This window comes from Scaptodrosophila lebanonensis, unplaced genomic scaffold (assembly GCF_003285725.1).
Source record: "Scaptodrosophila lebanonensis strain 11010-0011.00,11010-0021.00 unplaced genomic scaffold, SlebRS2 tig00001423-arrow-arrow-pilon, whole genome shotgun sequence".
Taxonomy (NCBI): Eukaryota; Metazoa; Arthropoda; class Insecta; order Diptera; family Drosophilidae; genus Scaptodrosophila; species Scaptodrosophila lebanonensis.
The window spans coordinates 754,157-823,764 of record NW_022060748.1 but is presented as its reverse complement, the minus strand read 5'-3'; the positions used below and the strand labels follow the sequence as shown (position 1 = coordinate 823,764).

At 40.6% G+C, this 69,608-nt stretch overlaps 1 protein-coding gene and 1 long non-coding RNA gene across 3 annotated transcripts; one reads left to right on the top strand and one right to left on the bottom strand.

The window, feature by feature from the left end:
• Window positions 1-22,202: 22,202 nt before the first annotated feature.
• LOC115633474 lies at window positions 22,203-22,551 on the top strand. Its single transcript, XR_003996350.1, has 2 exons — window positions 22,203-22,342; window positions 22,412-22,551. It is a non-coding gene; the product is annotated as an uncharacterized LOC115633474 (long non-coding RNA).
• Window positions 22,552-24,174: 1,623 nt separating this feature from the next.
• On the bottom strand, window positions 24,175-46,419 carry LOC115633449 (integrator complex subunit 3 homolog). 2 transcript variants are annotated; one of them, XM_030530902.1, is made up of 11 exons: window positions 46,141-46,419; window positions 45,468-46,078; window positions 29,098-29,731; window positions 28,855-29,035; window positions 28,590-28,795; window positions 26,234-27,052; window positions 26,020-26,177; window positions 25,815-25,959; window positions 25,625-25,750; window positions 24,568-24,756; window positions 24,175-24,447 (listed from the first exon to the last, which is right to left on the bottom strand). In XM_030530902.1, exons 1-11 carry the CDS (start codon window positions 46,216-46,218, stop codon window positions 24,376-24,378), a joined length of 3,219 nt encoding a protein of 1,072 aa, XP_030386762.1. In that variant the 5' UTR covers window positions 46,219-46,419; the 3' UTR covers window positions 24,175-24,375. The 2 variants fall into 2 exon arrangements, with proteins under 2 accessions (XP_030386762.1, XP_030386761.1); XM_030530901.1 differs by having other exon boundaries at window positions 28,852-29,035; window positions 46,141-46,418.
• Window positions 46,420-69,608: the final 23,189 nt, after the last annotated feature.

Below are 69,608 nucleotides of genomic sequence, written 5' to 3'. Positions count from 1 at the left end.
CCCCTGGTTCTTGAGACATTTATCCTACCTCAAAAATAAGAAAGCGAGGATTTATAAAAAATATCCAAGAACTGGTACTCCCGTCGACTTTGTCAGCTTCTCATCTGTCCGTTCCGATTATCTCAACGAAAACCACCAATGTATGCTGACTACATAACTCAATGTAAGGAGAACATCCGGAACGATCCCAAAAAATTTTTCTCTTTTGTTAACTCTAAAAGGAAAACAAGTGCCTATCCCTCCTCCTCAACACTTAATATTTCTAATTTATTTGCCACATTCTTCCAATCCACCTTCTCATCGCAACCTTACAACTATTCATTGAGCTACCCATATTATCTTTCTAATGAAAATAATATATTCATTTCACCTTTCGAAATTACTGACGTCCTGCATGGTTTGCTTTCCCTATATAATTGTTTTTCAGCTTGGCCTGACGATATACCGAGCTGCATTATAAAACACTGCGCCGTAGCGTTGTCTAGCCCAATCACATGTCTATTCAACTTGTCCAACTTGACAACAAGTCAGCTTCCCAACGATATGGAAAGAATCCTACATCATTCCAATTCATAAAAATTCTACGTCTAACTTAGAAGCTAAGCTATCTGCCATACCCAAGCTTATGGAACAGTTATTTACCTCTCAACTGCAACATCTTTGCAATTCCATAATCTCCCCATCTCAGCATAGTTTTGTACCCCATAGATCAACGACTACGAACCTAATCGAGTTCTCATACCATATTCACCGTCGTTTTCAGAAAAAACATCAGACTGACATTATATTTACTGATTTCAGTAAAGCATTTGACTCAGATAATCATGCTCTTCTGCTCTATAAACTCTAACTCCTTGGCTTCCCCCGTATTTAGTAGACTGGATCTCTTCATATTTATGTACCAGAATTCAACGCGTATTATATCAAAATGCAGTGTCACCTCCAGCGTGCCCCAGGGTAGTCATATTGGTCCCTTATTGTTTGTCCTTTTTATATTTGACCTGCCTCAGGTATTATCCTATTCAAATATCCTTATGTATGCCAACGACGTAAAAATTGTTATGCAGTGCTCTGACCTATCGACACATATGAAAATCAAGCCGACCTAAATGAATTGCATTTGTGGTGTTCTAATAACCTTTTGTCGCTTAACCTTTCCAAATGAAACACATCGCTCTGCTGCCCATTTTCTTTCCTTTACTCTTGGGAATTCTACCTTAAATCGAACAACACAATTAATGATCTTGGCGTACCTTTTAAAAATAAATAAAGTTTTAACAGCCATATTTCAGTTATTGTCACGAAAGCAAGAGGACTTCTTGCTTTTATAAAACGTTGGTCGAAACATTTTGATGATCTGTACACTACGAAATCATTGTACATATCCTTAGTTCGCCCTATCTTGGAATATTACTCTTTTGTATGGAGCGCACAATACAATGAACAACAAATGTTAATTGAATCTGTCCAAAAACAATTCTTACTGTTTGCTCTTCGGAGTCTAAATTGGGACCCGCACAGCCGCTTGCCTTCCTATAAATCTAGATTAAAAACAAGTAAAAAAGCTAAAGTCGGGTGTTCCGACTTTGAAATACTCCGTACAAATGTTTACAATAATTATAGAAAATAAAAAAAATTAAGAAAATAAAAAAAAATTCAATGATCGATTTTACCTTTCTCGTAGCAATTGCGTCTGTGTGAGTGTATGTATGCCTATGCGCATCTATTCGTGTCTGTGTAAGCATTTTCGCAGTCAACCAAACAGCAACATCAAGAACAGCCGCGGGCAGCGCTGCAGCAGCAAATATATTTATGGCTATAACTTCTTGGTAAATCGGTCTATCATAGTGAAACTTGGCATACGGACACATAATTACTAACTAGGGGTATTTGCAAAATTTTAGTTCGAAATTCCAAGAATTACGGGAGTTAGAGAAAATCGCATTTGCGTGGGAGAGGGGGGAGGGAGGGAAATTCCAAAATATACATTTTCTGCGTATTCACACAAGGCACCTTGGACTAAAATTTGGTGTTCTTAGGTCTTATGGTCTCCGAGATATAGGCGGTTATACGAATGGAAAATCGGGAAAACCCCCATAGGCGGGAAGTGGGGGGAAAATAAAAAAAATAAAACAAACTCGTATAGAATACACACAACGCATCTTTGTGCAAAAATTGGTTTCTCTATCTCTTATAGTCTCTGAGATCCAAGTGTTCATACGGACGGACAGGCAGACAGGCAGGGCTAGATCGACTCGTCTTGTCACGCTGATCAAGAATATATATACTTTGTGGGGTCTGCCACGCCTCCTTCTGCCTGTTACATTTTTCAGCTCCCGCAAACCTAATATACTCTTGTACATTTCATGTACAGAGTATAATAATAGACCTACCATCCTTACATCACCGTAGAATTTGTTCAGGAGTAACCCTCCTTCACAAACTTCTTTCTGGTGATATGGATTGCCCTTTTCTTCTTAGCCTTGTAAAATTGGCAGTTCCCTTAAGATTTACTCGTGCATTTCGTACCCTTCGATTGCCTATTTGTAGATCTAACTTCGCTTCACATGAGTAAGAACGCTTTCGTGTGTTGTGTTTTCACACAACATATCTTTCGAAGACTCCATTAGGACTATTTCATCATTAATATACTTGCAACTTGATTCTGATAATCTTTAATCCTATCTTACTCCACTACTTGTTCCACTTGTTTGAATTTTATTTTTAAGTTCTACAAGTGAGTGAACGTCGGACGTATTTTTATTTCGCTCCGCCGTGTGTTAAAAATATAGTGCCATTCGAAGACTCCATTAGGACTATTTCATCATTAATATACTTGCAACTTGATTCTGATAATCTTTAATCCTATCTTACTCCACTACTTGTTCCACTTGTTTGAATTTTATTTTTAAGTTCTACAAGTGAGTGAACGTCGGACGTATTTTTATTTCGCTCCGCCGTGTGTTAAAAATATAGTGCCATTAACGCCAAATCAACCAAATTAATTCGCGAATAGACGCTCAGTGTATGCATTGACCCATGTAAATTGATCATATATTGTGATTAAAACTAAGAAAAACCAACTAAATTTTGTGAAAAAAATAAAGTATTGCGAACGAGTAAGAGCATAAACTCTGCAAGCAACAAAGAAAAAATGAGCCAGAATCGTGCTCGGCAGCAACAACAACTAACGTCGACTTTCGTCACTTCGTAACAACGCATACTTTTCTATACGCAACAACTGCATTACTGCAAGATAATTCGGAAAGAGAACGCTCTCTATCCCCTGCGTTAATATGCTCCCAACACATTGCAAAGTGGGTCATGGAGTGCCCAGTGCCCGTCTCCAGACCCATACTGTCTTAACAATGAATTGCTGATAACAACAACGACCAGTACAATGCCCTCGCTTACAACTGTGTCTTCGACAACGACAACAACAACAGCAGCAGTCTCAGCGCCCGGTATTGTCAACTCACTGCGACCTCCTCCTCTCCCAGCCGAAAAGTACGCAAAGCGCTAACGGAGCGTTAATACAAATTAAACAAGGGACTTAGAAAAACAACGCACCCAAAATAACTAAAACAGCAAAAAACACTGTGCCAGCTGAGGCGCTGAAAAATAATAGATTCGCGATTCTTAGTTTACCTGAAGAAGATAACGCCGAAACAGCTAAGGCCAAGCAAATATAGCCAACAATTTCGACATTTGCTGATGACACTGCCATCCTAAGTCGCTCCAAGTGCCCAACAAGAGCTACAGAACTCCTATCATCCTATCTCGTCGCCATAGAAGATTGGCTAGCAGACTGGCGCATACATGTAAACGAGCAAAAGTGCAAACATGTCATCTTTACCCTAAACAAACAAACTTGTCCTAATTGTCGCTAAACATCAATATTCCACAAAAAAAAAAAACGATGTAACATACCTTGGTGTCCATTTGGATAGACGGCTTACTTGGCGCAAACACATCGAAGCGAAGAGAGACCAACTGAAACTAAAAGCTATTAATCTACATTGGCTTATAAACGTCCGTTCTAGTGCTGAACGGACGTTTATAACTGGAGTACAAAGAACTCTTGTACAATGCAGTTCTCAAACAAATTTGGACATATGGCTCTGGACTATGGGGAAACGCTTCCATTAGCAATTTAGAGTTAATCGGAGAGGTCAATCGAAGATACTGAGAACCATCACGGGGGCACCCATGTAAATACGGAGTGCAAATATCTGGAAAGACTTCAATGTAGGACCTGTTAAAGATGAAATCGCCAAGGTGAAAGCAAAGTACCAGCTTAAGCTTCGGAATCCTCCAAATAGAGTTGCGCAGAATTTAACTTGGCAGGCTAGCTATACACGACTCCGGCGAAGAGACCTCCCAACCCAGCAATAACAGTTAGGGCCGTAATCCAAATATTTAATTGTAATTAATTAAAGAACTCAGTTACCGACTATCTCTCTTCGAGTGCGGACGTCTGTGCCTTATCTATCGTCAGTTTTTCTGTCTTTTCAATTCTCTTTTGATCTTATTACACGCGCACGCGCAAGAATACCATATTTTTAATTTTTTTTTTTGTTTAACCATGGCCCCTGGGCCACCCAATTTAGGGGATATCCGCTTTGCTAGGCTTAGCGATAGCCCCAAAGCGAAAAAAAGACGATCATATAAAAATTTTCCTGAGGAATTTCCGGAACTTCCTCCACCCACGCAACAAAACCCGAGATTCATAAACATTGCCTCCAAAAACACCGATAAGGCCATTTTTGATTTCTCGTGTTTTCCAGTACATCGCGGTTTATACATAATAAGCAAAGAAATTATCTCAATCTCCACCCTCCGCGATGGCAAGCTGTTGATGTTGGTAAAATCCAAAGCAGTCGCCGAAAAGTTCATTAAAGTTACCCATTTGCCTGACATTTGTGATATAGAGTGCAAGCTGCACGACACCCTTAACTTTGTTAAAGGTACCATTTACGCACCCTACCTGGTCAATATCCCCGAGGAAGAAATAATCGAAGAGCTTAAATCCCAGAATGTGCATTCCTTTTTCAAGTTCTCCAGAATAATCGATGGCAATGCAAAACCAACTGGTGTAATTTTGATCACCTTCGACCTTTACAGTTTACCAAGCAAACTGGACATCTCCTGGCATACCGTCAAGGTAAGGGAATATATCCCCAACCCGATGAGGTGCAAGACATGCCAGCTATTAGGCCACACAGCAAAGCATTGCAAAAATCCACCCACATGCGTAGCATGTAATCTGGTTCCCCACCTCCCCGAGCCCTGCTCCCCCACATTTTGTGCTAATTGCAGTGGTGATCATCCCGCCTCCTTTTCTTGCCCAAAATACCAACAACAGAGGGAACTTCTCAAAATAAATACCACTAAAAAGTGCAGTTTGCGAGAAGCACGTATAATTATGAAACAACAACAAACAAGCACTACAGTTAACTCATCAACCACCTACGCTGCCGTTGCAGTTAATCAACCAACTCCACCGTCTACGGTTACCAAAACAAATTGCGATAAGAAAGAAACTCTCCGAGAGCCAATCATTGCAGACTCCCCGAAGCAGGCAGCACCCTCTGCCTCCCACCTCTCTTTAATAATCTCAAAGCTCAAAGCTTCAAGCTACGAAAGCTCCCAAAATTCAAATATAAAGCCCCTTGTAAAATCTCTTGCTCTTAATTTAGAAGCCCAAGAAATTTTACAACAACAGGATCAAAACAACACAATTATATCAAACGAAAAAATTTATTCTTATAAATCTGATTCCTCAACAGAAGACAAAACCGATGATTCGGATACATCAATGGAAGATCTTGTCCCATAGTGAACTTTCTCTCCATTGATATATCCTACATTGCACACATAAAACATCTGCCGTAAAATGGTACAATGCTTATTAAAATATTACAATGGAACATAAATGGTATATTTAATAATTATAATGAACTTACACTTTTGATAAAAGACCACTCTCCAGATGTTCTATGTTTGCAAGAAACGCACTTGCCACATAACTTTAAAAATTTTACTTGCCCCAAACAATATATTGGCTACTTTTACAACCTCCCACAAAACACATCGGCCAAGCAAGGTATCGGTGTGCTTATCAAAAGACACATTCCCCACACGCTCAACTTTTTGAACTCCAACATCCTCTGCTCCCTCCTACATCTTAACCTCGATAGCGCGATAAATATTATAAATACATATATCCCGCCCAGCCAAGGTTTTACCAGCAGCCTAATTACCAACATATTGAATCAAGCCATTGGACCACTTATTCTTTTAGGTGACTTTAATGCGTGGAGTCCCCTATGCTCGCGGTAAAATCATTGAACGTGCAATAGCTGGTAAAAACTTGGTTATCCTTAACGACGGCTCTCCCACTCACATCTCAACTCACAATACCTTTACTCATGTGGATATCACAACCATATCACCACAATTTGCTCATAGGTGTAGCTGGTCTATTCTGAGCGACCCCCACGGCAGTGACCACTTCCCGATATTCATCAAATTTTCCACTCATTTTAGCCCAGATAACTCCCCACCGCTTCCAAAGTATAAAACCGATCATGCAAACTGGGAACTTTTTGAAAACAAATGCAAAAAAATGGCAGAAAACTGGGCCACTGGTTGTCTTAATCATCAAGTAGCTCGTTTAACAAAATGCATAAGAGCTGCCTCCAATTGCAGTATCCCACAAACCAAACGTGTGCGACACAAAGCGAAAGTTCCTGGTGGAACCATAACCTCCAGCAGTTAAGAGATGTAAAACAGCGCCTTTTTCACTCATATAGATCCCAAATGACCAGTTCTGTTCTTATTAAGTATGAGAAAGCCAATGCAATATTCAAAAGAGCAGTGCTTTTGGCCAAGCGAAACTGCCTTGATAACTTCACCTCTCGAATCTCCCCATTATCTACCTCAAAAAAAGTTTGGACCGACTTACAACGATTAGCGGGTGTTCCACCCACGCCTTTAAAATATATTAATACGGTATCAGGACTGGTTACCTGTTCCCACCGTATTGCAGAGGAGTTTGGCCAAGTCTGGTCAACGTACTCAGCGGACAGCAACTTTTCAACCGAATATTTACGCCAAAAAATCTTCTATCAGACACTTACTTACCAACCAAACGCCTTGTCTGCATCCGCAAGATACTTGGAAGCCAATTTTACATTAATAGAAATCAAAGCAGCTATCAAAAGTGCGAAAAAGAAAAGTCCAGGCGCGGATAGAATATCATATCCCATGCTAAAGCATATCCCAATGTCTCTAAAAACAAAACTTCAGGAGATATTCAACACCATGCTCAATTCTGGTACCTACCCTCACATATGGAGATCAGCCGTGGTAATCCCTACAGCAAAACCAAACAAACCACCCCACGAAATCAACAGCTTCCGTCCGATATCCCTGCTATCCTGCCTAGGTAAAACAATTGAAAAAATTATAGCTCGAAGACAGATGTGGTTCATTACCCGCCATAATCTAATTTCGCACAACCAGGTAGCATTTAAGCAAAAACACAACACAATGGACGCTTTGTTGCGCATCCAACACTTCGTGTCGAACGCCCTTTCGTCTAAAAATCACGTATCCATATTGGCAACGGATTTTGAAAGAGCCTTCGGCTTTATAACCTTATAAAGGCCTTTATGACCAATCGCTCTTTCAGAGTTCGAGTCAACAACATCACTTCAAACACCTACAATCTCTTTAACGGAATTCCTCAAGGCTCCCCACTCTCCGTCGTTCTTTTGATAATAGCTTTTGAAGAACTAAACAGCATTTTGATAAGACATAAAGATATTCATGTATCAATATACGCCGATGACGCTATTATTTTTACCAAAATAAAAAATTTATCCCAGGTAAATAAAAAATTTACCGACATCTTGCCGGACGTAGAATCGTGGGGAGCCTTATCGGGTGCCTCACTGGCTATAGAAAAATGTAAACTACTACACATCTGCCGCAAACACCGATGTAACCTATCTGACATAGATTTTAAGAACAAATGTATTAAAAGTATAGACCAATTAAAAATCCTAGGTATAACCTTCGACTCCAAGCTGCTCTTTAAATTACACTGTATTAACCTTAGAAAAAAACTCGAAAAGCGTTTCAACATTATAAAATTCCTATCTTCAAAATACACGAGCATTCACATTAACACTCTTATAAACATTACTCGTTCCCTAATGCTCTCTAAAATAGATTATGGCCTCCCAATATATGGATGGTGCGCAAGGTCCCACATCAAAAATATCCAATCGCCATACCACGGGGCGGTTCGCCGCGCAATCAATGCATTTCCCACCTCTCCCATTGCTTGCACTCTGGGAGAATCAGGACTTCCCAGCATTCCGTACCGCATCGAAGAATTAACCATGCAGCTCATTCCAAAACTTTACACTACATCCAACCTCCTGTTAAAGAAAGACTTCTCTGCTATCTTCAAACATAGCCGAAAGTACAAATGTGTGTCCACCCTCAGGCGTTGTGCCAGCTACAACACACAGCTCGGCTTACCACCACCTAATTTACATCGCCCCATCAATTCGCCTCCATGCTGGTCCTCCAAGAAACCAAACATCAACATCAACCTACACAACGCAAACAAAAGCAACACCTGCAGTTCGGAGTTTCTAGCTCGATTTTTATGCGAAAAAGAAAAGCTCGGTCCAAGAATCTGGCTCTACATCATCTACATCATCTCTCTAATAGATGATGCCACCACCTTCGCCGTTGTTGACAGCGCAAATACAATTATCGCTGGAGGATCCCTCCCTACATATAACTCCATTTTCACCGACGAAGCATTTGCCACACTAAAAGCCTGCCGCCATGCTTCCAGTAGCAAAGGACTATATGTAATATGCTCCGATAGTCTATCGACAATATCTGCTTTACAGAACTGGGATCATAGTGACTCCACTGTTCGTGAAATAAGGAACCTCACCACTATTCACAAAAAAAAAATTACCATTCTCTGGGCCCCCAGCCACCAAGGGATTCCTGGAAATGAAGCTGCCGACAAGGCCGCTACTGACATGAGGTCCGCCGTATCCTTTCCTTTTACACCCACCAATGCCAAGGATATAAGGAATAAAATCCAGCTTCACCTTATTAAAAAGAAACAGGCGGCATGGGGCCTGTCTACACACAGATACACACAGATTAACCCAAACTGCTCAAGGATCCTTCTTCCCGCTAACCTTTGGAGACGAGCATGCGGAACTTTCATCCGCCTGCGCATCGGACACACACAATGTAAACATCAACACCTACTGACTGGTACTACACAGGCCGTGTCCACTATGCGGGGAAAATCTTACAATAGCTCACCATTTTGGTTCTCAGAGCCCTTCCAACTGTTTAGTAATTGCGTCAGAACAAAACATTCTAAAATTATCCAACTTCATGAAAGAAGCAAATCTCAATATATAAACGCATTGTAGCCCAATCTTGCGAGTCGAAGGCCCTAGCAGCTAGTGCTCGTTAAACTATTCTTAAGTTTAGTATTGTATACTAGATTTAATTTGTTAAAATAAAAATAAATAATTAAAGAACTATATTAGATTAAGATTTGACTACTTATCGTAAGTCTCCGTGAGAGAAGATTCGATAAATAAATAAAACTTGAAAAAAAGTTCTACTATTTAATATATTGAATTCTTTTGTATATTTACAAGTTCTTTTTTTAATTTCTTCGTATTATTATAGCCTGTACCCTAAGGGTGAAAGGCTATACTAGTTTTTATATTTACATTGTTATTTTTCTTGCAAATTAAGCAGTTCTTTGTTAACTATAATTAAGTAAATTATATCCGAAGCTCATGAACATTTTGTATGATTTAAGACTTATGTGGTTTACTCATGGATGTCATTGTCAGCACTGAACCAAAGTGAAATGGGACCACACGGGAAGCATCGGCTTTCAAACAGAAGAAGAATCATAAAAATCGGTTGACCCAGTCGAAAGTTCTGAGGTAATTATAAAATATAGTCGAACTGACTACCAGAAAAAAAAAAGAATCATCGAAATCGGTTGGCGTGATATTGAGTTATTCGTTAATTTGTCGTGCACATACTTAATGGAAATTTACGACTTATATAGTTTTTACATCGATGCCATTATCAGAACTGGATTTCGTATGTAGCTATTCCTAAGTCCGAAAAAAGAACGAGGTTGTGTTTTTTTTTTAATACACTTGACTTTAATTAAAATCAAGAGAGAACGCTACAGTCGAGCAAGCCCGACAGTGTAATACCCTGTACCCAGGTAAACTTCCGTCACTGAGTTATATGCGCCCATAGCAGCTGCAAAAAGAGGAAGAAAAAGAGCGAACTTTTTGCTGCAGTTTGGGGGAGTTGTACTGGCGAGAATTTGTTTTGCTAATAACTTTTCTTAGAATTGACCGAATTGAATAAAATTGAACAACAGTAGACAATTTTATATAAACTAGCAGGTATTGCCCGTCTTAACCAGGCTCAATATAATGTTTCCAATTGTATTTATATTGTGTGTGCATAACCTACCCATATGTTTTCACCTTATAAGTTACCAGTAGGAAGGCATTTAAGGTATTTGAATGAACATTTTCTGTTCTTGACAAAAAATTGTTCAGTAGTCCGTTACATTTTTGTTCTTGCCAAACTATTTCGTTAAACAAACATGACCACTATAACAAATATTTTTTAAAGCTCGTTTTCGCCCCTTTGGAGCTAGAATTTTCCAAAAGCCTTTCTTAGTGTGCTCCTACACTATGATGGATACTATGAAAGGATACTTGAGTCCAAATTTCATCTTTTACCGTTTGGGCTGTGCGTTGATCACCAATTAGTCGGGACAAACTGTTTTATATATAGAGATAACGCAACGTTTTACGATAGACTATGTGCAAAAAAGGGGAATAATTATAAGGGTATATCCTAATTTTAAATTCACATTTGAGTCTTTTCGTGCCATATTGAGTCAATACGGTCACGCACAAACTCGGAATATGAAACACGGCACTCGTGTCAATGACGTGCAGCGATGAGCCACGATCAAAAAGCACTGACAATTCTCATCTCAATTTGCTAGAGTAAAACTTTCGATAGTTGAAGCCACCGATACCATCAAAATATCGAAGTTTGAATGCAATAAGCAGAATATTTAAATAATAAAATCTAATTATTTATTGAGATCAATAAGAACAAATCATATACATACATACATCTGCCCGCAATGCGAAGCAGAATATGCGTAGCTCCGTTATTCGGTTTCTGCTTTACTATCGCTTACGCAGTCGTTGCCTAGCGACGGTAACGACGGCGACTGTAAACTTTTGGCGTTCTGCCTTTGCAATTAACATTAAATGGTCAAAACGAAAGAAGAGCGAGCATTTGTTGTTGTTTTTAGAGCATTATTTTTTTTACAATCAAACAACTGTGTTCGATTGCCCAATGTATACATTAATACTAATGTACATACATGCTATATTCATACCCAGGCATACATACATATGTACATATTTTTCTCTTTACTTTTTCAACCGTACGTAGAGAACCGCAAACTGTTGCTTGTTGTGTGTGTGAGTGTGTGTATGTGATGTCCCCAACTATTTGATATTTGTTGTTGTTGCATAAAGTTATTAATGAAAACCCTAATGCCAAATGCACTAAACAAAGAAAAAATTACTTTTAAAAATGTTATATAATTTTCAATTAATTAACATTTTTTGCTCTGTCAGTGCAAGACGAATGTACATACATACATATGTAGATACATATGTACATACATAGATGTGCACATATGTATGGACATTCACACATTAGTGTCTCACATTTTGCTTTGGCTATTTCAATCGTTTGTACGCAACTACACGAACAGCTGCTTGCATGTGTGTGTGTGTATGTATACTTAGTTGTCCCCAACTGTTTGATATTTTGTATTGTTTGTTCTGCCTGCTTTTGTAAAATGCATATTTTGAAAATCCTTGAATGCAAAGATGTAGATTTAGTTACGTAGATTACATTACCCAAATTTTAATTCGATCGGACTAAATTTATAACACAAACTTTTCATTTGAAATAGTGAATAAATATTAAAACCCCAATAATTCAAGTTCCAACAAATTTCGAAAATCCGAGTATGCAGTTTTGTTTGTATTCTTTTATAGATTATAAAAATCAAATTTAAAGTTGATCGGTGCAGAAATGCAGAATTTTTAAACAACTTTGGAGCTCGATTTCCCCCCTTTGGAGCTTGAATTTTCCAAAATCCCTTCTTAGTGGGCACCTTCACTATTATAGGATCCTTGAGCCCAAATTTCAGCTTCATAGCTCTTGCCGTTTGGGCTGTTGACGCGGTTTCCTTTTGTGCCCCATTTTTTTTTACAGGAAAACTCCCATATTTCAGTCCCCAAAAAAAATTTCAAAAAACCAAGTATACAGTTTTTCTTGGAATTTTTCTGAGAGTATACAAAATTTAAAATTAAACAGATGAAAATTGTAGTTTTTTCATACAAACTTTGGAGCTCGTTTTCCCCCCTTTGGAGCTCGAATTTTCCAAAATCCCTTCTTAGTGCGCATCTACACCATGATAGGATACTTGAGCCCAAATTTCAGCATCCTAGCTTTTACCGTGTGGGCTGTTGACGCGGTTTGGAAAACTCCCATATTTTAGGCCCCAAAAAAAGTATCACAAAACCAAGTTTAAATTTAATCAGATGAAAACTGCAGATTTTTCATACAAACGTTGGAGCCTGTTTTTCCCCCTTTGGAGCTCGAGTTTTCCAAAATCCCTTCTTAGTGGGGAACTATGAAAGGATACCAGGCGGGAACCCTTTTCCAGAAAGCAAGGTCAAAGAAGTTATTTTCGGTGAAAGTGACACATCTGTTAAGCAAGGAGTTACCCGTTGCAGTTTCATGGCAAAGCGCTGTCAACTATCTTCCACAGGTGTGATGACGTCACAACCGGGCTCACAAAATAGCCCAACAATAGAAATTCAGATGTATATCATTTAAACACAATAACATACGGTCCATCATCAGCACCATTTTTACTGATTCGAAGTCTGCACCATTTAGGAAGCCTGTTTTAGTTCTTCGTACAGATTTATAAGTCGATGACTTACTTATAGGTGCAGACACCAAACTAAAAGAGAAGAATGATCAGATCACAGCTTTGTTTTGGTTTAACAGCAGCAATAAGCATTTAAATAATCTATTTGCGAATGAAGTTCCAATTAAAGTTTAGGAAGTAGATACAGCAAAGGCTCTTGGCTTATTTTGGAGGCCAAAGCAAGACTGCTTTCTTTCAACAAAATACCAAACGAATGGTATTATCGACAATAGAAAAAGATATTTGACGTCCTTGGCTTAAAGAGTCCAATCATAATAAAATGCGAAATACTAACGCAGGATTTACACATTTAGAAACTGAGTTGTGAACAGCCCCCTTTCTAAGCGCGGCTAATATATCGCCCAACACTTGTGTTCACGCGAGCAGTAAGGGGTTAAGGGCGGCAGGGTTGAACCAGCGACCATTTTATTTTCAAAATATAAATAAATTAAGCGAAAATATAAAATCCGTCTGCTGATTTGGGAAGCATTTCCTAATAAATAAATAAAGAAATATAAAATCTGTTCCATAACTTGCCGTTATCTTTTTATTGAACCGAAGGAAATTGAATTCTAGCTGTTCCGTCTTCAGCCTTGTTTTTTGGCCACAAATTTTCTACGCTTCCGTTTTATTGGCTTTTTACGAATTTTCAAATCCGTTTTCACTAAAATCGGAAGTGGCCACGGGATCATCCCTAATGCCTCCTGCAAGTGATAAACGGACCACCCGGTCGATGTCGCCAAAGGCTGAATCCGGCCTCACCTACGTGAACGAGTTCATAGCAGTGTCCGATAGAGTGAGCTAGTACGAAGCCAAGATTAGCGGTGCTTCTTCAGCCGACGCGTCCGTCTTCACACTAAAAATCCGCCGCGACGAGCTTAAGGAATTGTGGGACAGCGTGAAGCAGGAATTCGAGAGATGCTCCAGACCACTTGCCCGTGCAGCCCCCAAGGAAACCAAGAATGAGCTGTTCCTCATACAAGCCAAGTATGATTTTTGCTATTCAGTCTATGAGCGGTGCGTGGCTCAGCTGAGTGAGCAAATCGATAAATTGTCCGTTCCCAAAGTCCAATCAGCTCCTCCGCCACGTCACACCATGGGCTTCAATCTTCCGCCCTGTGACACCGAAATATTTACAGGGGACTACGCGCGCTGGCCCACTTTCCGAGACCTATTTACGGCGGTCTAGATAGACAATCCACGTCTATCTTCAGTTGAGAAGCTATTTCACCTCAACAACAGAACCAGGGGGGAAGCAAAGGAAATCGTCGGCAAATCTCCCCTTACCAACGATGGTTTTGCGTCCGCATGGGCAAATTTAAAGAGTCGGTTTGAAAATAGAATACTCTTAGTGAACAGCCAGCTGACCATCCTGTTTGGCCTCCCCCCCAAGAGTCGGGGACGGCAATAAAGGCACTCCAAAGCACGATTCAAGGGTGCTTGACAGCTCTGGAGCGTTCTAAGATTGACACCACTAACTGGGATTGCGTTCTGGTGTTCTTATGCTCATCCAAGCTTTCGGATACAACGCTATCTTTATGGGAGCATTCCTTAAAGGACAAAGCTGAGATCCCAGTTTGGGCGGAGCTAGATGCATTCCTCACAGAGCACCATCGGGCTCTGGAGTCCATGGAGGATTTAAAACGTTCTCGCGGCGCTCAGAATTCACTCAAGCTTCCAAAGAAGGACGTCGCGCCCAAGAGGATCAACACGTTTGAAGCGAAGGTGAATGTGAAGGCAGCTGCGTGCAAGCTTTGTTCAGCCGAAAACCACCCAATCCGTCTGTGCCCCCGATTCCTACAAATGTCCGTTAAGGAGAGGGAGGCCACTGTTAAAAAACAGAAACTGTGCCTTAACGGCTTCGCGAGGGGCCATCAACTCAAGGATTGTACGAGCCGGCATAATTGCTTCACGTGCAAGGGCCGCCACAACACCCTACTGCACCGTGGGACCCCTCCGTCAGCGCCCTCTGCAGCAGTTGTCCGATCTCCACAGAATATCGATGATTCCAGCTTACAGTCCACTACGTCTAATGTACAAAGTTATTTCCCATCAAATATGCAAGGCGTTCTCTTAGGCACGGCGGTGGTAAATATCCTCCACTTGGGCACCATCTACATGGCACGAGCTTTAATCGACTCCGGGTCAGAAGGAACGTTCATATCGGAACGTTTGCGTAATCTGATCAAGCTGCCTTTCCAGAAGGTGCAGGCCCAGGTATCCGGGCTCAACGGTGTGGTATCAGGCGACGCGCGGAAGATGTGCAGCTTCAAGCTTGTTTCGCCAACAAAGCCAAGGCTACAAGTTGCGGCCTCCGCGTTCGTGTTGCCACATTTGGCAGGCAACCTGCCATCGTACCCGATCCTCCAAACCTATCCCTACTTCTTCCTAAGCGCCCAGATAGACGTCCTTCTTGGGGCAGATGTGCTGCCATCAATACTACTGGATGGTGTCCGGCCCAATATTTGCGGCACCCTGCTGGGTCAGGAAACTATTTTCGGATGGATCTTGACCGGTCCGGTGGCCACTTCGGAACGCAAATCCATCTCGTCCTTCTCCACAAGGGTTTCGGTGAGCACAGAGCCCTCACTGGACAAGCTCCTTTTGAAGTTTTGGGAGGTGGAGGATCTACCCGCAACTCGGGTAAAGGAGGCAGATTTAGTCTGCGAGCAAAACTTCTTGCAAACAACGAGGAGACAAGAAGATGGGAGGTACGTAGTGTCGCTGCCTTTTAAGGACCCACAACGAATCGACTTGGGTCACTCAAGGTCCATCGCACTGACTCAGTTCCTGAAGAATGAAGCGCGCTTAAAAAGGAACATTCCGTTAAAAGAGCAGTACGATATGGTGATCAATGAGTACCTGGATTTGGGGCACATGCGCCAAGTTCCTTCCGACACGAGTGCAGATAATTTTTATCTTCCGCATCACGCTGTCATCAAGCCAGACAGCACCACTACGAAGGTACGTGTGGTCTTCAACGCGTCAAGTCCACCCACAAATGGTAAAAGCTTGAACGACATTTTGCACACAGGACCTGTCCTGCAGTCCGATTTGACACTGCAAATATTAAAATGGCGTTTTTTCCAATTTGTTTTCAGTGCCGACATAACTAAAATGTATCGGCAAATCCTCGTCGACTATAGGCACCGGAATTCTACAGGTGACATATGCGACTACGAATTGAACACGGTCACCTTTGGCGTCAATTGCGCCCCCTTTCTGGCCATTCGGGTGCTTCAGCAACTGGCAGAGGACTCACGCACGCAATATCCGATAGCCAGTCAAATCATCTGCGATTACATGTACGTGGATGATGTGCTAGCCGGTGCCCACACGAAGGAGGCCACAGTCGCAGCTATACGGGAGCTCCAGAAGGCACTTGACGCTGCAGGCTTTCCGTTGCGAAAATGGTCGTCCAATAACAAGGAACTTTTGCTTCATATGCCCAAGGATCATCTGCTACGGGCTGATTTCTTGGAAATTGAGGACGCCAGCCAGACGAAGACACTCGGCATCTGGTGGAGTGCTACGACGGACAACTTTTTCTTCGTTGCCAGCGACGTGGATGCCAAGCCCTCCTACACGAAGCGCGAAGTGCTATCGCTGATTTCCAAGCTGTTCGATCCAGCGGGGTTGCTGGCCCCTTTCGTAATCCGTGCCAAGACTTTTATGCAGGAGCTCTGGCTAAAGAAAATCGGGTGGAATGATCCATTGCCATCGGAACTACTCAATTGGTGGGGCAGTTCCTTTTGAGCTATCCAGCTTTGGACCGGATACGGATCCCGAGGTGGACAAATTTTCAGCCCCAAGGTACCTTTCAGTACCATGGCTTTTGCGATGCGTCGCAAAGGCTGCAGCACTTTATGTCCGTGTGGAGTTCCAGCAGGAGGTCCAGGTCCACCTTCTCGTGGCAAAAACACGAGTCGCCCCAGTTAAGACAATGTTGCTGCCGCGCCTAGAGCTATGTGGCGCGGTCCTCCTAAGCGATATGTGCGCAGCCACGCTTCCTCACTTGCCGCTAAGCAGTTTCGGTCCCCATTTTTTGACAGATTCGACGATCGTGCTGGTTGAGCAAGCCACCATGCAATTGGACCACTTTCGTGGCGAACCGAGTTTCAAGAATCACGCAGTCCACGACGGACAACAGGTGGTTTCACGTGCGGTCGGAGCACAACCCAGCGGACTTGGCAAGTCGAGGGGTCCCTCCACAAGATTTGGCAGACAGCGAGTTGTGGTGGCATGGGCCGTCTTGGGTTCGGATGCCGCAGGAAAGCTGGCCCATCATCGAGCACCCTCCATTCATCACGGAAATGGAGCAACGTACCAATCGGGTGAACTTCGTATCCGTGCCCGCAGGAGGGGACTTTCTGGAGCGTTTTTCCGATTTCGGCAGAGCCCTGCGCGTGGTAGCCTACATCTATCGGTTCTGCCGACGCTGCAAAAAGGTCCCGTCTCCAAAGTCCAAAGAGCTGAGCAACGGTGAGTTGGTCGAGGCCCAACGGATCCTAATCCTCCGTACTCAGCAAAGGGAATACCCAAAGGACTACCAATGCTTGCTAAACATGAAGAGCTTATCCACTTCAAGTTGTATCCTCAACTTGAACCCCTTCCTAGATGCCCACGGAGTCATGAGGGCGTGTGGCCGGCTGTCTGTATCGGATACGTTCATCCGGTCATCCTACCTTACAACTGCGTTTTCTCACGTGTCTTGGTTCTCTTTACGCACCGCATCTCACTCTACGGCGGAAACCAGGTGACAGTGAACCCCGTCCGCTCCAAGTACTGGATTCCGAGGCTACGGAACCTGGTCAAATCAGTGATCAACTCCTGCGAGGTTTGCGTAATCCACAAGAAAAGGTTGCAAACACAGTTGATGGGCAGACTTCCAGTCCAGCGAAGGTACAACGGTACAAGTGCCGCCGGTGCCAAGGAGATCACCACACGCTTCTCCACATCGAAGAGCGACAGCGGTCGCTTTCGCCCCGGCGCTCTTCCTCGCCCCACTGGTCTCGCTCGCCCCAGAGAGCCACGTCGCACAGTGGGGCCTTAGGCCGAAACAGCTTGCGAAAATCAAAATTTTCATGAACGCTTTGGGAGTAATGAATAAACGTGTCTAATAGTTTTTTTTCCAAAGATTACGAAAATCTTACTCTCAAAAAAATCGGAATTATAGTTTAGGACATATGTGCACTCAAAGTCGACCCTTTTTTAAGCTCGCAACAATTAATTCAATTTGATGCAAATACTTCATCTTTCAGGTATAATATTAGCTAAGTTATGAAACGAATCATTGATGTTTTGATTTGTATTGCTAGATGAATTAATTTTATGCATTATTTAATAAAAACTATGTCTTTCGTATTTGTAGTTATCTAGAAAACGTTATTTTTTAAACTACCTATTTTTAGGGTGTTTTTCAACTTTGATGGAAAATAAAAAAAAAGTACCCAAAAGTACCTCGCCCATATTTTCAAAATATGTTCCCTAAATATTCTTTTACCTAACGCAATAAAACTTTCATCCGCCCGGATCCGCCGGTGTGCACCAGAGCAAAAAGAGTGCCGCAACTTCGGAAAAAAATCAGCGAAAAAGGCGCTGCCGCGGGTATAAGAAGAAGAATGCATTGCAGGTAGATTCGCAGTAACGGCTATTAGGAACATTGTATTTAGCATTATGGATACAAAAATATACCTAAGCGGTCCTATTTGATCCACATTTAATATTGTGCAACCAAAATTATGCATAACATTTATTACAGGTTGTGTAATTTACAATATCAGGTGAAGGTCTTGCAATCTTTTTGACCCTTTTATGAATTGTAATTTCTTTGCTTTAAAGCATTTGAACAGGCAAAAAGAGGTTTTAGTTTATTATCTTAGGTATGCGTTTAGAAATGGTATATATTGCCAATATTTTTGGTGCAGCGTAATAGTCGAATTTTGACTTAAAAAGCAATCAGTTGTGTCTAACTAGCAGTGAATAGTATTTTTCAATATAATTTACGTTTAAATACCTTAAAAGTGATTTTTCTTTAACATGGCTGTGCAAAATGCAACATTATTTGATCTATTTAGGAATTCCAATGATGAGAAGGAATTTGAAGAAGCTGTTCTGGAAGAGCTGTATGATGCTCTGGAAAGTGCAGATCAGCAAAAAATGTTGAGAAATAAGCTTAAATTAATTTATTCTAAAATCAAACAGAAATGGATAAGCGTAGGATATAGCAAGCAGAAATTTGATTTAAAATATGAAATCTGGCTATCAACGACTACGTACTTGGATACATCAATGGACGATGTACCCTCTACATCAACTGGACGAGCCAGAGGAAGACCAACGAAATCCATTGAAGAATGCTCGGATTTTACAAGAAAAAGAAAGCTTGTCGATGTCACAGAAGCCATAGCTACGGATCACTTGTCGGAGGCGCTGTCCATGAAATACACCAAGGATCAGGAAAAAATAAAATCGCAAGTCACAAAAGCGGTTGCTGACGCAAGCCCAGTGCGACTTAAAAGGATCAAGGAAAGCATTCCTACTCCGCCAAACTTACTGCCAAAGCAGTTCAGTGCCGATGAGGCTTTGGCATTGTTTATGGATTTGGGATTGTCAAAGGAAAAATATTTAATATTGCGACATTCCCTAATTCGGCATAATGTTGATGTTCTTCCTGGGTACAAACAAATAGGATCGGCTAAGAAAGAGGCAGTACCTCAGCCCACAATAGTGACGGAACAGTCAGTGCAAGTAACACTTCATGACCAATTGGAGAAATGTCAGAGGAAGCCCAAGAGTCGAGGAACAAGGACTATAAAAAATTCAGATATTTGAACACATGCAAGACGTCACGAATAAGGCAAAACGAGGATCTCTTCAATATGTTGTCAGCCTCTTCAGATCCACTGGTTTCATCCCTTAGACATGTGAGGTCTCACAAAGAATTAGTTAGTAATTATTCTTCGGACATGGTGAAATTATTAGATATTCCTTCGAATGTAGACGACTATTTTAAAGAAAACATATTAATGTAAATAATTGCAGCTGTCAGTACTTTATAATAAAAATTAATGTAATCATAAAATATTAACAAAATATTTTATTTTAATTTTTTTTTATGTAAAAAAAATTTTCAATATTTTGAAATTAAAAAAAAAATTTGTAATATTTAAACAATTTTTTTTTCAATTTTTAATTTGTTAAAAACTAAAAATATAACATAACTGAAAATAATTGTATCATTAAATGTTTTTTATTAGTTTGATTAGGCAAATATTGCACTGGCAACAAAATCCAACTTTGAGCACACATTGCTCCTACAAATCACAGCACAATGCGCTATGACTTGTTTCAAAGCTTAAGAATTTTTCTTTCAAACAAAATTTGAATGACGAAAATTGCTTCAGCCGTTCAGAAGATATGATTTTTGCAACGAAAAAAGTCCGAAGGCCCCACTGTGCGTCGTTGCAGCGGTCTGACTCTCTTCAACCGCCAGCATGTGTTCCACCACCACTTTCACGGCAGCAGCTCCCTTCATCTGTGTTGTTGCCAACTGCAGTGGTACTTGTCGACACAAGCACTCGTACCTTCGAGGTCCGTGCACTCATCGACAGCTGCACGCCAAGGAGCAGCATCAACGCTTCCTTTGCGGCTGCCTTGCGTCTGCCCACCAACCAAGACGTCGCCACCGCTGTCGTCCGATCCAGGGCCCTCTCGTCCTTCCGTTTGGATGTCTCCCTCCGCATCAACTGCGGACTCCAGAAAGAGCTGTGGAAGGTGCGATCCGAGACGAGTTTGCCACCCTGGTCCTGGCCGATCCAAACTTCTACCGGCCATCCACGGTTCCGCTAGTGCTCGGGGCGGACGTGTATCCAAGGCTGATCCAAGCAGGGTGCATCCCGGGTCGAGACGGTCGCCCTGTAGCCCAGAGCACCGTGTTTGGCTGGACTCTGTCCGGTGCCTGCCGCCAATAAACGCACTCCAAGCGTCCCCTTACAGCTCACTTCCTGGATGTGACGTCCCACCTTCAATGCGCCTTTTTTCCAATATATTGCAAGGGGGCGGGATGTTAAGAGGTTAAGGGCGGCAGGGTCCGACACCTCCTCCCACGCGAACGTTTGACCTGCGAGCGCAGCCTCCTCTGGGCTGTAAGTTTAGTTGAAAAACGTACTCGCGTCTTTTCACACCGCTTTGTGCAAGTGACCCCAGTGCAGTTCGGTGTACCCTCTACACACATACAAACATTCACATACCATTTGTACATATCACTAAACACTACCAAACTCTGTACATAAACGTCACAAATAAACCAACACACACAAACTACAACGACCAGCCGTTTTCGTCATTGGGAAGAAAAGGCCCCCTACAACTATCCAAGCCACCCCCCTATACAACTTGGACCACATTTTATTTATACCTGCTCATGTCTGGTGTACAGAAAAACCCCCATAGAAGGGAAGTCGGAGGAAAATGAAAAAAATAAAACAAACTCGTATAGCGTACACAAAAAAAGGCGTCTTTGTGCAAAATTTGGTGTCTCTAGCTCCTATATTCTCTAAGATCTAGATCATACGGACGGACGGACAGGGCTCGATGGACTCATCTTGTCATGCTGATGAAGTATGTATATACCTTGTAAGGTTTGTCACGCCTCCTTCTGCCTGTTACATTTTTCAGCTCCCGCAAACCTAATATACTCTTGTATATTTCATGTACAGATCACATGTCTTTTTCTTCACAATGGCATTCAACTCCAACTACTAAACTACCGCTTACCAGGGTAGCAAGCTTATCAATGTAACGTTGTTATTTGCGACGCGGCAGTATTGGGAAACCTCAAATAGCGTCGGACGGAGGGGATGGCAACTCGCACTTAGCAGCGGGCGCCTGCCGATACCAACACCGAGTACTCGTGCGTGAGTGGTGTGGCCAAGTGCTACCAATTGTATTATAGAAATCGATATTAGGTAGCATCGGGGATAAGGGAAATTATCGGTTCCATCAAGAGTAGCGGGCCGTGCTCTTTGTCAATGGCAGAACGACAAAGAAAAAGAGAGAAGGAAGACGTAAAGTAGTGTCAAAGTGTTCGCTCAGAACGGTTCAAGATGGAACTGCTCGTAACAAGCAAACCTAAAGAAATGTGCAGCCTCACCACAATCAACCTCGCGCAAACCAAGGGTGTTTGACGGGAATGAAAAGCTACCCAAAGTACGTTATCATTGGATATCAAAAGGATAAAGCGGATTCTAACATGGATGTAAATAAATTCGTTTTTAGCAAGGTCAGCTCTGGTGCGCATTGGAAGCCATTGAGGATCTCATGACATAAGAATGCACTCGTAATTCTAAACCAGCATTACTTCCTTTTAAGAACCAATATAATATGGAGTTCGTTTATTAAAAAGCAATAGCTCTGGACCATTTTTTGAAAAACAAAGTTAGTACTAAGAAGGTAAAATCCCGTTTGCCCGCCAGCCAATGGGTATCACAAGGGGATCAAGTGTAACCACCAAGCCAGCTGGTACGCGACGTAATTGTGATACACCACTGGTAGTGCGACTATACTCTCTTCGCGAGGGCGGTTGGAAGCAGGCCTCTGGCACGGTCATGCCGGATAGTTCTGACTAATAGTAGACGGGCGAAAGCTGAAAACTCTACAATTTTTTCAATCCAAGGCAGAACAGCTAAGGCCGACCAGAGTAGTCCAAGTTATTTGTTACTTGAACCCCCAAAAATAGAAGGTGATGCGGATACTATTTTATTTGTTTTATTTAGTGTAGGCGGTCTTTAGTGGCACTTGACAAATAAATGAATGCCACTATCTTATCGCTGTGCTGCGCAGCTGCCTGCCTCCGGGCCAACGACTCCCATTTTGAACAATACTATCTTACGTCTATATACATCTGTCCTTTTCCTTAAAACTACACCTCGCCGTCCTTCTCTAGTGACGACACCCTGTGACGGTGGACAGGGCGTCGTTACACCTCGAGGACGACATTACAGTGTGGACGTTAATTCGGAAGATGCCCCTGAGGTTTCTTCAAATAAATCTTCACTACTGTAAAGCAGCATCCGCTGCTGTTCCGCTTCGTCACAGCCAGGAGGATACAGATGTAGTCCTCATCCAAGAGCCTTGAATCTGCGAAGGCACGGTTTCCGGACTGAGGACGCAAAGCCAAAAGCTGAATCAACCAAATTGCACAGGCAAGACCCGCACGTGCACTTTAACTAGGGTTAGGTTAGGCTAGGTAGACACGGCTGTGTGCGACTCTGTACAACCGCATGACTGATGCCCCCAGCACACTAACCAGATGGGCGACGACGAGTTGACTCAGCGTCAATCTCAGTAAAACTGAGTTGGTACTCTTTACTAGGAAGTACAAGATTCCACTCGTCCAACCCACCCCACATGAAAATTAACATACGGACTCATAATCACTAACTGGAGGTATTTGCTAACTTCCATCGCCATCTCCGTGTACGCCTCAGCCATGCTGCGAACCGCCCGTAAAAAGCTAATCTATAAAAGGTCCGACATCAGCAGATACCATCACTGGCTGAATATCTTCACGAGCCCCAACCCACCACTGGACAGTACCGAAGACATCGACGCGGCCGCCGCGAACTTCACCACGCAAATTCATGTGGCAGCGGCACATGCTGCGCCCAGGCTCTCAAGCTAGCCGAGAGACACCAGCAGGGACGTCCACTTTTGGAATCCCCAGGTGATTGAGCTTAATACCGACAAACGACGCCTCCGACGGGTATGGTTCCTCTCAAGAATTCCTAAAAATTTTGGCCTAAGTGACTCAGGGGTATAATCCTGACTACCGCGCCTACCTAACCTAACCTAACCTAATCTTCCGCCTTATCAACATAATTATATTTTGCTGTAGGAATATTTGGACTTTGGTCACATGTGACAAATTCGTTCCATTATCAGCTTCACCATAATTAATTCAAACCTCCAAAAGGGAGATATGGTTTCCTTTTTATCGTTGAAACTTGTTGCCTATTTTGAATTACAAGTATATATATCTATAGAATTTGGATGTTAAACTTTATTTTTATTAAAAATAAAAATATATAACGTTTCATTTTAACGTTCGAAACAATTTTCATTAGCTTACTTATAAATTGAAAATTTTTTGAACCATCCGAATATAAGCCATTTCGTTCACAAACTCATCTTAATTTGTAGTAGCCGCGAGAACAGATGAGAACATACAACATTAAACGTTGTCAGTCGGAGTCGTTAATGGGTTTTTTACGTTTTTTTGCAGCCTGTGTTATTTTATGCTTTGACCAATCCTCCTATATAAAAAAATACCAAAAGCAAGAGTTATAAAACTTTTAAATAAACTCCTGCCGGTCTTCGTACCACATAGTAAGTCATGAAGCTCAACGCTTGTTGATTTACTACTACTGGCTTACCTCACTAGAATTCTCATCAGATGAGTATATGTTTTTTACAACATCTGAAATCTTCTTATTTCCAGCATTTTGGTTATTTGAGTCTTTTTTACTAAGTGGTTGCTTACGTCCACGCCCGCTACCACCACGCCGACCAACTGCAGTGGTTTCGTCTTCTGCAGCCAAAGCAAACAGATCACTGAATTGTTTCTAGTTTGAAAAATATTCCAATTTAATAACAAAACAAGTAAAAAAGCTAAAGTCGGGTGTCCCGACTTTGAAATACTCTGTATACATGTTTACAATAATTATAGAAAATAAAAAAAATTAAGAAAATTAAAAAAAAATTTGATCGATTTTACCTCTCTCGGTATTCGAACTCACGTAAAGGGTGTATAATTGCACATTTACATAGCAATTGCGTCTGTGTGAGTGTATGTATGCCTATGCGCATCTATTCGTGTCTGTGTAAACATGTGTGCAGTCAACCAAAGCACCAGCATCAACAACAGCCGCGGGCAGCGCTTGAGCAGCGTTGCAGCAGCAAATATATTTATGGCTATAACTTCTTGTTACATCGGTCTATCATAGTTAAACTTGGCATACAGACACATAATAACCAACTGAGGGTATTTCCAAAATTTTAGTTCGAAATTCCAAAATACACATTTTCTGCGTATTCACATAAGGCATCTGGTACTAAAATTTAGTGTTCCTAGGTCTTATAGTCTCCAAGATATAGGTGATTATACGAATGGAAAATCGGGAAAACCCCCATAGGGGGGAAGTGGGGGAAAAATCAAAAATATAAAACAAACTCGTATAGCGTACATACATAAGGCATATTTGTGCAAAATTTGGTGTCTCTATCTCTTATAGTCTCTGAGATCCAGGTGTTCATACGGACGGACAGACGGGCAGACAGACAGACAGGCCTAGATCGAATATATATACTTTGTGGGGTCTGCCACGCCTCCTTCTGCCTGTTACATTTTTCAGCTCCCGCAAACCTAATATACTCTTGTACATTTCATGTACAGAGTATAAAAAGGTAAATGTTTAGTTTGTTGATACTTACTTTTGTGATTTCATTACTATGAGAGTAAGCAGATTGTAGGGCCCGCTGCATCATGTCATGAACGTATAGCCCAGTGCCAGTTCCATGCCTGCAGCTTCTTCTATAATGCTCTAAGTGGGTTAATACCTATAACAAAAATCAATAGTAACAAGATTTATTTGTATTTTTTCACATTGTGTTATTGTTTTACTTGATCAGAAGATGGGGTGCTGCTCGCAGCAGAACAACCTTTTGAAGGTCGCTTACGCTTATTGGGAGATGAACTGGGGTATTTAGATGTCAAAAGTGACGCTATTATTTCAGACAACTTTTCCTCACTACGATGACACCAGAACCTATCAATTATAGGGATTTGTTAATTCTTTATTTTTATACTACCTTTTCGACGACATTACCTTAAAGCGGAGGTGACAAATGGATCTCCCCTAGACTTAGCTTCTCTGCTTAGCAAAAGACGTATAATTTCATTTGTAGGTTCTTCATTTTTCAACAGCAATAACAAATGGCTGAGTGCTTCAGGATGACTTGCAGCTTCAAGCTCAGGTAGTAAATCCTACAATACTCATATGAACGAAACTCTGGCCAAAACAGGATAATAATGGACCATACCTGAATACACTTAAGTGGTACATCATGCGCCTGAACCAGCTGCCAAAGACAAAATTGCTCATACGTTTCATATTCTAGGCTTTCTCGTATACAATCGATGAGGCCATCCTGTTTAAATAAAGTAAGCTTACCCTGTGCCACTGAATACATGATGTCACGTACATTCTTTGCATCGATACATCGCAAAGTGATACGCAGCAAATCGGTATTATTAATTGCTATTAATTTAAACTCTCTATAAATATCGGGAAGTAACCACAAGTAAATAATGGTATTTTCTTTTTCAAGCAGATCGAGGTCCCGCACCAGGCAATTTCCGATTTTGTCATCCATCGCTTCACAAATCTGTCGGTAGACGGCCGTTTTAAACTGATATGTATGTTGGACATTTTTTCGTGTTTGCAATTTGCAATGGACCTTCATAAAGTACAGCAATAGGTAACCGGTTTCGGGTATACGTTCGCATATCTCAGAGAGCAAAGACTGAAAGGGTTTTTTACTCTTGTCATCATTTTCGTATAAAAATCGAAACAGCCCAAACAACGGATAGCTAATGCTTTTTACTAACAACTTTTCATCCGTTTTACTCTCAGTTAATATGTTCTGTTGTGGCAGTGTTTCACGTAGAATCAAAACTGTATTCGAGGTAACATAGTTCAGCTGTGTCTCGTCCAGGGCAGAAGCGGTTAACGAACGGAAATCCTTCAGAAATGTTTCCCATGTAAAAGAATTACGTTTTGTAAAAAATGTTTCAAATGATTCAGTTATTGCTTCTGGCAGTTCAACTTTCTCTGGAACAGGTTTCTCTTTAAGTCTCACCTGTGAAATAAAAAATATGAAAAAGCATTTGAAACAGTTTCTATATTACATGATTTTATATATTTTTAATATTATTTAATTAAACACTAAGCTAGATATGGTGAATTGTGTCACCAACTTCAATACAAGCTATATATCGCAATTTTATTATCCATTTACAAAGTATATAAAAGGATTAAGAAAGCATCTTCAACATGTATACTAAATGTATTATTGATCAGCTTAACGAGACAAGTCGATATAGACGTGTCCATCGTAATCCTAATAAGAGAATATTTAGTTTTTTGCGGTATTTTTTAGATCGGACTATCTCAACTGTAACGTTGTCTCGTTGCTATAAAATCTTATAAAACCAGCAATAAAGTAGGATGTCAATTACATGGTAGAGCAGCTAAAATCGGGTGTAGAATAATTGTACAAATTAAAAAAATTAATATTAACAAGATAGAACACTACAGTCGAGCAAGCCCGACAGTAAAATAGCCTGAGAGTACAGGAAAAAAGTACACAAAAAAGAAAAATTAAAAAAAAAAAATTAAGAAAAAAATTAAATTATTAAAAAAATGAATGAATTAATTAATTAATTTAATTAAATTAGAATACATGTTTATGTTCAGTTTTAACAGCATACATTTACATCACGTACCTATGCGTGATTATATGCGTGTATGTATGCAGCACAAAGTTGAACCAAAGCAGCAACAACAACAACAGCTGCGGGCAGCGCTGCCGACAGAGCTGCAGGCAGCGCATGAGCAGCGATTTTACTTATGGCTATAACTTTCTTCAGAATTGACCTATCATGATGAAATGGCACACGGACACATTAGTACTAACTGGATGTACCTACCAAAATTTATTTCAAAATTCCGAGAATTACGGAAGTTATAAGAAAAAACACGAATTGCGGGGGAGTGGTGGGGTGCATCGAAAAAAACTCAAACTCGTACTTTCTCGGTCTTAGGAGAATATGGAAACCAAGTCTGGTTATTCTAGCTCTTATACTTTCTGAGATCCTTGCGTTCATACGGACGGACGGACAGTCAGACGGACGGACGGACAAGGCTATATCCACTCGGCTTCTCATCCTGATCAAGAATATATATACTTTGTGGGGTCTGCCACGCCTCCTTCTGTGTGTTACACACATGCGCACAAAACTAGTATAGCCTTTCACCCTTTGGGTACAGGCTATAAAAATAAATAATAAATTCAGGTATTCATTCGGACGGACGGACGGACAGACATAGATCGACTCATCTTGTCACGCTGATTAAGAATATATATATATGTATATACTTTGTGGGGTCTGCCACCCCTCCTTTTGCCTGTTACGTTTTGCAGCTCGCGCAAACCATGTAGAGTATAAAATTTAGAGCGTATGTTTTCTAACCGTCTTTCTACAGTAGTTTAATATTATAAGTTTTACCTCATTTTAATAAAGGCTGTTTGAATTGAATCTAATTTAAAATAAAGCTTTAATCTTAAATGTAAAATTAATACAAATTGTTGATATTCGAAAACATACGAAACATACTTTGGACAATGGCAAATCATCGTCGTCATCTGTATTTTCATCGTGTTTGTTGTTTATATTTGAATTGTCAACATCATCATCGCTAAAGGGAACTTCGCCTTCTCTATCCGTACCCTGTGTCGGAACCTTGGACATCTTGGTGTCGTCATCCACCACTAAAATGGTCGTGGAACTATTTAAAGCAAACGCTGGTACATCGACTGGTTCTACGAATGAATGAACGGATTTATTATACTTATAAATATATATATAAATCGCTTACCACCATGCATTATGCGCTGATCCGTTTCTTTTTTAAAAATCGTTTGTTGTATTGAATGCGTATTAAACGTTTGCGCTATATTTGGGTTCGGCGCCATAAACTCTTTAAAGTTTTCACGTATTAAATTACGCAATTCTCTGTCTAGTTTTGGCGATTCAAAAAGAGGTTGTAAATTTGGAATGACCTGAAACAAATTTACGAAAGAGTTGGTCAGTTAAAGATGTTATTCCCTTTTGTGGCACATACCTGTTTATCAAGTATTAGTTTCAATGAATTAAACACGCCCATTCGAATTTTATCTTCATGCTTAACATAAAAATTTTTTGTGATTCGGCACAGGAAATCCAATAGTGTACTGCTGACGAACGGATGGTTTCTGATAGAGTGATACATAACTAAAATTCCGGGTTCTATATTCATTATGTTGTCTTTTAATGGATCAAAGAAAAGCCAGTCATAGAACAACGATAGTTTAGCATTGGCTGAGGCTATGGGATTTGTGCATGATGATATGAGCCACCCAATAATCGCCCAGCGTGGGATTATGTCGGAGCATAACATGTCGTTCGTAGGGTGAATCACATTAATTATAAAGCGAATTAGATCAGAACGCAAACTATGTGATTCAGGCGTAGAAAAGTATTTGTCCTGAAACCAATCCTGATAGCGTTTCTGGTTTCCGAATTTAACCGACGATGCAAGAAAATGTAACTTTCGCTCCATTTCCGGCAAAAGGCGACATTGTAGAAATCGACGACTTGTACGTATTTGAAGTATATGCCAAATACCGTTAAATGTTGGGTGCAGGCTCTTTGGATTATAGAGAATATCTCGCCAGAGAGTCTCAAATTCGGGAATGCGTGCCACGTTCTGCAATAATCTAATAAGAACTTATTTTTCAGTTATTACATAATTGGTTAAGTAGTTAATGTTAAACAAAAATGTGCTCCAAGCATCCGATATTAAACATATTTCTTCAGAAACGTAATTATTTGATATACAGGTGTACATACACAAATAGTCCTCATCCAACTCTCTATCGGCTTAGGTTGAGAGTTCAACAAGAATAAAATACTACTTAAAAAATAAAAGCTCAGATTTATAAGCGTAAATTTCTTTTTTAAAGCCAAATTTCTTGTGAATAGATTTTCAAGATTATAACAAGCCAATCTCGGGTACCACGAATTCTAAATGCCATGTACCAAGTGTAGAATAATTATCTTTGGGATATACGAGCTCACGTAAAGGGTGTATGACGGAAAGCGTGTTTAAAGCAACAAAAACAACAACATCTGCGGGCAGAGCTTGGCCAGAGATTATATTAATAGCTATAACTTTCTTCATAATTTTTTTTTTATAATTCCTTTTTACTCCACTTGGGAGCTTCTACAAGCGCTTTCCATCGAACTCTATTTCTGGCCGTCTGTCTAGCTGTGTCCCATGTGATGTTGTTATGGGATAATTCCTGAAGGGTGGTCCGTCGCCAGGTTATCTTAGGTCTGCCGACCCGTCTGCTTCCATCCTTACAATGCTGTGTGGGTCCTTCCGCAGTGCGTGGCCAATCCACATCCATTTACTCTTCCTTATCTGGAGGTGGATTGGTGACTCACCAGTCATGCTCCACAGGTCTGAGGCATTTGTTTATAAATGCCTGCAGCTGTTGGATCATTCTTTGTGTGGTCAACCACGTCTCGCTCCCATACAGTAGTGTGGATTTCACGCAGGCATTGAAAATTCGGAGTTTGGTTTTTCTGCTTATCTGTCCGCTTTTCCATATGCGACACAGTCTTCCGAATGTTGCTCGGGCTTTGGTAAGACGGCTCGATACATCTTCGTTCACGCCACCACTCGTTGGAGATAATGGTGCCGAGGTATGGGAAGTTATCGACAAACTCGACAAACTCGTTCCCACGTATGTTGACATTTCCTTGGCTGGCGTGATTGGCGCATCGCTTTTGTTTTTGCCGTGTTTATTTCCAGCCCGACTCGACTGGCTAACTCCACGAGGTCATCAGCTTTGGATTGGATATCACAGAGCCTGTGAGAGATCAGACATATGTCTTCCGCATAGTCCAAGTCTTCAAGATGTCTGTTGAAGTTCCACGTGATGCCACGCTTGATGTTGAAGAGCAGTGGCGATAGAGGGCCTTGCTTGACACCTGTGTTTGTCTGGAAAGGTGTACTTGTTTTTCCATTGTGCAGGACCGACAGGTTGGCATCATCATACATCGCCTTAATTATGGCGATACTTTTGGTCGGTACTCCGCACCTTGCTAGTGCGCCCCATATTGCCGCTCTTTCCACTGAGTCGAAGGCTTTCTTGAAATCGATGAACAGGAGGTACAGCGGGGCCCGCCACTCCACAGCTTGTTGGGTAATTATGCGTAGTGTGTTTGCCTGGTCTACGCAACTTCTGTGTGGTCTGAATCCTGCCTGTTCATCACGTATTGATGGCTAAATTTTTTCCTGAAGACGCTCGTTCAGTAGTGTGGGTTTATAGCTCGTATTCAGCAGTGTGATTCCTCTCCAATTGTTGGAGTCGCTAAGGTCTCCTTTCTTGGTTTCCAGTTTTACAATGATTCCGCTTTTCCAGGTAGTTGGAATCTGTTCGCGACGTGTGGATGCAATATTTCCGATGCAATATTTCCTTCTCCAGCTGCCCTGTTGTGCTTCAGCTTAATTATTGCGTTGCCGATTTCTCTGGTTGATGGGGGTGCGGACGAGATTCTCAGTATCCCATTTGTTGGTGCAATACCTCTGAAGTCATCACTACTGCTTGGTGTGGCAGTGTTGCTGATCTCCATGAAGTGTTGACGCCATCTCTCTATTTGGGCTTCATCATTGGTCAGCAGGTTTCCATCTGTGTCTCTTACTGGTTGGGATTTCCTTTGGTAGCTTCCAGAGATTCGTGCTACTAACTGGTATAGTGAGCGCATGTTGTTTTCGCCGGCTGCTTGTTCTGCATCGTTTGCAAATCTATCCATTAGTGCTCTCTTATCGTTCCTGGCGGACTTCTTTACAGCTTTACACAGTTCGCGATGTTCATCACGATTGTGGCTGTTTTGGTCTGCCATAGCCTTTAGATTGTTTCTCCTGCTAATTAGGTCCCATGTTCTGTCGGATATCCAATTGGTTCTTCTACGTTGTTGCGTGCCAATAATTTCTTCTGCGGTCACCCTTAGCGTCCTGCATGCTTGTTCCCAGGGGTGATTTTGTTGCGGTGATAGGTGTGCTCGTAACGCAGATGAAGGTTGAGGGGGAGCGGTCGGTTTGTGATGTTGGCGATCTGTGGTCGTTTCCGGTTCAACTTAATTGAAAGTTCGCCTATGACCAGCTCGTGATCGCTGTCTATCGATGCTCCTCGCTTGTTCCGTACATCTAGTAGCGAGTGTCTCCATTTCCTGCTTATGCATATGTGGTCAATCTGGTTGCGTGTATTCCCGTTTGGAGATGTCCAAGTGTATTTGTGAACATATTTGTGATGGAATAAACTGCCGCCAATGACCAGTTGGAATGTCTGGCAGAGTTCTGTCAGTCATTCCGCATTGTTGTTGCGAGTCCCGATTCCATGTTGGCCCATGACTGATCTCAGTAGTCGCTTGTTGTTGGGACCAATTTTCGCGTTTAGGTCACCCATGAGAATAGTGATGTCACCTCGGTGTATTTCCGTGAGAGTAGATGTGAGAGCAGCAAAGAAGTCGTCTTTGGTGTCGTTACTGGCGTCTTCTGTTGGGGCATAGCATTGCACGATGGTGATGTGCCTAGCTTTGCATCTAAACCTGGCCTTAATGAGTCTATCAGATACGGGGACCCAGGAGAGTAGTGTCGTCTTCATCCTCCTCGCCACGAAGATTCCTACCCCGTATTTGCTGCCGTTACTGTTGCCACTATGCAGAACTAAGTTGCCGTTTGATGTTGTTGTAGTCCCATTTCCGCTCCATCTCATCTCACTGATCGCCGCTATTGCTATCTGCAGCTTGTCCATTTCTCCTTCAAATTGTTCTAGCCTGGGTGGTTCTTTTAAAGTTCTCACGTTCCATTGTCCGATTCTTGTCCGTTTTGAAATGCCTATGGCGTCGAACTGGTGATTGGCCAGATGCGACTTATCCCAGTGGTGGGGCTGCCACCTGTCGCCGCCGGGGAGAGGCGTCTTGGGGGGGTTACTATTGGTGCTGTCCAGATAGCGTGGATGGATGTGTTTGGTGGTTAAAATGACCAGCATGTATTTCGGGGAGTTTGTCCAAAGGAGAAAGCTAGTTCGGGGGTCATGCTCTCGCCATGAGTGGGGCTTGAACCCACGACCTCTTGTTTGGTGTGCGCGTGCGCTATCCACTACGCCACTGAGGCCCCATCTTCATAATTGATCTATCATAATCACTAACCTTTGTTGGGTTTCGAAAAATTTTGGTTATTCTAGCAAAGTATATATTCTTGATCAGCATGACAAGACGTGTCGATCTACATACTTCAGTAAAATTTATATTTGTGCAACTCGTTTTTAAAAGTTTATTAGAAACTCTGCCATTAATATCTATTAAATAATTAAGAAACCATAAATATATTTCATTTTTGATAATTTGATCAATAATAAATTAAGGTAAACAAATTTTTCATTCATGAAAAGAAATTTAAACTGTAATTATTATTTACATTTAGAATACAATTTACTTATGATTTTAGTAGGATATAGTGATATTGTTATTTGACCAATTGCAACGCTCAGGACATGGATTAACCAACTTTTGAAGGACGATTATGACAATTTTTGGGCATTCCTAGACAATGGCCTCTTTCAAATTTTTTAACACACCTATAAACTTTGCCTGATAGGGTGCCCTAAAGGTCCTAAATTGAATTTAAATCCGGACTTACAAGTATTGCAGGACACTGCATTAAGGGAATATTTCTTGTCTCGAAAAACGTCATGCTAATCGTGCAACATGTATTGGAGCGTTATCCTACTGAAATTTCTAAAAAAAATTACCAAAGGATCTAAAAGCCGCCCATATCATGAGTGAGCCCACCATGGTTGCATATGTTTCAAATCTGTCGGGGATTGCATGGATCGCGTCAATACCTTTGGTTTCTACCTTGGCTAACTAAATTAAACATTTTTGATTACTGAACTTGTCCGTTTTAAATTCCCTGTCCCAAAAATTGTATTTTCCGTAAAAGACAAGATAGACCATATTATGTCGGTGCAACAGCTTTGGTTTACGCACCTTGGCGTCATATTGGAGACCTATTTCCTTCCTGCCAAATTTATTGCAACTGTAGCCCAATTATTGGAATCTTTAATTCTGCCCTGACCTGGGCGCAGCTCATCATTTTGGTGGATATCAAAGCTCGAATATCTCACCAACTATGGGAACAGTGCCTTTTCGGTGGTTTTGAGCATATTTTTTCGGAAATTTTAAAAAGTTTGAGACGGTATTCCGATGCTTGATTAGTGCTTTAACAATAACACCGACTTTAATGTTACAATCAGCCATAGTTCTGATTTTTATTTCATTTTCTGTGTTAAACTCGTTCCCGAAGGGCATTTTAAGTTATTATTATTTTTAAGTTCGCCAAAACACAATGATACGGCTTTTAAGAAGCCTCCAATAAATCTGCTTGATAAATTAATTTTTTTTTCTGGAGATAATATATGTATACTTGTATGTACAAGGTGTGTTCCAACGAAAACAGGGCTTTAAAAAAAAAAAACAGAACAAATGGTTTTTTCGGCAAAATCAATTTATTTTATTCAGTTTGGAAGTGAAGTTTTTGCGTTTTAAGTGTCAGCATGTTGTGTTTGGTGCGAAAATGAGCTTCGAGCAAAGAGCCAAGATTAAATTTTGGTTTTAAAATTGGAAAAACTCTTACCGAAACGTTTCAATTGATGGAACAAATTTATGGCGACGTTCCAACGTTTTCAAACTGGTCGTGAGGACATAAATGACGATCAACATGTGGGCCAATCAAAATTCGTGATCACCGAAAATTCCATCGAAACTGTGCGTGAATTCATCAAAAATCAGCCGAAATCATCATTGAAATTGATGGAAATGGAATTGAACATATCCAAAACATCTATTTATCGCATTTTGACCGAATTTGGGCTTACGAAAGGTGTGTGCACGGTTTGTTCCGCACAAATTGACTGATGACCAAAAATTGCTCTCATCGATCGACGCTTGTGACCGATTATTTGACCAAAAATCACATTTTAACCATTAACCACTCGCCGTATTCACCTGCTATGGTACCGTGCGACTTCTACATTTTCGGAAAAATGCATTTGCCCATGAAAGGAAAGCGTTATGCAACGAGCTAAAACACTCGTTCGACATGCTTTTGGATCATGCAAAAAGCTGTATTGAAGCAGAAGGAGACTATTTGGAATAAAATAAACTGATTTTGCCGAAAAACCATTTGTTGTTATACCCTGTACCCAAAGGGTGAAAGGCTATACTAGTTTTGTGCGAATGTATGTAACAGGCAGAAAGAGGCGTGGCAGACCCCACAAAGTATATATATTTTTGATCAGGATGACAAGACGAGTCGATATAGCCATGTCCGTCTATCTGTCTGTTTGTATGAGCGCAAGGATCTCAGTAAGTACAAGAGCTAGGATAACCAAAATTGGTATCAAGGTTCCTATAAGCCCTAGGCAGAACGAGTTTGTTTATTTTTTCTGATACACCCCCCCACTCCCCCGCAATTCGTGTTTTTTCTTATAACTTCCGTAATTCTCGGCATTTTGAAATCAATTTGGTAGGTACATCCAGTTAGTACTAATGTGTCCTTGTGCCAAATTTCATCATGATAGGTCAATTCTGAAGAAAGTTATAGCCATAAGTAAAATTGCTGCTCATGCGCTGCCTGCAGCTCTGTCGGCAGCGCTGCCCGCAACTGTTGTTGTTGTTGCTGCTTTGGTTCAACTTTGTGCTGCATACATACACGCATATAAACACGCATAGGCACGTGATGTAAATGTATGCTGTTATAACTGAACATAAACATGTATTCTAATTTAATTAAATTAATTAATTAATTCATTCATTTTTTTAATAATTAAATGTTTTTTTTTTAATTTTTCCTTTTTGTGGAGAGTACAGGATATTTTACTGTCGGGCTAGCTCGACTGTAGCGTTCTCTCTTGTTTTTTTTTTTAAAGTCCTGTTTACTTTGGAACACACCTTGTAATATTATTATTATTATACTTTCAGTTATTGATTATGAATTCGTATACCAAGATTCATTATGATAGGCCGATTTTAAAGTTATAGTTCTGTCAGCTCAAGCGCTGCCCGCAGCAGTTACTGTGGCCGCTGCTTTTGTTGAACTTTGTACTGCATACATACTCACACACAGACGTGCATACATGCGTGATTATACACGTATAGAGTCACATAGACACCTTTCCGTTGTACATTTTCAAATATTTGTTTATTTACAACTATTTATGTCAACAAACATTGTGGTGGGAGAATATTATTTGCCCTTCGGCTAGTTGTACAGGGTGCGCCATCTTTTATGTCGGTATGTAAACATTGAATATATTTGAAAATAAACAACCGATTTTCAAGTATGAGATATTTCTATAGCCTGTACCCAAAGGGTGAAAGGCTATACTAGTTTTGTGCGCATGTATGTAACACACAGAAGGAGGCGTGGCATATATATTCTTGATCAGGATGAGAAGCCGAGTGGATATAGCCTTGTCCGTCCGTCCGTCTGTCCGTCTGTCCGTCTGACCGTCTGTCCGTCTGTCTGTCCGTATGAACGCAAGGATCTCAGAAAGTATAAGAGCTAGAATAACCAAACTTGGTGTCCATATTCTCCTCAGACCGAGAAAGTACGAGTTTGAGTTTTTTTTTCGATGCACCCCCCCACTCCCCCGCAATTCATGTTTTTTCTTATAACTTCCGTAATTCTCGGAATTTTGAAATAAATTTTGGTAGGTACATCCAGTTGGTACTAATGTGTCCGTGTGATCATCATGATAGGTCAATTCTGAAGAAAGTTATAGCCATAAGTAAAATCGCTGCTCATGCGCTGCCTGCAGCTCTGTCGGCAGCGCTGCCCGCAGCTGTTGTTGTTGTTGCTGCTTTGGTTCAAGTTTGTGCTGCATACATACACGCATATAAACACGCATAGGTACGTGATGTAAATGTATGCTGTTAAAACTGAACATAAACATGTTTTCTAATTTAATTTAATTAATTATTTTAATTAATTAATTCATTCATTTTTTTTTAATAATTTAATTTTTTTTAAATTTTTTTTTTTTTTAATTTTTCCTTTTTGTGGAGAGTACAGGCTATTTTACTGTCGGGCTTGTTTATACTCTGTGCATGAAATGTCTGTCTGTCTGTCCGTATGAACACCTGGATCTCAGAGACTATAAGAGCTAGAAATACAAAATATTGCACAAAGATCCCTTATGTGTGTTCGCTGGCAAGTTTGTTTAATTTTTTTTTGATGGTATATCGATGTTTGGGCAATATCGAACACATTGATCTTTTAGTTGCCAATATCGATAATCGGGTACTTATTGAAAATTTTAAAGTGAAGACGCAGGATGAAATATTTAAGTCCCAGTTTTTAAAATGAATTGTTTTGGATTTTAATATTTTTTTATTAATGTAATACAAGGTGCTTTCCAAAGTAAACAGGAGTTTTTGAATCTAGCGCCCCCTGGTGGCGCTATCTATATGTCGACTGGTGCGTTAGAATCTGCTATCTTTATCGATTGTCCAGTGTCATGACATTTCATCGATTGGAAGTGAAGTTTTTGCGTTTTAAGTGTCAGTATGTTGGTGTTATCGGTGCAAAAATGAGCTTTGAACAAAGAGCCAACATTAAATTTTGTTTTAAAATTGGTAAAACTTTTACCGAAACGTTTCAATTGATGGAACAAGTTTATGGCTATGATTGCCTATTCCATAGCAGGTCGTGAGAACATAAATGACGATCACCATGTGGGCCAATCAAAATTCGTGATCACCGAAAATTCCATCGAAACTGTGCGTGAATTCATCAAAAATCAGCCGAAATCATCATTGAAATTGATGGAAATGGAATTGAACATCTCCAAAACATCGATTTATCGCATTTTGACCGAACATTTGGGCTTACGAAAGGTGTGTGCACGGTTTGTTCCGCACAAATTGAGTGACGACTAAAAATTGCTCTCATCGATCGACGCTGGTGACCGATTATTTGACCAAAAATCACATTTTAACCATTAACCACTCGCCGTATTCACCTGCTATGGCACCGTGCGACTTCTACCTTTTCGGAAAAATGCATTTGCCCATGAAAGGAAAGCGTTATGCATACGTAGAGGCCATTCAAAAAGCTTGCACCGGCATACTGGCGGCCATTCCGGCCAACGAGCTAAAAGACTCGTTCGACATGCTTTTGGATCGTGCAAAAAGCTGTATTGAAGCAGAAGGAGACTATTTTGAATAAAATAAATTGATTTTGCCGAAAAAACCATTTTTTTTTTAAATGTCCTGTTTACTTTGGAACACACCTTGTAGTTTCAGAAGTAGTGGTGTTGACCGTGAACGTGGACGCAAACAATGTATAGATATCTGTAGTGCATATATGTAAGTATGTATTTAAGAAATGAACACGTGATGCCTTTTATAACACAAGTATCGATGTTTTGGTTTTTGAATATCGAAAACATCGATGTTGGTGAACACACACGCATAATTATTCAACACAAATCTACAAAGTATTTCAAAGTCGGGATACCCGCCTTAAGCTTCTCTGCTTTTTACATCAGTCAAACAGACTGGATCTCAAAAATTGGCGAATTTGTATCTGAAAAATGTCCTGCTTTGGAAACCTCTAATTCAAGCAGACTTTCGTGCAAAAATGGGATTTATCGTTGACAAACCGAGAAGTGTAAGAATTGGAACTTCAAGTACGAAATGTGTTCAACATTACTGCAATGCATGGCATTAGAGAACAGTACCCAAGAAAACTGGAATTGCTACATAGAAATAGAATAAATACAATTTTGATTGTTTTTATAGCCTGTATCCAAAGGGTAAAAGGCTATACTAGTTTCGTGCGAATGTATGTAACACACAGAAGGAGACGTGGCAGACCACACAAAGTATATATATTCTTGATCAGGATGACAAGACAAGTCTATATCGACTTGTCCATGTCCGTCTGTCTGTATGAGCGCAATGATCTCAGGAGGTACAAGAACTAGAATTACCAAACTTGGTATCCAAGTTCCCCTAAGCCCTAGGCAGGCCAAGTTTTTTTTTTTTTTTATTCTGATACACACCCTAACCCCCAATTCGTGTTTTATCCATAACTCCCGTAATTTTGGAATTTTGAAATCAGATTTGGCAAACACCTCCAGTTAGTGATTATATGTCGGTATGCCAAGTTTCATCATGATAGGTCAATTATGAAGAAAGTTGTAGCCATAAACATAATCTCTGCCGAAGTTTTGCCGGCAGTTGTTGTGGTTTTTGCTGCTTTGACTTATTTCTTTACTGCATACAAGCACGCATAGACACGATTCTGATGTAAGAAAGTATAAGAGCTAGAATAACCAAACTTGGTATCGCGGTTCCCCTAAGTCCTAGGCAGGTCAAATTTATTCTGATACACCCCCCACTCCCCCGCAATTCGTGTTTTTTTTATGAATTCCGTAATGCTTGGAATTTTGAAATCAATTTTGGTAGTTACATTCTGTGCTTATGTGCCCGTGTGCCAAGTTTCATCATGATAGGTCAATTCTGAAGAAAGTTATAGCCATAAATAAAATCGCTGCCTGTGCGCTGCCTGCAGCTCTGCCCGCAGCTGTTGTTGTTGCTGTTTTGGTTCAACTTTGTGCTGCATACATAAACGCATATAAACACGCAAAGACACGATGATGTAAATGTATGCTGTTAAAACTGTACATACACATGTTTTCTGTGTATGTATTAAATAAATTTTCTTTATTAATTTAATTAATTAATTCCATTTTTTAATATTTTAATTTTAAAAATATTTTTTAATTTTTTTTTTTTTGTGGAGAGGCTATTTTACTGTCGTTTGCTCGACTGTAGCGTTCTCTCTTGTTTTGAAATACGAATGTACATACATATATATACATATGTTTGCGCATAATTGTAAACAACACATGCACGCACAAATACATAAATATTTACATACATGCATTTTTTATACGGTCATACTCAGGTAAAACCCGCGCAATAATCGCAATACTATCAGTGCAAGACGAATATACATACATACATGTGTACATACTAGACAGCTGCATGAATGGCAAAAAAAATCACATTCGAATACACAATGCTGAAAATAAGTTGAGTGAATTGGAATACAAAGGCAAACTGATATGAATGAATGAGTATACACACGTACAACTCAGTCGCACTCAGTCGAAACGTAGAAAAACGAATTGAATGGAGTGAGAATAAGAACAAGTAAAAAAGCTGAAGTCGGGTGTCCCGACTTTGAAATACTTTGTACATATGTTTACAATGATTAAAAAAAAAAAAAAAAAAAAAAATTTGATCGATTTTACCTCTCTCGGTATTCGAGCTCACGTAAAGGGTGTATAATTGCACATTTACATAGCAATTGCGTCTGTGTGAGTGTATGTATGCCTATGCGCATCTATTCGTGCCTGTGTAAACATGTGTGCAGTCAACCAAAGCACCAGCATCAACAACAGCCGCGGGCAGCGCTTGAGCAGCGTTGCAGCAGCAAATGTATCTATGGCTTTAACTTCTTGTTACATCGGTCATAGTGACATACGGCATACGGACACATAATAATTAAATGGGGGTATTCGCAAAATTTTAGTTCGAAATTCCAAGAATTACGGGAGTTACGATTTGCGGGGGAGAGGGGGGAGGGAGGGAAATTCTAAAATATACATTTTCTGCGTATTCACATAAGGCGTATGGAACTAAAAATCGAGCTCCAAAGTTTGTATGAAAAAACTACAATTTTCATCTGTTTAATTTTAAATTTTGTATACTCTCAGAAAAATTCCAAGAAAAACTGAATACTTGGTTTTTTGAAATTTTTTTTGGGGACTGAAATATGGGAGTTTTCCTGTAAAAAAAAATGGGGCACAAAAGGAAACCGCGTCAACAGCCCAAACGGCAAGAGCTATGAAGCTGAAATTTGGGCTCAAGGATCCTATAATAGTGAAGGTGCCCACTAAGAAGGGATTTTGGAAAATTCAAGCTCCAAAGGGGGGAAATCGAGCTCCAAAGTTGTTTAAAAATTCTGCATTTCTGCACCGATCAACTTTAAATTTGATTTTTATAATCTATAAAAGAATACAAACAAAACGGCATACTCGGATTTTCGAAATTTGTGGTGGAGCTTGAATTATTGGGGTTTTAATATTTATTCACCTTTTCAAATGAAAAGTTTGTGTTATAAATTTTTTCCGATCGATTTCAAATTTGGGGACTGTAATCTACGTAACTAAATCTATAACTTTGCGTTCAAGGATTTTCAAAATATGCATTCTACAAATGCAGGCAGAACAAACAATACAAAATATTAAACAGTTGGGGACAACTAAGTATGCATACACACACACCAACACACACACACATACAAACAGCTGTTCGTGTAGTTGCGTGCAAACGATTGAAATAGCCAAAGCAAAATGTGAGACACTAATGTGTGAATGTACACACATACATACATATGTACACATATATGTACATGTACACATCTATATACATGTACACATCTATGTATGTATGTATGTATGTTCATTCGTCTGGCACTGACAGAGCAAGAAATGTTAATTAATAAAAAATTTTTAACATTTTTAAAAGTAATTTTTTCTTTGTTTAGTACATTTGGCATTACGGTTTTCGTTAGTAACTTTATGTTGGGCACATCATATACACACACTCACACACAGAACAAGCAACAGTTCGTGTCTTTGTATGAAAAAGTAAAGAGAAACATGCATGCATATGTACACACATATGTATGTATGTATGTATGCCTGTGTACGTACATATATAGCATGTATGTACATTCGTATGTATGTATGTATACATTGGATAATCGAGCACTGTTGTTTGATTGTAATAAATATGTGCTATGGTTTTCAATCAAATTTTTAAAACGAAAAACAACAACAACTGCAAGTCATTGGCAACGACTGCGTAAGCAATAGTAAAGCAGAAACCGAAAGCGGACCTTCGCTTATTCTGCTTCGCGTTGCGGGCAGATGTACATATGTACATATGTATGTTTGTATATGATTTGTATAGTGTTAGCTAACAACGCTACAAATATACTCTGAACAAATCTAAGCGTCATTTATCGTTAAGCCTATTTTGTGAGTTTATTCATGCGATTTACAAAAGCAGAAACACACCTTTTACATTCATAAATACATATGTACATATGAGCGTTGCCGAACGCTCCAATTTTGGCGGGACGTCCCGATTTATAAATCAAAATGTCCAGCGTCGGACTTTTCGGGGATAACTCGACCGTGCGTACAACATGCTGAGAAGGCACGCAGTTAAGTCAGGACTGGCATGCGCCATGTGCGTAACGAAGATATGTACATATGTATGTATGTACGTATAACCATACATAGCAGTACTATATTATATATATGAACTCTCTCGAAAGAAGAATATCATATAGTAATTAAACTTATAATTTTAAGCACATCTTACTTAGCCCAGCTACGACGGACAAGACCTGCTAGTTGTGTATAAATTAAATCTGCAAAGGTTTATTTATGTAGCTTTTGAAATGTGGACAGTATTCTATAGAGTGGGGGAAAAAATTTAAAATAAACTCGTGTAGACTAATAATGTGCGCTCTCCCCCTTAAGCCAAAAATGAAAACATTAAAGTCAAAGTTTTAGCTAGAATTATGTCAACATTATCTCATAATATATCCAGCTTTTTATATGACTTTTACTTTTGCTTTATTCCAGATGTCTTGTACATTTCATGTACAGACAGTGGCGTAACAATGGTGGCAGGGCTGGCAAAATGCCACGGGCCCCCCTACCAAGAGGGCCCCGGCCCAATTGATCGCGAGCTCAACATATTTTTATAGCCTGTACCCAAAGGGTGAAAGGCTATACTAGTTTTGTGCGCATGTATGTAACACACAGAAGGAGGCGTGGCAGACCCCACAAAGTATATATATTCTTGATCAGGATGAGAAGCCGAGTCGATATAGCCTTGTCCGTCCGTCCGTCTATCCGTCTGACCGTCTGTCTGTCCGTATGAACGCAAGGATCTCAGAAAGTATAAGAGCTAGAATAACCAAACTTGGTTTCCATATTCTCCTAAGACCGAGAAAGTACGAGTTTGAGTTTTTTTTCGATGCACCCCCCCACTCCCCCGCAATTCGTGTTTTTTCTTATAACTTCCGTAATTCTCGGAATTTTGAAATCAATTTTGGTAGGTACATCCTGCGCTGCCTGCAGCTCTGTCGGCAACGCTGCCCGCAGCTGTTGTTGTTGTTGCTGCTTTTGTTCAACTTTGTGCTGCATACATACACCCATATGAACACGCATAGGTACGTGATGTAAATGTATGCTGTTAAAACTGAACATAAACATGTATTCTAATTTAATTTAATTAATTAATTCATTCATTCATTTTTTTTAATAATTTAATTTTTTTTTTTTAATTTTTTTTTTTTTTTTAATTTTTCTTTTTTGTGGAGAGTACAGGCTATTTTACTGTCGGGCTTGCTCGACTGTAGCGTTCTATCTTGTTTACATTGAAATATTTTATCATGTTTTATATGGCTGGCAGTATGCCGGTGCAAGCTTTTTGAATGGCCTCTACGTCTGCATAACGCTTTCCTTTTATGGGCAAATGCATTTTTCCGAAAAGGTAGAAGTCGCACGGTGCCATATCAGGTGAATACGGCGAGTGGTTAATGGTTAAAATGTTAATGGTCAAATAATCGGTCACCAGCGTCGATCGATGAGAGCAATTTTTAGTCGTCACTCAATTTGTGCGGAACAAACCGTGCACACACCTTTCGTAAGCATAAATGTTCGGTCAAAATGCGATAAATCGATGTTTTGGAGATGTTCAATTCCATTTCCATCAATTTCAATGATGATTTCGGCTGATTTTTGATGAACAGTAGGCAGAATAATAGGCAGAAGGAAGCATCTCCAACCCCATAAAGTATATATATTCTTGATCAGCATGACGAGAGAAATCGATCTAGACATGTACATCCGTCTGTCTGTCTGGATGAACGCAAGGATCTCAGAAACTATGAATAGTAGAATAACCAAAGTTGGTATCTGGATTCTCCTAGGTCCGAGAAAGGACGAGTTTATTTTATTTTATGGAATTATCCCCCCTTCCCCCGCTAGAGATTTTCGTCAATACTGTCCACATTTCTAAAGCTACATAAACCAAACTTTGCACACGCAATCTATGTACAGCTATCTACTTTAGTTTAAAATTTTATCCAATCGGTCAATTCTAAGAAAAGTTATTAGCGAAACAAATTATCTCCAGTACAACACCCCCAAACTGCAACAAGTTCGCTTTTCTCCTTCCTTTTTATACTCTGTACATAAAATGTACAAGAGTATATTAGGTTTGCGGGAGCTGAAAATGTAACAGGCAGAAGGAGGCGTGGCAGACCCCACAAAGTATATATATTCTTGATCAGCATGATCACCAAAAATAAAAATAATTACATTACATTAAATCAATTTAACATTTTACATACATTAAATAAATTTTCAATATATCTATATATGGTATAAAACAGTTTGTCCTGACTGACTGACTGATTGGCGATCAACGCACAGCCCAAACGGTAAAAGCAAGGAAGCTGAAATTTTGTCACAAGTTTTTATACTCTGTACATAAAATGTACAAGAGTATATTAGGTTTGCGGGAGCTGAAAATGTAACAGGCAGAAGGAGGCGTGGTAGACCCCACAAAGTATATATATTCTTGATTAGCATGACGAGACGAGTCGATTTAGCCCTGTCTGTCTGAGCTAGAGACACAAAATTTTGCACAAAGATGCCTTATGTGTGTACGCTGTGCAAGTTTGTTTTATTTTTTGATTTTCCCCCCACTTCCCCCCTATGGGCGTTTTCCCGATTATCCATTCGTAGGGACACCAAATTTTAGTCCAAGATACCTTATGTGAATATGCAGAAAATGTGTATCGTAACTCCCGTAATTCTTAGAATTTCGAACTCAAATTTGGGAAATACCCCCAGTTAATTATTATGTGTCCGTATGCCAAATTTCAAAACAAACTTGCACAGTCTACACACATAACGCATCTTTTTGCAAGTTTGGTGTCTACCTTTTATAGTCTCTGAGATCCAGGTGTTCATACGGACAGGCAGGCAGGGTTAGATCGACTCGTCTCGTCATGCTGATCAAGAATATATATACTTTGTGGGGTCTGCCACGCCTCCTTCTGTGTGTTACATACATGCGCACAAAACTAGTATAGCCTTTCACCCTTTGGGTACAGGCTATAAAAACTATTACACCTTTTTTTTCTTAGTTTTAAGCAATAATTAAAGGATTTAATTTTTTTATGGCAAAATTTATTAATACGTTCAGAAATTGACTTACCGCACAAAATCTCTACCTAATGGTATAATGTCCTGAAAACGGTCCCGTATTAACGAAACCGTAAACTTTACTTCTTTTTGGCGGAGAGTTGACAATGCTGGGTTGGCATGATCTTCTATGAGTCGTACGTAACTGTACACAACGGATTGAACGAGAAACGGATTGGTTTCCAGCCAGGATCTATATTCGATAAATATATCCAGCAGACTTTCAACTAGGAACAGGTTCTTATGCGACACATCTCCGCCACCTGCCTGTCGCAAACAGTTCCAAATTACATTTTCGACGCTTAGCACTTGATGCTTGACAAATTCTCGTAATACCCAAATTAGTTGCCTCCTTGCAATTTCCGACAGCTTGGCATACTTTTCAACAACCAGCAACGTTAAGTTTGCCACGATCACATTTATGCCGTCTCTACATACGAGAGTTATATCTCTATATGTTTTAGGGGCAATGCTTGGTTCAGTCAACATTATGTAAAGGAATCCAATAGAGATCTCTTCATGCTGCTTGTCTTTGCACACCAACTGTGACAACATGTCGTGCATCTCCTTATCACTAAGGCCCGCAATCTGTTGCTGCAGGCTGAGATACGAACGTTCGAATTTCTATAATAAACACAAACAAGACAATTAATAAACAGATTATGTACTTTGCTTCCGCAATTTACCTCCTCAATTTCATCTTTGCAGTCAACGACGGTGCACATGAACAGTTTAGAGACGTGGGTGCTTTTCTGTTGCTCCATTTGCGGGTATGGAAAGTATATGTTGAAATACTTTATTGTTTCAACTAATGTTCCGGTCTAATGTACACACAATTTTACCATAGCGGTGTAAATAAGAGTAATTGTATACGCAGTAAATTTGTTTTGAGAAAGTAAAATTTAACTACTTTGTTTTGATTTGTAGCAGAAAAATTACAAACAACAACTAGAGATGAGTAAAACCACCGTCCATTTGTCCATTTTTGCCACACGTATAATCACAATTCACACGTGTGACAAAATAGCAAAAAATAAATGCAGATTGTGTATGGGAGAAAAAAGTTATATATGGCAACGCTGCAAAGCAAACCGCGGGTTTTGACTTCTAATGCTCAAATTATCTAAAACAATGAATATCACCGAGTGAAGAGAGTAATATTAGAGCTCATTATTAACCAGTGAAAAAGAATGGGTTATTTAATAACATCCTTTTGCTCTAAGATCAGTACGCACATCTACAAAATGGATGCCAAACCGGTCTACTTGAATTTATAAATATGTATTGTGATATGGATAAATACAAATATTAAATCGATCACACTTATAATTGCATTGAAGCAATCGATTATATTCTTAGTATTTTCTAGAGTTTTGTTTTGTCGAAGTGTGTGCACTAACAAATATTCTTTTATAGGATTTTTGTTTTGGTAGAATTTGTTGAAATGTGTGCATACTAAATTTGTGAGCTAACAACTTGATTTCTATGTATACGTTTTAAAATCAATACGCATACAAAAATACTGTCAAATAAAAAATTTGGGCTTAACATTTTTGTTGAGCTATTTCTTTTTAAATAATAAAATCTAGATTGACTGTTTAGGCGAAAGGTTTTGATATATCAAAATCGAATGTATTTTATTTACATTGAAATAAATGTTTTACAGAAAGCAAATCAAAATGACCCGCGATGCATGTTTCACTACTTTCGGTTTCTATTGAAGCTTTGCCAGACCTACCGATTTTGACGGGACGTCCCGATTTTTAAATGAAAATTAAATGTCCCGCGCGGAACAGTCCCGACGAGTCCCGCTTTTCGCAGATAACTCGACCGTGTGTGCACCGTGCTGAGGAAGCGCGGAAGGGTGGCACAGACAAGTATGTATATATATACATATATGAATATAATAGCGCGGGAATCGGCGCATGCGATTTCTTTTCTCTGCCAGAAGGCTCTGCTTTTGTCGGCTTCTGTCTGCTTCAGTCGGCAGCGACTCAATGCGACCCGCGGCAGAATTTCTCATGTATCCGATTGATTTTTGCTATCATTTTACGAACCCTGCTCAGTTTAGTTTCTGATTTTAATTTCTGTTTTTTTTTTTATATTTTTTATTCAGAAGACGAATAAAATTGAACTATTTAATGATATGGTAAATCTGATTTCAAATATTTTATTTTTATTGAAATATATTTTCTATAAATTATTTTGCTGTCTTTTGTCACTTAAACGGAATTCGAACTTAAAATATACATATACGTTTTTTTCACTGTTCAAAAAGTTTCAAAATCCAGACTAGCTGCTGGTTGATCACGTTCAGATGAAACTTTTTCCGGGATCGTTGCTCTGCCATTGTCGAATCATATCCTGTGTTGAACATTCTCAGCATTATGTGTCGCAACTAAGAAAAGTCTGCTGGCTTAATTTTGTGTTGTTGTCCTTGGCACAAGGTTGATTTGAAAATAATACGATCGTAATTTGCTTGCTATATACGAAGTGACATTTCAAACGTCTTCTCGAAGCACGCGTTTTTGCCATTAAAACGGATCACAAGCCATTGACCTTTACTTTCAATCAACGACCAGAGAACCAGACCATCCGATAGACAGCTGAGGCAACTAGATATCATATACATACATACATACATGTGAAAGCCAAACCAAACGCAGTTGCAGACACAATTAGTTTCTTCAGTATAGAGGCAGCCCAAGCTACTGACTGAACTGAGTGAGGAACAATCAATGAAAATCAATTCGTAACAATAACAACGCAATCATTTTCAGAAGTCTGTTTCATCAGGTGAACATCTGGCCATTCATAAATAAAGACATTTAATATTGGTGTAGAAACTGTCTCCTATGAATCCTCGAAAAATTGACGATCCCGACAACAGATACGAACTTGTTCACATGGAAATAGTAGTATTGCTATTTCAACAAGGTTTTTGTTATTTTTTAACGATACAAAATCTACGCGACATTACTGCAGAGACGGTTGTGGGCATTAAGGACACATTGGATAGCTCGTTTCGGCACAACCGAGGTTCTCAATTCGAGTCTACGTTATGTATGGAACTTATTACTGTGCTAGTTAGATGCTACAAACTCGACATGCAGGCGTCTGCACCAGAAATGCTATACGGCGCACCGTTTAAAATGCCGAATGAATTATTCAACGACATTGAAGGGAGGTGAAAAACGTACATATATTCTTGATCAGCATGACAAGACGAGTCAATCTAGCTCTGTCTGTCTGTCTGTCTTCGTATGAGCACCTGGATCTCAGACTATAAGAAGAAGAGTCACCAAATTTTGTACAAAGATGCCTTATGTGTGTACGCTGTGCAAGTTTGTTTTATTTTTTAAAATCTGCTGTTGTACATTGCAAGAATATATCCACAGAATAAGCTTAACTTTAAATGACTCTGTTGGTGTTCATCTGTGTCCCTTAACAATGAAGTTCATTGTACTGTCAATGTCACTCGCACTTGACCGTGTCATGAGATACGCATGAGCCGTGCATGTGCACACGAAGGCAACGCAGGCAGTTATTCAAAGCTATTGTTAGAATAACGGCCGCACATGTGCATAGAACAACCACCAACCGGCTGCCACGTTTTGGTCTCACCTTTCTTTTCAGCTTCTCCAAGTACAAGTGATTCATATTTCACGAGTACAACTCTCAGCCACTAGTTTATTGCTAAGGGTTAAAACAAAAACATATTTTTGGTGACCCCGGCGTGATCCTTAACACAGGATCACAACCATTGAGGACGTAACTTGATTGCAAAGGTTGTTTGTTGACTAACACCAAGGCGACTAATCGAACTTCGTTGGGCAGTCGTTTTGGTCGCCCTCAAGGAAGCCCTAGACCCCTCAACGAAGGAAAACTTCAAGCATTCGTTGGGCAGCAGCTCTTGTCGTGCTCAAAGAATCCCAAAAAACCTCAACGAAGCAAGGTGACGGAACACATCCTTTCGGCTAAACATCGCGAAGCTGTGCCAGTTGAATCTACGTAGGAGAGATTTCGCTGTCGGGCAGTTTGACTATTGATATCTGTTTGGAAACAATGGATGCGTTGAAAAATATGAATAAAAGCACCCATTCGTGGGTTCCAATTTTGCTGTACATCTTAACGAAGAAATTGGACCACTAAACTCATACTTTGTATGGGCACTCCATACTGGATACACTGCAACTCCAATCGTTAGAAGTGTTTAAGTCCTTCCTGGAGCAACGCTTTCTGGTAAGCAAGGAAATAAGGAAAAATTGAAGGCATACGCATGGGCCACAGCCCATGATTAGCGTAACCACCACATTTTTTAATGCGACAAATTTAAACTAAAATCAGCCCCAGAAAGACTGAACTGGGCAATGCAAAGATTATGTCTAAGCTGCTTGGGCAAAAATCATAGAGTCCAAGAATACCGTTACTAGTTTAGGAGCTTAGGTGTTTATACTGTAATGGTTGCTGGTTGATCTTGTAATTCAAACTATGCTTTATTAGGGGGATTAGGAGCTGTGGCTCAAACTATTTCATATGATTGGCTTTCATTTTTATATCTTTTATCTTTTTAATTAAAGGTTATCTATATATATAAAACAGTTTGTCCTGACTGACTGATTGGTGATCAACGCACAGCCCAAACGGTAAACGCTAGGAAGCTGAAATTTTGACTCAAGTATCCTTTCATAGTCTAGGTGCCCACTAAGAAGGGATTTTGGAAAATTCAAGCTCCAAAGGGGGGAAAGTAGCTCCAAAGTTTGTTTGAAAAATCCGCATTTTTCAACAGATCGACTTAAAACTTAGTTTCTAAAATAAATTAAAGAATAAACAAAACTGCGTACTTAGATTTTCGAAATTTGTGTTGCTTGAATTATTGGGGTTTTAATATTTATTCACTATTTCAATTGAAAAGTTTGTGTTATAAATTTAGTCCGATCGATTTAAAATTTGGGTAAGGATTTTCAAAATATGCATTTTACAAAAGCAGGCAGAACAAACAATACAAAATATCAAACAGTTGGGGACAACTAAGTTTACACAACACACAGCTGTTCGTGTAGTTACGTGCAAACGATTGAAATAGCCAAAGCAAAATGTGAGACACTAATGTGTGAATGTCCATACATATGTGCACATCTATGTATGTACATATGTATCTACATATGTATGTATGTACATTCGTCTTGCACTGACAGAGCAAGAAATGTTAATTAATTGAAAATTATATAACATTTTTAAAAGTAATTTTTTCTTTGTTTAGTGCATTTGGCATTAGGGTTTTCATTAATAACTTTATGCAGCAACAACAAATATCAAATAGTTGGGGACATCACATACACACACTCACACACACAACAAGCAACAGTTCGTGTCTATGTGGGCGGTTCTCTAGGTACGGTTGAAAAAGTAAAGAGAAACATACAAGAGAGAGCTTTCTCTTGAGTCTATAGGACTCGTCTTTTTTGTGCTCCGTAATTTTATTTAATTTTTGGTTGTTCTTTTGGAACTTAAATTTATAATTGGGCATATAAAGCTTGCTTTTTGTATTCTCTACACTGTGTTGTGTTTGGTGTGATAACTTGTGCAGCGATAAGTATAAAAATTTATTATTTAATATTTTGGCTTCTGTTGCTGTGTTTGTTGTTAGTGCCTTATTACTTATTTTTTCTGCCTGCCGTTTTTCTGGCGTCTCTCTTTTGACTTTAAGTTTGTGTATGTGTTTCAGTGCATTTTTTCTTTTGCATCGCGCTCACTTAATTGTTGTTGTACCCCCGCTCTCTCCAATTTGCATCAGAGCTTTCGCTTAGCGTCGCTCAGCGTAGTACTGTTGCTTTTTATTTCTGCCGTTTTGTGGTTTGTGCTTTGCGCTCGCGCACTTTAGTTTGTGCTTTCTTTGTAATTAACCCTATAAAACTGGTTAATATGTCGTGCTGCAAGAAGTCTTGCACATTTAAAGATGCTCTGGATTGTGACCAACTGCAGTTCATAGGCTGCTGGTTGTGTGACAATATGATGCATATTGCGTGTGCTGGTCTCAGTGGGAGGGACCATGATAAGATCATCGCCAAGCCCAAAAAAGGCTGCGGCGGTGTAAAATGGTCTTGTTCTACGTGAATTGATATTCAATTTGATTTCTCGCGTATGTACAATAACGTAATCATTTTGTAAAGCTGCATAAGATGGCTAAGCAGCTTGCGAGTGATTTCGACTCAGGAGCTAAGTTGCTTAATAAGTATAAATTTGATTCTCCACCTAAAAAGAGGTTGGAGACTCAATTTTTGAATGTGCCTTCCGTCGCGCCCTCATTGTCGCCTCAATCGCCTGCTCCTCTCCCATTAACTCTTCAAAACATTGACTGCTCACCAATGCTGTCTCCGTTAACCTCTCCAGGTATTCTGTTTGATACTTCCCCTTTACCCTCGCCGATAACTGTCTCAGCGACCCCTATTTTTGTCCCACCCTCACGCAGTAGCAGCTGCGCCGTCTCATAAACCATCTGAGCCTGTTTCTCGCGTACGTAAGGATCAATGCGAACTGCCCTCTGGTGTAACGGTCATTACTGCTTCTACCTCATCTGCATGCCCTCCTTCCCTTACAGTCGTAGCGCCTCGGAAACAAGTATTTGTTTCAAGGCTGTCTGCTGATACTAGCTGTGAGTCTATCGCAGCTTACATTGCTAGCAAATCTTCTGCTAGCGTTTCCATTTCTAAATTTAATTTTTCCGTGCCTCGAGAAATAGCTTCTTTTAAGATTAATGTTCCGTTTTAAGCTTTTGAAACTATTTGCGACCCAAAATTTTGGCCACCGCATATGATAGTTCATGAGTTCAAACAGAAAAAACGCACTAATCCAATTCAGGTGTCTTTGCCAGTTAGTTCTTCAATACTGGCTACTAACAATGAACTACTAACTAGAAATTTTTCCAAAATCTCTTAGTTTACAGTACTAAAACGTTAGAGGTATTGCATCTGTAAAATTGCAAGCGTTTTTGCAATTTTATATACATAAACTTTTAATGGTTATGTACATACAAACGAAATTTTAGTTTGACCGCGGTAATGAAACAGTTGGGTTGCTGGCGAAAAGGCGAAATTTATTCCGACAAATTTGTGCTGCTTACTTCAATGTTACTTCACGAGTGCCAGTTATATTCGTTTTTTCATGTGCTTAGGCCTACGACAATGCGAGCTTTTCTTACATTCTAACAGCGCGCCTTACGCTACAATGTTAACTTATGCATTACGTTTACTATTATACTAAAATTCACTGTCTTACAAATTACGTTTACAATAAGTATAACTACATTCTAACAATTCAATCTATAATTAAACTTATAATTAGGAACTCCTGATTCAACATTCCGGCCCCGTTAAAGCGATAGGCTTTAACTTATTTGCAGTACGGCCAGCTTGTGAATTGGCCGTTTCACTACTCCTGTTGTTGTGCGAACTTCTGCCACACGCGCCTTACTGTCTTGCCCGACGGTTGTGCGAACCACGCGCCCTGTCAGCCACTTTTGGGGTGGAAGATTGTCCTGGTGGATGAGAACGAGGGCGTCGACTTCCACGTTGGGCTCTCCTTTGTCCCACCGAGTACGCTGCTGTAGGCTGAGGACGTAGTCCCTGGACCAGCTGCGCCAAAACTGCAGCTTGAGCGCCGAAAGTTGCTGCCCCCGTTTCAACAACCCGGAGCTGGTCCTGCTGCCAGCCCTTCCTCGCTCGGATTCACGCGGCAGCAAACGTAGAGGCCGACCTATTAGCAGGTGGCCTGGAGTGAGGGTCTCGCCGTCGCTTGGATCGCTGCTGAGGGGGGCGATAGGCCTAGAGTTGAGTAGAGCCCCTACTTCCACCAGATGCGTGTTCAGCTCTGCCAGATTGGCGTTCCCGACTCCTCGCAGAAGATGATTCTTGGCGGCCTTCACTGCTGCTTTCCACAGTCCTCCGAAGTGGGGTGCTCGCGGCGGGATGAACACCCAGTCTATCCCTTGCTGTGCGGCGTACGACACCATCCTGTCCTTCTGGTCGCTGAATGCTGCCCGAAGCTCCTTCAGAGCGTTGCTTGCTCCCACGAAATTTGTCGCGTTGTCGCTGTACACGCGCTGTGGAAGACCCCGACTGCCGATGAACCTTTTAAAAGAATTTAAAAAACAATCAGTTGACAGGTCTTCAACAGATTCGAGGTGGACTGCCTTTGACGTAAAACACACAAATACTGCGACATAAGACTTTAAAGGGGCTCTTCCACGAATTCTGAGGCTCACGTAGAAAGGACCAAAATAATCTACGCCACAAACTGCGAACGCGTGCTCAGGATTCACGCGATCAGCTGGCAAGTTGCCCATTATCTGACTCAGCAACTTTGGTTTGTAGCGGAAGCAATGCACGCAGTTTTTTACTGCCCTTGTGCATGCCTCTCGAGCATTAATAAGCCATATTTGTTGCCTTAGAAGAGCAACCATGACTTTGACACCTGCATGATGATTTTCAAAATGCAAGGCGCGAACGAAAAGAATTACAAAGCGTGAATTTTGTGGCATCAGCAAAGGAAATTTGGTGTCGTACGGTAGCGAAGCGTTAAGCAATCGTCCGCCTACTCGCACAAGTTGCAAGTTAACTCCGTTTTGCTTGTACTGATGCAAGAACGGATTTAAACGCTGATATTTCGGTTGAAGCAATTTGGACTCCTTTAAATTTTCAACCTCCTGGCGCAATTCTATTGATTGGACTGCTTCTACTAGTTTCAGGAAGGCCAACTTTAGCTCACTTGCAGTAAGCAAGCCTCTGCTATTGCATTTCGAACTGAAACAACCGATTCACGTATGCCACTATACGAACCAGGTTTCTAAAATTTGAGCACATTTCAATTAGGGACTCAATAGGGCTTAAGCACGTCTCAGTGACAGTGTAGGCCGAAACACTTTTTTTATCCTTAGACGACTTTAAATCTGGTGCTAACTCAAACCGATGTAAGCTTGGCCAATGGTCAACAGGTTGTAGTAAAAATTCGGGACCATTAAACCAAATGGACGATACCAACTCGTAAACATTAGTGTCTCTAGACACTAAATCGGCGGGGTTCCATTCGGTCGGTACATGACGCCAAACCGTTTGACTTGCAGTTGCCTGTATATCCGCAACCCTATTGGCGACAAATGTGGACAGCGAAGACGGATCTCGTTTGATCCAGTACAAAGTAACTTGTGAGTCTGACCAAAAATTAACGCTCTCTATATCAAATTGGGACAACAAAGGCGATACTTGAGCCCACAACTTAGCAAGCAAGTGCGTTGTCACCACATTGCTGCCATTGTCGGTTCGAATGTAGATGCAGCTGCCATAAGCGTGGCTGGATGCATCTGCGAAGCCATGTATTTGGATGGTTCGACTTCCGGCGAGACCTACATATCTCGGTATAACGATTTGGTCGAGCTTAAGCAGATTTGACTTGAACGTGTCCCAAGATGTATGCAAGCTCATTGGGATTGCCTCATCCCAATCAAGTTTCTGCCTTCACAACTCTTGCAACAATATCTTCGCTTTTGTAACAACTGGGCAAAGCAGCCCAAGCGGGTCAAATAGACGGGAAACGACCGACAGAATATTGCGCTTAGTGGTCAGCGACTCAAAGGTATTATCCAAACAATAGTAAAAAGTATCTTGTTGGGGCGTCCATCTCATACCTAATGCCTTTAGCGATTCTGACATATCGAACGGCAGCGGCTTTTCGTCGCCACCATTGGCAAACAACTCAGCGTGACTTGTTGCCCACTTGGCCAGCTGGAAACCACCGGATTCCAATATTTCCGAAACTTGTTTGCAGATGACTTTTAGGTCTGCCAAAGTGACAGCTCCTGTGAGCATGTCATCGACGTAAAAGTCGTTCTTTATGACGTGCGCTCGAAAAGGCATCGAATTGCCTGAAATGGCGCCGATGCAGTTCCATAAGTGATCGTGTTCAGACGGTACGTTTTCAGATCTTTAGAGGCATTCTGTCGCCAGAGAACCAGCTGAAAGTTGCGATCTGATTCAGCCACTTCGGCTTGCCGGTACATCTTAGAAATGTCGGCACTTACTGCATATCTATGCAGCCGAAAACTAATTAGAGTGGCATATAGTTCCCTCTGAATTGTAGCACCTACAATAAGAATGTCATTCAGCGACAATAGTGACGAAGTTTTGCTAGGTGCTACTTTCAGGCCTCAGAACGCACTGATGAGGAATATAACAGTGTGGTTCTGCGGGAGTACCAACAAGCTCTGACATGTGACCGAGATCTAAATATTCCTTCATGAAATTGTTGTACATGTCATGTGAGCTTTCATCTTTAAGCAGCCTACGCTCTAATGATAAGAAACGCCTTTTTGCTGCCTCAAAGGAATCACCAAGCAAATCAGGGTTTCGTTTAAAAGGAAGTTTTACTTAGAAACGGCCAGAAGGTAGCCTGCGGACTGTTTGAACGAAGCTTTGCTCACAGGCTAACTGTTCAGCTGAGTAAAACCCAGCCTTCGATATCTCTGGGACTTGCTACTCCCAAAAACGTTCAACCAGAAAATCGGGAGAACATTCATTGTCTTTGATGGCAATATTACAGATTGCTGACGCAGAAGGTGACCTTTGGGTGCATTTTCCAGACACAATCCAACCTAACAGCGTCTTTTGTATAATTGGAAGCGTGGGACCGAGTTTTATTTGACCAACGCACAAAAGCTCAAAATATGTTTCAGCTCCCAGCAGCAGGTCTATTTTAGCTGATCTGAAAAAGCGACTCCGACATGAAGTTGAATTGGGACCCAGAGTCCAACAATGCCCTAGCGACTTGAAATTGGCCAGTTCTATCCTTAACTTTTACAAGTGCTGTAGCAAGGATTACCTGATCCTTGCTTCGAACATGGCTAACATACGCCTCACTGGCCGGATGCGATGCTGCCGCATTATTGGCACCTTGCTATTCATACCGATGAAGCAGCGTATGATGAGCCTTTGAACAGACTCGACACTTGGAAGCCTTACACTTCAACACACCATGGCCGATTTTTAGGCAATTTATACACAACTTTTGCGCTTTGATAAAAGTGAATCGCTCTGCAACAGGAATTGCTGCGAAAGGCTGACAATCAGCTATGTCGTGGTCTGCTGAGTTGCAGTAGTTGCACTTGTGCGCAGATCTTGTTTCACTTTTTGCACAAGAAAATGCCGATCAGCCCAAGGTGGGAGCTTATTATAATCGAGCTGCTCCTCAAACCGTGATTTGGTGGTATGGTCTACTTTAGACATCACCAAATGGAATAAGACTGCGTTCAGGATTTCTTTATCGTCGCCAATTGACAATAGAGACGCGTATACAGCTGAAACTGTATCGATAATGTGTCTTAATCCAGATGCCGACGGTTTGGCCATCTCCACCTGGTGTTTGTTAATGATGTTAATAATGCTGTTGTTTCTAGATCTTCTCCTTTAACACTGCCTGAAGATATCTATCATCCAACTCTAGAAATTAGTCTTCCCTTTTCTAGATATAGTGCAGGGTCTTGTGAGTGCAACATGCCTCGCAAATGCTTTCGTAATTGTGATTTTGTTATGCTTAACAGTTTGATTTTAAATACTAACTGGTCTTTCTTATATAGCTCCACTGATATAGATGTTGCTTCAAAATTTTTTTATGACACCATGTATTCCATCTTCGATGTCTGTGTTCCCAATTGCGTCGCATCATCTTCTACGTTGGTTTACGCGTAGACTTTCTAACTTAAAAAACATTAAATCGCGATGTTCTAAAAAGTTCAAAGAGTCTGGCTTAACTGATGACTTCTCCAAATATTATATTGCAAAATCTAATTTTATTCTGTTAAACTCCCTGTGTTACACAAATTATCTCGAACGTTGCAAACTCGAATTTAAACATGACCCTAAGAAGTTCTACAACTTCGTAAATTCTAAACGGAAATCTTCGACTTTGCCATCGTTATTTTTTCTTGCGAATGACAATTCTGTTAATGATTCCGTAAGTGCTGAATTATTTGCAAAGTTTTTCCAGTCGACATACTCCTCCGAGTCTTTTAACGGCAATTCCATTTACCATTCTGCGTTATGCCTTCAAATTTCACTTTTGCTCCAATAATTACAGATTCTTGTATTTTGTCTAATATACAATCTTGTTGAAATGTAACAAACCATATGTATCGACCCATCTGTCCATCACTAACAAAGTTAGTCTCTCTAAGAACGTAGATCGAAGCAGACGCATTCGCTGCAGTTATATTGTATCACACACAGCACATTATATATTCATACATACATATCAATAAACATCAAACTTATTACATTAAAAACTACAACAGGTTATGGGCCAAGCAAGCTTCCACTGCACTCATATACCTTAGTGAAAGTTAATAAATAAAAGTTTTGGTGACGCCGAATTCATTGTGAAATAATCAATGCAATAGACGCATAATTGTATGTAAATGTGTGTGTGTGCAAGTGTAAAAATCATTGTGAAACTATCGAATAATCGATCAACGAAAACACGAAACGTAAACAAACGCAAAAAAAAAGTAAGAAGAAGAAGTGTGTTAGAAAAACAAAAGTACAGTATTAATCGCTGAAAAAGTGCGACAATATGAGTTATGCAAATATTAAAATTGATCCCCTCGGTAGGGACAATTATGATACCTGGAAAATACAGGTACAAGCGTTATTAATAAAAGAAGATGTTTGGAAATATGTAAGTGGCCAGAACGTGCTGCCAACTAATAGTTCTGCTGAAAAAGTTGCAGAATGGGAATTGAATGATTCTAAAGCAAAATCCGACTTAATTTTGTCAATCTCTACGACAGAATTGAGACAAGTGAAAAACTGTGAGACATCCAAGGAATTATGGGACAAATTAAAAAGTGTATACCAATCAAAAGGTCCAAATCGCTTATTTTGTTGAAAATGGAAAATGGTGGGGACATGCATACCCATTTGCAAAATTTCTTTGACACGGTAGACAAAATTCGCGAAATGGACATGGAAATCATGGATGATCTTGTAACAATATTACTATTGTATAGTGTGCCAGACAACAAAGAAAAGCGTGAAAGACCTGAAAACGCAAGTAATACGCTATTGATTTTCAAATATGTGGTGAACAAGGAATGTGGTGTCTAGACTCTGGAGCCACATCGCACATGTGTTCTCAAAAGGACAAATTTCAAAATATTGTCAGAAATAGTGAAAACCAAAAACTAAAGCAGGGTGCGGAGAAGTTTTATTAGAGACCTCAAAAAGAACCGCAAGTTTGGGGGAAACGTTATATGTACCAGACTTAAGATCAAATTTAATGTCTGTTTCTAAGATTACAGATAAAGGCTTCGAGGTCATCTTTCGTCGTAACGGAGCAGTAGTACTAAATCCCAAAACAGGCGAGAAAATAGTCACATCATTGCGAAAATCAAATCTGTACTACATAAATGAGTCGCCATCGCGCAGCAACGTCGCTCAAGCAACTGAGCAAAAGAAGGATCTTCAAGAATGGCACGAAATACTCGGGCATTGGATTTGAAAGGTATGATCAAAACTGAAAAAGTGGTAGGCATCCAGGCCGATGTCAAACGGAATTTGCAGCAGTGTGAGGTCTGCATTCAGGGGAAGCAAACACAAAATCGCTTTCCGAACTCCGAATCAAAGTCAAATGAACTCCTTGAACTAGTACATTCCGACGTCTGTGGACCAATGCGCACTCAGTCCAATGGTCACTCGAAGTATTTTGTCACATTCATTGACGACAAATCAAAGTGGTGTGAAGTATACTTTGTCAAACAAAAGAACGAAGTATTAAGTAAGTTCACACAATACCAAAGCATGGTCGAGAATAGTACAGGAAAGAAAATCAAAACGTTGCGTACTGATAATGGTAAAGAGTATGTAAACTCTGCATTTTTTCGGCTGCTGAAAGAAGCTGGTATAAAGCATGAATTAACTGTTGAATATACTCCACAGCAAAATGGAGTAGCCGAACGGAAAAACAGAACACTAATCGATATGGCGCGCTGCATGTTACTTCAAAGTGGACTTGCAGCAAGTTTCTGGGCTGAAGCGATCATCACGGCGAATCAACTCAGAAACCGGTGTCCATCACGAAGTTGAAATGGTGAAATACCCTACACTCTATGGACCGGCAAAAAGCAAACGTTAACTATTTGCGGAAATTTGGCACAATCGCCTACATGTTAGAAAAGAAACCTGGAAAAGGAAATATCGAGCCAAAATCAAAACGATGTATTTTTATTGGATACGAAAACCAGTCTAAAGCGTACAGACTATGGAGTCCAGATGAGAGAAAAATCTTCAAGAGCCGAGATGTAAAATTTACAGATCATTTTGAAGAAAATTCCGAATATGACGAATTCATCAACGCAAAGCAGCTCATCACGGGAAACCATGAAATAGTGGTCGACATCTTAAATAAACCAACCAATGCCGTGAATATGAAAAACGAAGTTGAAGATGCGAAGGATCATGAAATCATAAGTACCCCAGTCACCACCAAGCCGAAAAGGGGAAGACCACCCAAGCCAAGGCGTATAATTGAAGAAGCAGAAACACATAACACCTCTGAACAATAAAGCCACGTTGAAGAGACGGACCCGCAAACCGCAGAAGAAGGACTCATTTTCAAAAGAACAGGCAAGGACCTATTCGGCTACACCGACGCCGATTAGGGTTCAAACGTCGACGACCGAAAATCGTACAAAGGTTACGCTTTCATGTATGCTAACGCAGCCGTCAGTTGGGAATCCCGTAAACAACGCACAGTTTCATTATCCACAGCCGAAGCTGAGTACATGGCGATTTCCGACGCAGCAAAAGAAGCAATTCATCTGAAATTGTTCATAGAAGAAGTTTTGGGCAAGAAAGGCGCTATCGTTATCTTCAACGACAACCAGGGTGCCGGCGAATTTACTAGAAATCCCGTATTTCACAGCCGAACGAAGCACATTGATATCCGTCACCATTTTATTCGAGAGCTAGTGGAGAAAAACGAAATCATCATCGAATACATCCCCATAGAAGAGATGCGAGCCGACGCCTTAACTACAAACCTGACGAGAAAGAAGCACATCGAATGGGTTTGGGTATACGTTAAGTATATAAAATTTTGAATTACTAACAAAATGTTAAATGAAATTCTTGAACATATGATTTGAGGGGAAGTGTTGAAATGTAACAAACCATATGTATCGACCCATCTGTCCATCACTAACAAAGTTAGTCTCTCTAAGAACGTAGATCGAAGCAGACGCATTCGCTGCAGTTATATTGTATCACACACAACACATCATATATTCATACATATCAATAAACATCAAACTTATTACATTAAAAACTACAACAAATCTGTAAAAGCTTCATTCTCTCCTGGGCCTGACAACATTCCTAGTTGTGTGCTCAAAGAGTGTAGTACCTCCCCTGCAATCCGTTGCTTAAGCTTTTTAATCTGAACCTTGAGAACGAAATCTTTCCTGCTTTTTGGAAAGAATCGTTTATTATACCACTCCACAAAAAGGGTTGTAAATCAGACATTTCTAACTATAGGGGCATTGCCAAACTGTCTGCTATTCCTAAATTATTTGAAATAATAATTACTTCCTCTTTACAGCATCATTGTAAGTCTTTAATCTCCCCTGCTCAGCATGGATTTTTTAAAAATCGGTCAACAACGACTAATCTGCTAGAATTTACATCTGTCATAAATGATGATATATATACTGACTTCAGCAAAGCATTTGATTCTGTGAATCACGACCTTTTCCTTTTAAAGCTATCTCGTATGGGATTTCCGTCAAACTCTTTGAATTGGATTTCCTCATACTTAAAAAATAAGACACAGAAGGTACTACTCAGGTCGAATATTTCTAAACGTGTTATCGTAACTTCGGGCGTACCTCAGGGTAGTCATCTCGGTCCCCTATTATTCACTCTATTTATTAATGATCTTCCGCCTATCCTGCTGCATTCCCGTGTACTAATGTATGCCGATGATGTAAAGCTTATTTTTTCGTATAAAGATCCTCTTTATCAGTCTCGTCTGCAATATGATCTAAACTGTTTTCAACGGTGGTGCTCGGTCAACTACCTGCACCTTAACTGTAACGTATATCTACAGTTGAAGATCTTGGAGTTCTTTTTGATTCCAAATTGAATTTCAATCTTCACATCTCCACTATCGTTAACAAAGCTAATGGTGTTCTTGGTTTTATTAAACGATGGTCCAGAGCATTTAACGATCCCTATACTACCAAGCTACTTTACAGTTCTCTAGTACGACCAGTGCTAGAATACTGCTCATGTGTTTGGTGTCCTCAGTATAAACTGCATCAGGATCGCATTGAGTCAGTTCAGAAACAATTTCTTCTTTTTGCTCTTCGTGGTCTTAACTGGGATCCTAATCTGCGATTATCTTTCTACTCCAGTAGACTTCTCCTTATTAACCTGCCCTCTTTGGCTCACCGTAGGATAGTTCTTGGTGTTCTGTTCCTCCACAAATTGATTGTTGGAGATGATGATTCCTCTATGCTTTTAGGTCGTATTAATTTTTCTGTTCCTTCCAGGCCAACAAGGAACTTTCTGCCTCTTCTACTTAACAGATGCACTAGTGATTACGCCATGCACAACCCTTTTCGAGTATTATGCTCTAATTATAATTCTTTTTACTTTTTAATCTCAAGTGAGCTCTCTCTCCCCTCACTAAAATCTTCTATTTTCAGCTACCTCCGACAGAAACACTAATCACCACTGCTGTGAGTAGGGGCATAGCTTGCCGGACTGGCTAATAAATTTTCCCCCAACGGGTCAGTGATTCTTCACCTTTAGCTTTTAATTATATTTTATCTCTTATTATTTAAGTTTTTTTTCTTTTATATTCCATTGCTATTTTTTCATCTCCATTCCTTTTTTTGTTAGGTCTAATAACTTATCTGACTACCCTCTGCTGTGAATTGGGGCATAGCTGGCCGTTTGGCAAATAAAATTCCCCCACCGTGTCGGATTCGTTATTAGATATTTGTGTCATTTTTATAGGCTTTTTATTCCTATAGCTTTATTTTAGTTTAAGTTCCCTTTTGTATTGATTTTTTGTTTTCTTTTTCTTTTACATCGACTGCATTGTTTGTCGATGAAATAAATAAATAAATAAATAAATGAAGTATGTATGTATGTATGCCTGTGTATGAATATAGCATGTATGTACATTCGTATTAATGTATACATTGGGCAATCGAACACAGTTGTTTGATTGTAAAAAAATAAAGTTTTACTCTAGCAAATTGAGATGAGAATTGTCAGTGCTTTTTGATCGTGGCTCATCGCTGCACGGTATTGACACGAGTGCCGTGTTTCATATTCCGAGCTTGTGCGTGACCGTATTGACTCAATATGGCACGAAAAGACTCAAATGTGAATTTAAAATTAGGATATACCCTTATAATTATTCCCCTTTTTTGCACATAGTCTATCTTAAAACGTTGCGTTATCTTTATATATAAAACAGTTTGTCCTGACTAATTGGTGATCAACGCACAGCCCAAACGGTAAAAGATGAAATTTGGACTCAAGTATCCTTTCATAGTATCCTTCATAGTGTAGGAGCACACTAAGAAAGGCTTTTGGAAAATTCTAGCTCCAAAGGGGGGAAAACGAGCTTTAAAAAATATTAGTTATAGTGGTCATGTTCGTTTAACGAAATAGTTTGGCAAGAACAAAAATGTAACGGACTACTGAACAATTTTTTGTCAAGAACAGAAAATGTTCATTTAAATACCTTAAATGTCTTCCTACTGGTAAATTATAAGGTGAAAACATATGGGTAGCCGGGTTAAGACGGGCAATACCTGCTAGTAATTACATAAATTTTGTTTACTATCATATTTATATTTTATTTTTAGTTAAAGAAATTCCAGGCATCTGGGACTCAAATTTGGTGTCCCTAGCCCTAATAGTCTCTAGAGCCCCAGACCACGAACACGGTGATCTCCACTTGACACCGCAAGAAACATAGCTAGTAGTTTATTCGGAGTTCTTGATTCGGAGTACGCTAAGAAGATGTCCAATACCATTCACAAGGTTAAAAAAAATGCACTTGTCAAAAACCAAACATCCGTTATTGGCTCAACAGTAAACGTTCTGAAACGCAATGCGCTTACGTTGTACAAAAGATTAGCCGCATCTTTGGGGGGGTGTCAGCAACTCGAAGGCACGAGACCGTCGAGGGTATCCCTGCAAGCACGTAGGAAACACCGTGAACGCAGGCAGAAACGGCAAGCGGTGTGCAGCGTTGAGATCTGCCGGGCGTACCGACAATCGTCCATATGCTACAGTATCGATTGAGGGCAGAGAGTCTGTTGGATACCGGGGCGTCGGGGAACCATGAGAGACATGGCAGCCACTGTACTTGGGCGTAAATTTCTGGAGTGAGTTCGGTTTAGCTCCGAGTGTGATACCAGCCGAAGGTGAGGTGCATCACATGTCTGAATTGGAGGAGGAGTGTTTGTCGAAGAGCGTACCAACATAACCACATAAGTTGAAGTCATACCAACAAGAGCAGCTATTCGGAGAGGTCGATGAAATGTTGCGACTCTGGGGGATTGAGCCGAGTAAAATCCCGTGGAGCAACCGGTTTGGTTCGTGTAACGCAGCGCAGCGGCTCTCTCGCGTAATGGACAAATCGATTCCCCAGAGGCTTAGAAATGACGTCTTTGTCTACCTGGACGACTGGCTGGGGATATCCAGGACGTTTGCGCAGAACTGCAAGGTATTGTTGGATGTGCGGGCGCCTTACCGGCAGATCTCCTTTAAATACCTGGGATTCGTCATTGGCGATGCTTTGCGGACTGATCCTGAGAAAGTGGCGGCAATCCGAGGAATTTCTTTGTTCACCATAGCGAAGCAACTCCGCCGTTTTTTAAGAACTGCGGGCTGGTATAGGCGATTCATCCGAAATTTCTCGTCCATTTCCGCGCCTTTGACAGATTTCTTGAGAGGAAAAGGAAAATTCCAGTTAACAAGCGAAGCGGTGACGGCAACGGGGAGCACAGCTGAACTACAGCATCACCGAAAAGGAGTGTCTGACTGCGGTGAAAGCAGTGGAGAGATCGAATTGATGCCATTCAAAATATATATAGGTGTTGTTATATAGGTGTTGTAAGCCAACGTAAGCAGACGTGTTTCTTGGTCGCTCCGGAAAATTTCAAAAATAAATCAAACAGTAGAACATATTTCGTATACTGTGAAATAAACAGCTAAACAAGTGCAAATCGTTCTGTGTTTTGCTACCTCAAACAAGTGTTTTCTTCTCCATAAACGCAAACTAATTTTGCGAAAAAAAAACCACTCATAAAACACTAAATAAAACATCAGACTCAAAATACACTAATCAACATGGCACCGCAACCCAACAAACGCGCACGCGAAAACACAAACACAGAGCTTAAGGAGGGCCGTCAATCAGATGCTCTCTCAACTAAGATCAATCTGCGCTTCGAGGAGCAGGCCAACCTCATCACTTCCAATATGGAAGACGCTGAGCAGCGCATTCTCAACTCGCTGCTGGAGTGTATAGATCGTATGGCTGGGGATATGAAGAAGCTGCATGACACTGTGGATTCGCTTCACAGTAGGGTCAAGAACTTGGAGCATGAGGTTGGCGAGCTCAGCTCGTTGAGGGAGCGGGTTGGTGGGCTGGAGGAGAAACTCGCTCTTCAGCTGAACGCAAATGTGGCGTGCGATGTGAGAGTGCACGGTGTCCCTCATGTTGAGGGGGAAAACGTACGTGCCCACTACAATGCTTTGTGTTTCGCCACCCACGCAACACCACCGCCGAGAATACGGGAAATTTTCCGGGCACGAAAATGTCAGGTTTCCCAGGTAGATTCCGACATAATAATTAAATTTGAAAACATTCACGAGAAAAGCACGTTGGTGAGGGCAGTTGCAGCTTACCGCCGGGAGGATAAAAACCATAATGAATGATAATGAATGTAAAGTGTGCAGTGCGTCTGCTCTTAGCAAAGTGCGTATCCTTTAAATCTTGACGTAGATGTTAACGAACTAAACAATTCATTTGTACAACTACGAGTAGCTGAAGTCCATGTAAATGAGTACCTGAATTCAACATCGTTATTAAACTGTGATACTAGTTTTAGTTTTATGTGTGTACGTCAATGTGATGTCTTAGATTCAGTCCTCAAAGTAAAGTCCAACGCCATTGGCCTAGATGAGATTAATCCCAAATTCTTAAAATTACTGCTCCCTAAAGTCCTAAAATACAAGTATATTACTCACATTTTCAATTCAGTGCTTACAACTTCGTGCTTCCCGTACAAGTGGAAATCAGGAAAAATTATTCCTATTCCGAAAGGAAGCAATGACTTTAGGCCAATATCAATTATACCATTTCTTTCAAAAGCACTTGAACACCTGATGTCGAAACAAATTAGTAATTACATGTTAGAAAATTCACTCTTGAGCGACAAACAATCAGGCTTTAGAAATAAGAGAAGTTGTGTTACATCATTAATTAAAATCACTGACGATATTCGAAAAGAAATGGACAACAGTATGGTAACTTTTTAACGCTCCTTGACTATTCAAAAGCTTTTGACTCCGTAAACCATACCATTCTTTGTACGAAATTAAAAAGACTTTATAATTTCTCTGACTCAGCTGTTAATCTTGTCCAGTCATATCTGTCCTGTTGTCACCAAGCAGTTGTCACATCGCATAATATTTCGTCTCTTTTATTAACAAAGCGTGGAGTCCCTCAGGGGTCTGTCTTCGGGCCACTATTGTTCTCAATTTATGTCAATGTTCTTCCATGTTGTGTGTCTAATTCCGAGCTACACATGTATGCCGATGATGTTCAGATGTATGTTAGTCGTCCGTTATGTAGAATAGATGAATGTATTCGTGTCTGCAATGATGATCTCTACAAAATCAGTAAATGGGCTAGTATTAATGGATTGGAGGTTAACCCTAAAAAATCAAAATGCGTGGTAATATACAAAAAAAAATTAAACACACTCAATCTTGAGCAAGTGCGCCTTAACAACGAGCCCGTTGAGTATGTAGAGCAGGCAATAAACCTAGGCATAACTATAAATCAAACGTTATCTTGGTACGATCATGTCAATGAGGCAGTTGGAAAGCTCTATAGTGCACTAAGGCGACTGTATTTGACCCAGAATTTTCTTCCATTGAAACTAAAGCTCCTTATTGCCAAGACGTGCCTGGTACCCGTTCTATTTTATGGAATAGAAATCTTCGGAAACTGTGATTCAGTAAGTCAAAACAAGATAAAAGTAGCATTTAATAGTATAGCACGGTATATTTTCAATATTAAATGAAGACATTCCATAACGACGTATTCCAATAAAATATGCAATCTGACCCTTGATTCCAGGATTAAACTAAGAACCCTAATCTTCTTGCATAAAATTATTACAAGTAAGGAACCAAGTTATTTGCACGAAAAAATTACTTTCACGACATCAAGAAGAACCAAAAACATAGTTTGCACAAGATTCAAATTAGCAAGTTCAGAAAAGCATTTCTTTATTTTCGCTGTTCGTCTGTGGAATGAGTTACCGCATCAACTAAAAACAATTAGCAGCGAAACGCACTTTAGGGTTAAGATTCAAGCACACTTAGAAAACATTATCTAAATTAACGTTACCTTAAGCTTAATACTAACAACACACTTAGTAGGCAAAATAGATTAAGTATATAACTGGTAATACAAACCAAAAAATATATATAATAATTATAAAGATTAATAAAAATGTTGAATGTTAAAAATAAAACTAATAATAAGAAAAAACCCTAATAATAATAAGCTCAATATAATTAAATTTGTAATGACTAGCGTAATAATTTAAAAGTAATTCAATACTTGTAACGCTAGTATAAGGGTTATAAATAAATAAATAAATTGTCACGGACCACGCCAGCCTGTGATGGCTGATGTCCTTAAAGGAGCTGGACGGCAGGTTAGCGCGATAGTCGTTGGCGGCGTTGCAGCAGTGTTGTCCGAGAGCGAGAGGAATTGTCCTGGAAGCTCTGGGTACCGCGTTCTGTGTCCGCAGCACTTATACAGCAGGCCCATGAGGGCGACGTCGCGATGCATGGTGGTATGCCGAGGACGGTGGAGCGTCTCAAGCAGTTTTTTTTCTGGCCCGGGATGGTGGCCCAGCTAAGGAAATACAAGGCCAGTTGTGACGTTTTCAAGGCCACCAAGCATAATACGCAGGTCACAAGGCCCAGGATGGGTGCCGAAGTAATATCCTTCCGGCCCATGCAGAAGTTGTGTTTGGATTTTCTGGGACTCGAGGTCAAAAAGGGGGAACACCACCATCCTGGCAGTGCTGGACCATATGTCAAATTCAGTTTGGCTGCGAGCGAAGCCGAGAGCGACCTAAGCTGCTCGAGCAGGTTTTCGCAGTATTTGGTGTCCCAGAAACCGTCCACACGGACAACGGGAAACAGTTTGTGTCAGGGGAATTTGATTAATTTCTGCGGAGCTTAAACATTACGCACACGCGGACGGCCAATTATTCCCCGCAGGCGAATGCAGCAGAGCGAGTGAATCAGCCGGTGCTTGCAGCGATTAGGACGTATGTGCCAGGAGACCACACCATGTGGGACGAGAAGCTGGCGCAAGTGCGGAATGCGCTATCCACCACGGAATTGGGACGTCACCATATTTCCCGATGTTCGGCCAACATATGTTTACAAGCGACAGGGACTATAAGCTGGGAGCGCTGGAGGATGGCGAAATGCGCATAATGCCTCGCGAAGACCAGCACCAGTTAAAAAAAATGCAATTGTCAAAAACCAAACATCCGTTATAGGCTCAACAGTAAACGTTCTGAAACGCAATGCGCTTAAGTTGTACAAAAGATTAGCCGCATCTTTGGGGGGGTGTCAGCAACTCGAAGGCACGAGACCGTCGAGGGTATCCCTGCAAGCACGTAGGAAACACCGTGAACGCAGGCAGAAACGGCAAGCGGTGTGCAGCGTTGAGATCTGCCGGGCGTACCGACAATCGTCCATATGCTACAGTATCGATTGAGGGCAGAGGGTCTGTTGGATACCGGGGCGTCGGGGAACCATGAGAGACATGGCAGCCACTGTACTTGGGCGTAAATTTCTGGAGTGAGTTCGGTTTAGCTCCGAGTGTGATACCAGCCGAAGGTGAGGTGCATCACATGTCTGAATTGGAGGAGGAGTGTTTGTCGAAGAGCGTACCAACATAAACACATAAGTTGAAGTCATACCAACAAGAGCAGCTATTCGCCGAGGTCGATGAAATGTTGCGACTCTGGGGGATTGAGCCGAGTAAAATCCCGTGGAGCAACCGGGTGGCCCTAGTTAGGAAGCCAGGCAAAAAAAGTTTATACATAGATGCCAGAAAGCTAAACAAGTTAACGGTGAAGATTTCTTACCCACTGCAAAGTATCGTTTTGGCAGGTCGATTAAAATCCGGAGAGTCGTCCGTATACGGCATTCACAATACCGGGAAGGCCTCTCTACAAACTCAAGACCATGACGTTTGGTTCGTGTAACGCAGCGCAGCGGCTCTCTCGCGTAATGGACAAATCGATTCCCCAGAGGCTTAGAAATGACGTCTTTGTCTACCTGGACGACTGGCTGGGGATATCCAGGACGTTTGCGCAGAACTGCAAGGTATTGTTGGATGTGCGGGCGCCTTACCGGCAGATCTCCTTTAAGTACCTGGGATTCGTCATTGGCGATGCTTTGCGGACTGATCCTGAGAAAGTGGCGGCAATCCGAGGAATTTCTTTGTTCACCATAGCGAAGCAACTCCGCCGTTTTTTAAGAACTGCGGGCTGGTATAGGCGATTCATCCGAAATTTCTCGTCCATTTCCGCGCCTTTGACAGATTTCTTGAGAGGAAAAGGAAAATTCCAGTTAACAAGCGAAGCGGTGACGGCAACGGGGAGCACAGCTGAACTACAGCATCACCGAAAAGGAGTGTCTGACTGCGGTGAAAGCAGTGGAGAGATCGAATTGATGCCATTCAAAATATATATAGGTGTTGTTATATAGGTGTTGTAAGCCAACGTAAGCAGACGTGTTTCTTGGTCGCTCCGGAAAAT

What these genes read in the sequence shown, in the direction of transcription:
- LOC115633449 (XM_030530901.1), bottom strand. Translation starts at nt 46,218, where the DNA reads ATGGAGCAACAGAAAAGCACCCACGTCTCTAAACTGTTCATGTGCACC. An exon ending in GCACCCCATCTTCTGATCAA is followed by an intron (nt 25,751 to 25,814) that starts GTAAAACAATAA and finishes TTTTTGTTATAG; the next exon opens with GTATTAACCCACTTAGAGCA. An exon ending in ATAGTAATGAAATCACAAAA is followed by an intron (nt 24,757 to 25,624) that starts GTAAGTATCAAC and finishes TTTTCAAACTAG; the next exon opens with AAACAATTCAGTGATCTGTT.